We start from the raw sequence: 72,089 nt of genomic DNA on the forward strand, positions 1-72,089 counted from the left end.
TGAAAAATTATATTCAGTACCTCTATGATTTAATCAGATTCTCTCAGTTAAAATACAAGATATAAATCTTGAATTATTAGTATTATACAAGTAAACAAGCAACATCTGATAGATTTCCACTTATATATTATTTATAGACTCAATTTTAAAGAGAGTGGCAATGCTCATAAAATAGAGAAAGCAAATAGCTGTGTGTAAGAAGTGAATCTGCCCTTCTATATTTGATAAGTTAGGGGTGAGGTGTTACTATATATCACTGAGCTATTTGGTTTTAAGAAATAAAGCTGATCATCTCATTATAAATTCTAGGAAATAAACATCTACTTAAAAATAATTTCTTCAATTGGTCCACACAGGCATTTTTTTTGCTGGAAAAAATTAAAGGAAAGGATTAGTAAAACCAGAGAAAGAAAAATAGTGCCATTTAAGTGGTTAGTAACATTATATTAGCAATTCTCCTTAACTCAGATGAGTTAGGTATGAATCTTTGTTTAAAAGATTTAGCGATTTTTGGCAATGTGTTTATTCTGGCTTTTTATTGCATTTTCTGATTATGCATGTGAAATAGTTATTTCAAGCCTCCTGGTGGATGGTTCTGAAGGAATAGTTCAGGAAAGAATTCCAGCTGCACAGGGAGTTACTGATAATTAACATGGAGCACTGGCACTACCCACATTAGGCTGCCAGTCAGCATTATGACAATTTGCCTTTGACACATGTGCAAAATGATTGATGGCTGACTCCTACAGTTCAGGTGATGAATTCAAAAACTAAATACTGTCACCTCAGCTGAAATTTCACTTTGCAGAGAAGGAAAAATTAATGATGAATACATAGGTAGGTAGTAATTAATTAGCTAAATGGATGGATAGGAGGTAGGTGTAGGTAGATAGAAAATTAATTTGTAGGCATGTTTATATTGAATATAGATATATGTAACACCTTACACAGAACAATCAAATCAGTAAAAGTTGGGCATCCTTGAAGAATGCAAAGAAATATAAGACCTTCATCGAGCTTATGTAGATGGGAGGTAACATGCAAACATAGCAAAAATTAAGTGATAAAATACCATTTTTAAGACAAAAATGGGCTGCAGTCATAAAAACATGCATGCAAACCCATGTTCATTGAAACCAGTTCAGAATTCTAATCACTGTTGCATCTGCCTATCTATCTATCTATCTATCTATCTATCTATCTATCTATCTATCATCTATCTATCTATCTATCTATCTATCTATCATCTATCTATCTATCTATCATCTATCTATCTATCTATCTATCTATCTATCTATCTATCATCTATCTATCTAATCTATCATCTATCTATCTATCTATCTATCTATCTATCTATCTATCTATCTATCATCTATCACCTATCTACCTATCTATTATCTATCTATATCTATCTGTCTATCTATCTATCTATCTATCTATCTATCTATCTATCTATCTAATCTAATCTAATCTAACTATCTATTCATTCTATCTTTGTATTTCATTGTGGAAATAGACCATGTGATAATAATAGTTGGGAGGTTTCATTTTCTCTTCTGATAGTTGAATAATTCTCTCTTGAGAAGGAGCCCTGCTTTCAGTAAGATTTATCAGGTTAAAGAAAGGTTTTGCTTTAATATTTGAAGATGGAGTTAATCTCCTGCTGTGCTTTAAGCATTTGTAAACCTGCTGCAAAGTGGCATTTCAAAGACAGCTTAATATTAAATTCAGTTTGCAATATTCACATCTAATTGTTATAGCATGCACTGTTCTGTTAATAAATAGCAGAATAACAATGTTATTATGTTTGGATTTCACAGACATTTTTAGACCTTTATCAAAGGATGCTGTTCTTGTAAATATGTAGAGAAGCATTTATACAAGCATGAACTCCTACAGTTTAAAATATATGGATTGTCACTTTTTATTCAGCTAAGAGATTCCTGAATGCTGCTGTACTTTCTTATTAAAAATGTCTATCTCTAAGTTCAAATCCATTGTATTATAATATAAAAATACCAATAAAGATAATGTAATACATGCAAAAATATGCCATCTCTTCTAGAACATGATAAAGTAATGTACTGAAACCTAGGTATTATAAGTTAACTATTTTGAGTAGAATGGAGATATTGATTGACATTTTTTTCTTTCTATTTCAGCTCTTCTGTATGTTCACAGTATCTTTTTACCCCCTGCACAACTAAAAAAAGTCTTATGTTAGAATTCTACTTTTATCTGAGGAAGAAAAAACGATCGAGCATACAGTCATTATTAATCATTAATAGCATGACAGAAAAGTTGACTGCAGTGGGAAAAATCAAGTCAGTTTTATTATTCATTAAGACATTTTTGAAGAAGCTAACTTTTCATAGAAAGAATAGACAATAGACATAATTTTTCACATTTATGATGTGAAATAAGACCATGGGCTAAACTGCTTTGCCTTTTTATAATCAGGTTTTATGTTTTATAATCAGGTTTATAATCAATGATTTATGCTAATTTAAATATTACTGCCTATTATCATCACTGTTCAGACTTTGTTGTCCATTTTTTTGCATCACATAAATATTAATAATTTTACCGTTTTAAAGGAAATGTTACCCTAAATGCAATATTTAAAAACGCATTAACTACTAGTATAATCATTAAAAATTATTTTAAATGACCTTATGAATGTCCCACATTTGATCTAGGCATAGTTTCAATTTAGACTTGAGTCTTTGATCACAACTTTGGCTTCTGTAATGATTTTTTTTCTATGGTAATGGCATAAGTATGTAATTCATCTCTAATTGTATTCTATTCATAGTTTGTGCTCATTATCACTTAGATTTACTGAACAAGACATCTGAAAAAGTTGTTTGGTATTGGTCTCACAGCAAAATAACAAAACATTTTGTTAGTTTACATAAAGGTAGTGATGTTTTAACAATTACTTAATATTAGGGGGTCATATCGTATTTAATATCAGGGACATTATAATTTTCACATTTTTTTCTGTGGATAATATTGCATCCTAAATGGGAAGATGAGGTCATCCAATACGTTTTTCCTCCTTTGTCCTTTTCCAATTTTCTACTATCACTGCATCATCTCTTACTTCTTTCCTCTATAAGCAAGATATTCACCCTGTTCATTCATTCTCCTCTGAGGCTAACACCTTCACCTATGCCTTTTTTCCCATTCCTTCAAACACACTAAGACCTTCTTCTAATAATTAGCACATTTTTCTCTTGGTTACTTTGTTCTTTCAACTTCTCTTTTTCTTTCTGGTCAACCTACAAAAAATATAATCGCATTGCCTCGATTTCCTTTATATTTACTCCTAACTTACTGTAATCAGACTCCTCTTCCTATGTCTTTACAATACAGATTGAATTGTTCTCAGCTCCATTGAACATTTTTAAAAGAAGAAATAACATTCTCAGGGATGTGTCAAGAAATAATTATTCTAGTTACTGAGGTAACAAAACTACCAGTAAGAACAGGAGTTAGGACACTTTTGTGAAGGTCTAGGAGCTGGAAGAGGAATATCAGTGAGTACCGGGCAGTGTTGAGAATTCAAAGTGATATTTAGAAGCGTTACAATATTGATTTACCTTGGCAACCACGTATAACCAAATCTGAATCTACAAAGCACTCAGCTATAAAACAGAATGCAAACATACTATTCTTCTCCAAGGATAAGCTTAACTGAGGTAATATATGGAGAAGAATTTTGAAATTAATTTTACTGCACAATGTAAAATAAGCAGATCTTAGATTGGGAAAATGATGCACTCTCAAATTCTTTCTTTATTCCTATAACCTTCACAAAATATAAGAACAAACAAACAAAAAAACTCACTGTGCTACTATGGAGTAGAAGTGAATTTTAAAAGAGCACAGAACTATTGTTTTATAGCTTATATAATTAATGTAGGTTATAAATCCCAACTTTATATTAGAAGTACTACATAAGTAAACTCAGCTCGTATTTCTTTTTAACATACATTCATTTCAGATAGCAAGAAAAAATAATTTCTTTTATAAGCCATGAGAATTGAATTTGAATTTGAGAATTAGTTTAGTTCTATATAGTACATGGGTTCCTTGTAAAGTTAAGACTTGTTTTTAAATTATATTTTGCCCCTAACAAAGGAATTAATAGAATCTCATTGGTAACTTCTATTATGTAAATTTTACTGTATATAATCCTTACTATTTTCTCAGTTATTCTAATTGCCTTTTCACTGACTTTAATTTTTCTCATCACTAATTATTGAAGAGATTTGTTTAAGAAAGATTTCTTGAGTGTTTGCTCTTAACTGAGGTAATATATGGAGAAGATGCTTAAAAAATGTTCAAGTGCTGGAAACACAAACAAGAATTAGAGGCATTCCCTATCTTACCTTTAATGAGTTATTGATCCAGAAGTGGCTCCCCTCTGCCACAGGGTCTTTGCACAGACTTCTCTACTCATCCTCTCTAGATGTCTTTAACATATGCTCAGAGCATCCTTTTCCTTTTCTGCATTTATCACAATTGTAATCAAATAATTATTTAAGCAATCATTTTTAACATCTTTATCTTTTACTCTTGTAAATACAATGAGAGCAAATATTGTTTTCCCAGAGCCTGGCACAGTGCCTGGCATATAATAGCAGTTCAAAAGTGTATGCGGAATGAATTAATGAATGGATGAATGAATGAATAATGCAATTTCCCAGGGAGAGAGAGCAGCTGGGTGGAGAAAAGGAAACAAGCCAAGAACAGACCATTAAGGCTCACAAATATTTCAGAGGCAGATAATGCAAAGAAAAAAAAAGAGGTGGAGATACCCGTGGAAAATCCCCATTAAAAAACTTAAAAAAAAGTGTAATGTCATAAACTTCAAATTTAGAGTTAAAATGTCAATGATGTATCAAAATGTGATAAATCATCTCCTCAAAGAGGCCTTGCCTGACCCCCTTGTTACTCCTATCCTCTCATCCTACTTATCTTCCAATACTTAATGATTCTTTTATATACTTGCATCTATCCATCCTTACATGTGTACATTTGGGTGTATTATTTTCAGAAATTTTGTTATTTATATGATACAAATATTAAAAACTATTTATGGTCTCTCCCATAAGGACTTTGGTTCCAGGAGACCAGGGACTTTGGCTCGTTTTCTTTTATTTTTGCCACCTACACTGTTTAAAAGAGTACTTAGCAAATGAGAGGAAGTCAAGGCATTTTTTTTGGAATGATGACATATAGATAGTTTACCGGACTTGGGAACCAGAAGGGTATTGGTGACCTTATAAAGTTTCAGAGGTGGAATAGCCAAGAGCATTTAGGTGACATTGAGCTGATCTATAGCAGTGAAACTCCCATCTAACATTCCATCTCTAAACTCTATACCAGTGATCGCGAACATATGACACACGTGTCAGAGGTGACACGCAAACTCATTTTTTTTGGTTGATTTTTCTTTGTTAAATGGCATTTAAATATATAAAATAAATATCAAAAATATAAATCTTTGTTTTACTATGGTTGAAAATATCAAAAAATTTCTATATGTGACATGGCACCAGAGTTAAGTTAGGGTTTTTCAAAATGCTGACACGCAGAGCTCAAAAGGTTCGCCATCACTGCTCTAATACGGTCACACTGGGGAGACTGAAGTCTGGGATCTCTGGGTGACATAGTTTTGCTAGGTCCTACATGATAAGTTGTGTGCCTTCTTCCAATGCTTACACACTAGATGACGATGAAACAAGGCAGAAGAACAGTGATAAGCACTCTGCTTGTAAAAGAGTAGAATGGGAGAGCAGTCCTTTGTCTACAGCAACTTTGAAGGTCTTCTGCTTAAAGGTCTAAAGGGCAGATCAAGACATAATTCTCCTCTCTTGGGATGACCTGCTTTTTCCTTTTATCTCTCAGGCTCCTGGCTTCACCCTGATGGAGGTTTTTCTTACTTTATTATCCTCTTGGGCCTCAGAAATGGTGCTGATGATGTGCTCTGCCTGATAACTTAGCAGATTTTTCAGGCAACTTCTGGCTCAAGAACTTGAGGGCTCAAGAATCACCTAAACCTCTCAATCACAGGATATTTTAGTTTAGGCTCACAGTTTCTTTGGCAGTATTACTCTTTCAAAAATTGATTCCATTTAGTTCTGCATGCCAGTAACCACAGATATATTCTCTGAGTAGTTCATAGATCTGTTTCATTTCTCTGCTTTCTCACCCCCTTTCTTGCCGGGAGCTGGTCCATGCTTGCTGTTTCAAGGGACCTGGCATATATGGCATACTGTTCTTAATATGTTTGCTCACCTTGTAGGCACTATGTGTTTTAACCAAGGTCTCTGAGAAAGGTTGTTTCCCCAGGTAGGGATTTTCCCCTGAAGTTAGGGAGGGAATAAAACCTCTTAACTAAGTGCCAGGTGGGTAATTAATCACTTTAACTATGAACAATCATGCTTAAGCTACATAATCTTTACTCCCTGGAATGGAGATAAGAAACGCCATAACCTTTGAAATAGAGATTGATAGGATTGGAATCAACTGGTATAAAGACAGAGCTAAGAAGAAAGAACGGGGAGAGACAGAAATTGGCACAGAACCTACACAGAACGTTCTCTAGAGACAGAAGAACTTCACTGGAGAGAACATGGCAAAAGATCCTGGACTGAACCTGACTACAGAAATTGGCAAGAGAACCTGACTAGAACCTGGTGACTGAACCTGGCTGGAGAACCTGGGCAGAACCCGGCTACAGAACCTGGCTGGAGACCCTGACAAGAGAACCCGACTATGATGATCAACTGAACGCTGTATCTGTGTCATTCCTTCTTCGCCGACTCCGTCCACACCTTTGGGGACCCCTGGACCTGCTGGGGCAGGACCCCGGCATCTGGCGCCCGAACAGGGACCCCTAGGTAAGCGCCCCGCACTAGGGACGGATCAGACTCCACCATAGGAAGAGGGTGGATAGTCTTCGCCGACTCCGTCCACACCTTTGGGAACCCCTGGAAAATGATTCCCCTAGGTAAGCCCCCTCCATTGAGAACCCCCACACTCGGGACGGATAGGACTCCACCAGGGTGCTACAGACCCCCCTATAGAAGATAAGTAGGGTAAGAAGGTGGATAGTACAGAACTTAGATTGAGAAGATGTGCCATACTGAGTCCAAAGAAAGAAGACTCTGTATTGATCCTTAGACTGAGAAGATGTGCCATACTGAGTCTAAAGAAAAAAGACTCTGTATTGATCTTTTAACATATATGCTTGCTAGCAGAGGAATTAAGGTTACTCCCAGTCAGACAGAACGTTTTATACAAGAAATATGTCCATGCCTTTCTGAGGAAGGAAAGGTAAATGTAATGGCATAGGAGAAGGTAGGCCCAAGGAGCCTTATCCTTAACCCCACTGCAGCCTTTCCACCCTGGGAAAGTGCAGGATTGGCAAGCTCTCCCTGGGGTGATAGATCAGGACTCAGGTAATAGCGGAAAGCGTCAATCCTACTCTTAAAATGGATACAAGAGAGCATTTGGGGTTTTTCTTTTTAATGCCTGCTTTTAAAAAATAAAAAAGGGGGAATTTGCTGGGAGCCGGTCCATGCTTGCTGTTTCAAGGGACCTGGCATATATGGCATACTGTTCTTAATATGTTTGCTCACCTTCTTGGCACTATGTGTTTTAACCAAGGTCGCCTCTCTGAGAAAGGTTGTTTCCCCAGGTAGGGATTTTCCCCTGAAGTTAGGGAGGGAATAAAACCTCTTAACTAAGTGCCAGGTGGGTAATTAATCACTTTAACTACGAACAATCATGCTTAAGCTACATAATCTTTACTCCCTGGAATGGAGATAAGAAACGCCATAACCTTTGAAATAGAGATTGATAGGATTGAATCAACTGGTATAAATACAGATGTAACAAGACAGCAAGAGACAGAGAGAGAGACAGAACCTAGGCACAGAACCTACACAGAACGTTCTCTAGGGACAGAAGAACTTCGCTGGAGAGAACATGGCAATAGATCCTGGACAGAAACTGGCCTCAGAACCTAGGGACAGAACCTAGCGAGAGAACATAGCAAAAGATCCTGGACTGAACCTGACTACAAAAATTGGCAAGAGAACCTGACTAGAACCTGGTGACTGAACCTGGTTGGAGAACCTGGACAGAACCTGGCTGGAGAACCTAGCAAGGGAACTTGGCTACAGAACCTGGCTGGAGAACCTGGAGTACCTGGCTGGAGAACCTAGCAAGACAACATGGATACAGAACCTGCCTGGAGATCCTAAGCAGAACCTCTCTGGAGATCCAGACCAGAACTTGGCTGGAGATCCTGTCTAGAGATCCTGGCTAGGCTGCTGATCAACTGAATGCTGTCTCCGTGTCCTTCCTTCTTCACTGACTCCGTCTACACCTTTGGGGACCCCTGGACCTGCTGGGGTTGGACCCCGGCACTTTCTTGTCTCTAAATTGGAAAGAGGGTCCTCTGAGGTTAGTGAGGCTGCAGAGTAAAACTTGCACCCTAACCAGATCTTTTCCCTGCGTTGGTTTAAACTGTTTAAGCTTATAGCAGAAAGTATAAGGCCATTTCCTCAGTCTGATCTTTGACATTTGTCACAAAACCTGATTTCTGGTTTTGTTGTGCAAAATCTACAGTTTTTATTCTCAAATAAGTCACCAATTTTAAAATAATAAGTCTTTCACTTTTCAGATTCTCTTGATCACTTTCATCCCTGCTTGATTCTAGAGGAGATCTGTCTGCCACCAGAACAGCACACTCTCTGTTTATTCTCCAACTCTTTCCCTGATGCTGCAAACTCATCCACACACATGCTACTTCATAAATCACAGCAAACAGCAGATTCACCAAATATTTTGTTTATGCAAAATATGGATTGCCATTTTTCCAAATCCCAATATCTGTTCCTTTACTGCGCCAGCCCAATTGCTAAGCCAACACCACATATTTAATTTTTTGTTATTGGAACACTCTGCTTCCCATGCAATTTCTGCATTAGTATGGGTAAGCTAGATCATGCTGCAATAGCAAACAAGTCCTAAAACAATCTCAGCCGTATAACCCCCCAGGTTTGATTTCTGTGTCATAAAAATTCAGCTGAGCACCAGAACAACCGTCTATCACTCCACACAGTAATTCTGACTGTATCAACCTCATGGCTACGCAATCTCAATGCAACACCTCCTGCACAACTTCCAAACCAGGGATGCACACCCCTTGCCTGCTACTCTGGGGCTTCTGTATGAACAAGGGCTGGGAGGATGTTTGTCCTGCTCAGGGATGCAAGCCAAAGTTAGAAGTTCAAGAGAATTCATGCACCTTGGACACGCTTTTGACTCATCTGAGCAAGTGGATTCATTTCTCCTCATTTCATCCTTTAGTTGCAAATAGCCTGAATTGTAGTCTATTTAGTTCTTGGAGAAAGTTCTTGCAGATTGGGAAATTCCTCTTTAAGCTAACCAAAAATGCATTTTCTTTTGGACCTTTCGCCTCTCCTGATTCACTGCCCTTGTCTAGTACTCCTGATAGAGTAACAGATAAAGAAGAAGTGAAGACAGCATCCTAATTAGTACACTCAATTGCCTAAGAAAGTAGTCAAATGTCTTACCTGTGATTCAGGGTCCTTCATGATTCAGTCTTATCAACTGTGATATGCCACTTTGCCTCAGAAATCTCTGATTCTTTCATTTTAAAAAAAACAACATTAACCATAATTTTAATTGTATCTGTCACAGCGCCTATTTTCTTACTTGGATTATAACTTGGGGGTATGATTACACATTAATACATTCAACAAATAGTTACTTGGAGCCAGGCTTTAACCCTTAGTTAAAACAAGAATTAAATCAAGAAGACAGAGATGGTGCCAAACAGCAGTGGTGGGAATGATAAACTTGGACACAGTCTCTCAGCCATTGAGTACTAATGCTAGAATACAACTCAGCTAGACCTCAATTTCAAAGCCGCACTTTCATTTCCAAGCTCTGTGCACTCCCAGTAAATATTTATGATTTGTTGCACTCTGTGTGAAAATAGTGATTTATTTATTTTCTACATGTGTTTATGTGGGAGTGTTAAAGTATTCCAGGCATCACATTTTCAGGGCGTGTGCTGGTGGAGGAGATTGTTAGGAAAGTGCTACTTTTGAGGACATCTCATAGAAACCAAACAGGAGAATAAATTTGAGAAAGGAAAATTAAAACACCACATGTAGTCATGTAAGAATATTACAGATATTTTGGCAAGAAATAAATTATTCTTCCCTCCCTCCCTTTTCCCTTCCTTTATCCTTCTTTTATAACAGTTCTGGTTCTTTGTACCATAACCTTGATCTTTATATCTAAAGTCAGCATTCTAATTCTCAGCACTATGAGGCTCACTAAGACAACAACTATGATGTATATTTACTTCATTAAAGGGCAAAAGAATGACTTTCTGATTCCATTCTTTAGAAAACACACACACACACACACACACACACACACACACACACACACACACACCTTGTAGAAGTATTTCATGGCACTGCCAAATTCTACATTGCCTCAGTTAATGCCTCTAGTACAGTGATGCAAATATTAAAGCAAGATTTAAAAGTAAGCAAAACAATGATGAGTAAAATGTCATCCAGTTTGGATACAAAGCATATTTTCTTATGCTTTTGTTATGGATTTAGCACTAATAGAAACTAAAATATTTCTTAATGTGAAATTTCTGGAAATTGAGCCTTTTAATGTAAAAGCTAATAAAAAAGCACTAATATTATAAACATGATCATGTTTATATGATAACTGCCAAATTATATGATATGATCATGTTAATATTATCAGTGATATTTCATATCTATAGGGAACCATAAAATAGTTCACCATTATTTTATTAATAACTTTTTTGATCTTGCTTTATCATATATGTTAAACATCTTAGATAAGATGCAGAAAATATTTCTAAAAATTGTAGGGAGCCAATTTTATTAGTATACTCAGTCTGGTCATGGGTTTCTTTTTTGGAAAAAGTTTTCAAAGACTCACTAAAATGTAACTTGATTTTTAAAAGTAGAAACATGGCCCAATTAATTTTACAATTAATTCATTTGTTATACACGGCTTTGATTTTTTTTTCTGTCTAAAGATTTTATGTAGGACAGTGAGAAAGACAAGCTCTTTACTTGAGATGGGTAATTATTTTATTCACTAACTCTTCTAAATATAAAGCCACACTAATAATAGGAAAATTAAAAATAATCATCAACATAGTTATCTATGAAACCAAACTACCCATTGGCTGGATGACTATAAAGACATAGACCATTATTTCAGTGTCTCCTAACAATAGATCTTGATTTTGACTAAAAGTCTCTTACCACATTTTAATTGTCACAGAGTATGAAATTACTTGCTCTAAATAAGATAGTTATCATATTAAATAAGTGAATGTCACCTCTATCTTTTTCTAAAGTAGATATGACCAAAATTAATGCAAAGCAAGAGAAAGTGTTAATATTACAAGTACATTTTTGACAACATTGAACCTCATGTGATATAATACGAGAATGACAATCATATTCTATGATCCAGAGAATCTGTGCAGTCATGTAGTATTGGAATTTGGTACATCTTTAGTGACTATTAAGGATTCAAGATTTTTAGGTTTGTGTGTGATTGAATTTGATTTGGTTTTGTGGTTTAAAGTTAATACTTTTCATTCAAGCAGACCACATAGCTTCTCCCTATTCTAAAGTTCTTTATGTGTATTTGTAGAATTAAAGTGGCTTGCAGGCTACAACAATGATCTTGTGTATATGTGAGTTACAGATAGTCCTTGGTTTACAATGCAAATTTTATGTTATGTGTACTGAAAAATAATTTTTAGTGCATACCATTAAATTTCCTTGGTAAATGTGTTAGATTATATAAATCTACTTTACATTTGCATATGACAAAGAATTTACATTAGATTCACTCACTTTCAGAGCACAGATATAAATCTAACAATTAATAAACTTATGGTCTTCTTCATTTTTAATCAGCAAATAATAAATCATCTGGATAAGAATTTTCAAAGAACATAAAAAGGTTTTAGGAAGAAAGTGCTATGTAATGTTCATTTAAGATTGTATTCAGAAAGAATAACATAAAGTAGATTCTATGGACCATTTCACATATAAATATAAGGGTCTGGTGCCTGAAAGAAATCTAATTCATTGTTAATTTTTCAAAGATGAAAACAAAACAGTCAACCAGTCACATTATATAAATGGGCCACTAATGATAAATAATGAAACAGTTAATTTTCTTTAGTGAATAATTACAACAAATTTTGAAAAGTAAGCATCTAATTTCATGTTGATTAAAAAACTAACAAGATTTGATTTCAGTATTTTAATGAGAATGAACTAATATTGTCTTAGCCTATCAAACAGTGATTCTGAAATTCTTCTGAAATGTTGAGACTTCTAAGCTTTGGTTTACTTGGAATAACTTTATTGACTGGATATTTAATTATTGCACTTTAATTTGCTCATTCAGTCAATAGAATATTTGGTTCTTTTAGGGTAAATTAGTCTCCAAACATGTATTGAGTGCCTATCCACTTCAATGTGTTAGGTGATGCAAGGGTTTACTGAGAAAAATCTATTTTTCCTGAATCTTCCAAAGCAATAGACACTCAAAAAACACACCAAAAAAAAAAAAAAAAGAGAGAGCAAAAAACAGAATCTAAGAAATGCATAAATGTTCGCAATCCATCTATCCCCATACATTTCCAAACTGCTTCTCATTCTGTGCTCTGAAGGCCATGAGATTACTTCTGATTTGCTTGTCTACATTTCTCTGCTCCCTCCATGCTGATTCTATGTGTGCTGCTCAGGTTATTTCGTGATTCTGTTATTAGATCTAACATCTGCTCAAGGCCTGAGACAATAGGATGTTTAAAATAATATGCCACTAGTTTCAGAAAAAATTCCCAGCTACTCTGTCCAAAGAAATCTAATTCATTGTTAATTTTAAACATGCAATAGAGACAGAACAAACTAGGGAGAAAAGTGTTTCCCCCGTTTGAGAGAGATGCTGTTGAAGCAGAAATGAAAGATATGGAAGAAGATAGCACACGTCAGAAGGGAGGAGGAGCCGAAACCGGTTTGGCTCAGTGGATAAAGCGTCGGCCTGCGGACTCAAGGGTCCCGGGTTCGATTCCGGTCAAGGGCATGTACCTGGGTTGCGGGCACATCCCCAGTGGGAGATGTGCAGGAGGCAGCTGATTGATGTTTCTCTCTCATCGATGTTTCTAACTCTCTATCTCTCTCCCTTCCTCTCTGTAAAAAATCAATAAAATATATTTAAAAAAAAAAAAAAGAAGGGAGGAGGAGAGGAGTCACTGACCTAAGCTGTGTTATACATTAAAATGCATAAATGGGTGGTGTCACCCAGCAGCAACAGCAAAAGCAGCCAAAGTAGGAGAGGAAACAAGGGCTGCCAGAGCGGAGAGGGCTGTGCTAACCCGGGATGGAGGCAAGAGTGCGCCTCAGGGAGCTCAAGGACTATGGTTTTGATGGCAAATGATACATTTTCAGAGACTCCCTAGAATGTTAAAATGACTTGGAGCATTATCAAAAATAATATTTTATTACCATCACTGTGATCCTCTGTTTACCTCGAGATTATGGGACCTATTTCCATTCATGGCTATCCCTTCCATTCACAGCCAGGAGAGACTGTTCTATAATAGTTTAATCTATTCCCCGCTTTGCTCAGCAATAATTGCTCCTGCTGATCCTCTTGAAAGGGGCTTCTAATGTCACTCACTGCTCTCCTCTGGTGAAGATGACCTGCGTGCCCCATGTTCTTTCACAGCAGGCGCATTTCTGACCTTGAAGGCAGCATGGGCTGAACACTTGCTCCTTTTCAAGTATCTTGTTTTCCCTTTGCTCCAGATGCTTCTTTGCTCCACTCTTTTTCCTCCAAGGCACCTCTTTCTCCAATTTTTTTCCATTTCTCTAGTTACTCCTCTTTAGTTTCTTTAGTGTCTCTGTCATTGATGCTCAAAAATGTCTCTTTCCTGGGAAGTTTCATGGGCCCCTTTGCTTCCCAATTCACACTTCTCAATTTGACCTCAATTCACACTCTGGCTGGGTGATCTCACCTCCTTACATGGATCCGAATACCAGCTAGAAGGAAGCCAGGAATTTCTTTCCTGTCTTTTATTCACAGAACTCCAACAAACTCAGCTTGTTCAGAAAGTCTTCACTGATGATTGACCCTGTTTAAATATGTAGCTTTTCTTTACTTGCAACCCAACTAACCTATAAAGAGTATTTACACTCAATGCTGTTTACGAAGTCACATGATGTTGAAGAGTTTTATTGTGTCTTGCATCCTTTAAAAAAATTACATTGAAAATCAGGTAACATGTTTAACTTAATTTATGTGGTTCTTAGTATGATTTATAGAAAAGCATTCAATTTTCTTGTAGGTGCTAGAAAAACATACCCTACGTTTTTCAAAGATATTTTTTGACAAAAATCGTGTCAACCACTCAGTTTTTCTTTTTAATTTCAAGCATATATACATTGGGAAGCAGAGTATGTCACATTATTGGAAAATGATAATCGTCTATTTTCAAAATTAAGACATTTTCGTTTTATATGGTTTTCCATTATGCACATGTTAGGTAAGATTGCTGAATATTTTTATACAGAATTAAAACTAACTTAACATCTTTTAAAATTCATGTATGTTTCGACCATTAACTATATAATATCATAGAAAAAACAAATAAAACAGTGTTCTAAGAATTAAAATATGCACATGAAGGTAAGATAGATGTAAAAATGAGATAAAGACTAGACAAAAATAACAATTAAAAATGTTAGCACCCCACTTTACTAATTAACAGATAATTCTTTCAAAATAAGATATCAATGAAATACATGCCATCAAATTGTGAGATGTTTTAAAAATAATAAATAAATTCCATTCAAGGGAATCAGGTTTCTCCAGAAGGTGCTTTCTTTAGCTTTTAGAAATGCCTGTTAGGTGCTAAGATGAGAAATCCTTATTTCGTTTATTTCTTAAATCTACATTGAAAAGGTAAAGTTAAAATTAAATATATTAATAAGCTGCCATTGATGGAAAAGAGAAAGCTTTGACCTAAAAATATGATGATTTAGTGCCTTCACTGATTGATTGTGACTTGGCTCTCCTCTTCCTTCATTTTACTGATGGAGGTTCAGGAAAAGAGCTTATTAACATAGAAAAGAAGAGCCTCAAATTGTGCATTTAAACTGATGCTTTGAAGGGATGTAAAAAGATCTGAAACATATACTTTTTCTATAGCCTCTTAAACAGAACATGAAATAAAACCCTTAAATACATTTTACATTGAACAAATTCTAAACAATTATTTGATATTTTAAAATAATTTCCAATGTGCCAGTGCACATACCGATTTCCAATATTTATGTATTTGCCATGCTAGCTTATAATTTATGCAATGATTTATTTGCTCTTTGGTTTGTTTGTTTTTTTACTACTTTTTTCCATAAATTCTGTTGCATCACTTTCAAGCTCTCTCTGTTGTTATGCAATTTTTAAAATGTTTTTACTTGGGGTTTTATTTCAAAGTAGATAAAAACAAGTGCTCATATTTATTTATTTACTTTTTAATATATTTTAAAATTGATTTTAGAGAGAGAGGAAGGGAGAGGGAGAGGGAGAGGAGGAGGGAGAGATGGAAACATTGATGAGAGAGAAACATCAATTGGCTGCCTCCTGCATGACCCCCACTGGGGATTGACCCCATAACCTGGGCATGTGCCCTGACCAGGAATTGAACCAGTGACCTCTTGGTGTATGGGAGGACGGTCAATTGAGTTAGCCACACCAGCTGGACTGTAAGTGCTCCTATTTACATTGTATTTAGTATTTACCAAGCACTGTACCATGCACTTCATTTCTATTAAATCATTTCCTTCTTTTCACGAACTTATGAGGTAGGTAGAATTATTCTCTTCTTCATTTTGCCAAAGAAGTTGGAGCAGAAATTATAAGCAATCTGCCAGATCACCCAACCAATAAACTGCTAACCTAGGATTGAACCTTCACAGTCTGGAAGAAAGTCCATGTGTTAAACCACTACCCTTCATTGCCTATTTAACTGTTGGAATCATGAAGTATTGTTTCAAATATCCATTTGTTCCCGGTTTATTTTATTGGCTGGTATATAATCTTCCTGTGACTTTTATTTGTAATGAAAGTTTCTTGTTTTTATTTTACATACATTATTTTTGCATAATTTTATGCTGATTCTCTTATAGTGGTCATTCACCTTTGAATGAGGGTGACTCTTCTAACGTTGGGCATTTTGCAGAATTATGAATTAAGGAGATCATGAAGAACTAAGTAGGCAGCTTCAGCTGAGGACCAGTGCCTCTGTACTCATTTTCCCCAAATCTGCTTTGCACTTTAACCTGGGTTTGCACATTCCTGCATGGCCTAGGACAGTGGTTGGCAAACCGCGGCTCGCGAGCCACATGCGGCTCTTTGGCCCCTTGAGTGTGGCTCTTCCACAAAATACCATGTGCGGGCACGCATGTACAGTGTGATTGAAACTTCATGGCCCATGTGCAGAAGTCGGTTTTCAGAAAGGAGATAGACGAAACAAGTACACAGGACAAGTGTGGATGGGAGAGTTGGAAGGGGTCGACCTCAGCAAATGTACCTCAATCAGATTGAGGACGTTTTTAGCAAAGGCCACTTTAGGAGTACCCTAATTAAGTTAACAACAGTGTACCTACCTATATAGTTTAAGTTTAAAAAATTTGGCTCTCAAAAGAAATTTCAATCGTTGTACTGTTGATATTTGGCTCTGTTGACTAATGAGTTTGCCGACCACTGGCCTAGGATCTTTGCAGGTTAATTATTTATCTTCAGTTGAATATCATTAGCAACTGCAAAGCTCATTGCCACCTCCGCCTTCACTACCTTGCCTTGACCATACTCTACTTATGTCTTCATAAATTTCCTTTAGCCCAGTTGTTCCCTGTTACTCAGAGGTGTAGAACCAGATCCAGGTATCCCCCCATTCCCACAACTTGCCCAAGATTTTGAAACTGTTTTTACATATAAAGAGCAGGGATGTGTCACTACATGGAGGGACCTGTATGGGACACAAAAGTTTACCAATAACTTTGAAATACCCAAACCTGAAAGACTCTTCTTGGAACCCATCTATGATATTTGATATCTTTCCATTTTAATTCGAAATGTTGTTCTTGCTTAGCATTAATTAGAATAATTTCTTCTGCGTCTCCTTCTGTCTCCACTGTCACTTTTCTGATTTGCTTCCTCTGTCTACCCCTTCAATGCTGATGTTCTCCAGGCTTCTATATTTGATTCTCTTGACTTGCAATGTGATAAACTCTCTTCAAAGACTTCATCCCCTCTCATCAAAAAAAGAGCCTCACTTCTGCCCATAACTCCCTCATCTGCAGCTCCAGGCTAGCTTTCCTGGACATTTCAAACTTCATGTCCCTTAGGTGACCCTTGTCATATTCTAAAGGGACCCTATTATCTTTCCTTAAAAACTTGTTCCTTTTTATTTTAAGTATTGGTTAATGATAGTGCTTTGCTCTCAGTTAACCAAGCCGGAGACTCAGGCTCTCCCTAGATTCCTAATTTTCCACATCTTGTTCTTCCTCCATGACTATATCCTATGGTTCTATTTTTGAGATATCTCCCACATCTGTTTTCTTCTCGGTATTACATAAGCCCCATGGCCTTAGTTTAAGTCCTCATCAAATATGGTCTGCTCTAATGCAATGATCTCTTAATTTGTCTCATAGCATTCAGTCTTACATTCCTCTGATCTATTCCCTTTTTTATGAAAGGAATCTTCCTGACATTCAAAATCAATCATGTATCTTCCAGGAGTCTTACCACAGGTGTGATTCGATCCCTATGTTCTTCAGTTTCCTCCACTGCAAAATGCAAAGAGCAGCTGTACCCGTCATGATATTGTTTCAAAAATTAAGTGGGAAAAAATCAGAAGTGCCCAGAACACATTAATTGCTCAAAAATGTGCTCACTTATTATAGGTCCCTGTTGTTCCTTTAAATTTAACTCCTTTTAGTTTTCTGAGTTTCCCATGATCTCTCTAATCGCTGTACCTTCCCAGATGCTTTCCCTTTGAAATCTTTCCCTCTCTCTTTGAATACGTTCTAGTCATCTCTAGGATTTCAATTTATCATTACTTGCAACAGAAATCTCTGATACCTGCATAGAAAGTCCAGTGTTATTATTATGTGCTTCCAAAGCATCCTTCATATACACAATCTATTGTGTGTGTGTTTTTTTTAAATTTTAAATGTATATTTTTATTGTTGACAGTATTACAGTATTTTATCCCCTTTACCTCCCTCCTCCCAGCCCCTTTCCCTCGCCCCCAGGCCTTCACCAACCTATTGTCTGTGTCCATGGACTATGCATATCCTATCTAATAAAAGAGAAACATGGTAATTGGCTTATGACCGCTACCCTTCCCATTGGCTAATCAGCGAGATATGCAAATTAACTGCAAGCCAAGATGGCGACCAGCAGACAGGCAGCTTGAAACTAACATGAGGCTTGCTTGCTTCAGTGACAGAGGAAACCAACGTTCCCCGCCGGCCTTGCCGGCCTCTGAGCCTGCAGTTTCAAACATTGCAACAAATATAGATGCTAAACAAAACCCCAGAAACCAGCTTTCAGCCGCTGGGATCTCAGAGCTGGAGTTGATACAGAGTTTTGATTATAGAACCTAAACAAACCAAACATCTGCTTTCAGGAGCGGAGGCCTAAGAGCTGGAGCCTCAGAGCTACAGCTGGCCCAGAATTAAAAAAAAAGAAAAAAAGAAGCAGTTGGGAGCTTCAGTCCCAGCCTGAAAACAGCCCTCAGACCCTCATCCAGACTGGCCAGGCAGCCCAGTGGGGACCCCCACCCTGAAGGGTGTGTGACCAGCTGCAAACAGCCATCATCCCCTCATCCAGGCTGGCCAGGCACCCCAGTGGGGACCCCCACCCTGATCCAGGACACCCTTTAGGGCAAACCAGCCAGCCCCCACACGTGCACCAGGTCTCTATCCTATATAGTAAAAGGGTAATATGCCTCCCAGCACCGGGATGAGCGTGACAGGGGGCAGCGCCCAAACTCCCTGATGGCCCTGTGGCTCTGTTTGTGACAGGGGGCGGGGCCACAACCTCCCTATCCACCCTGCTCTGTGTGTGACGGGATAGAGCCATAACCTTTCCATTGGCCCTGTCCTGAGTGTGAGAGTGGCGGCGCCCCAACCACCTGATCGGCCCTGCCCTGAGTGTGACAGGGGGCGGTGCCCCAACTCCCCTATCGGCCCTGCTCTGTGCATGACAGGGGGGAGCTCCCCAACCCCCTGATTGACCCTGCTCTGTGCATGACAGGGTATGGAGCCCCAACCCCCCTGATGGGCCCTGCTCTGTGCATGACAGGGTGCAGTGCCCCAACCCCCTGATTGGCCCTGCTCTGTGCATGAGAGGGTACGGAGCCCAAACTCCCCTGATGGGCCCTGCTCTGTGCGTGACAGGGGGTGGCGCCGCAACCTCCCCATCGACCCTGCCTTGAGTGTGACAGGGGGCGGTACCCAAACCCCCCAATCGGCCCTACCCTGAGCATGACTGTGGGTGGCATCAAAACCTCCCGATCCGCCCTTTTCTGTGCATGACAGGGGAAGGCGCCCCAACTCCCCAATTGGCCCTGCTCTGAGCCCAACCAGGGGTTGCACCTAGGGATTGGGCCTGCCCTCTGCCACCCGGGAGCAGGCCTAGCCAGCAGGTCGTTATCTCCCAAGGGGTCCCAGACTGCGAGAGGGCACAGGCCGGGCTGAGGGACCCCCCCTCCCCCCCGAATGCACAAATTTTTGTGCACCGGGCCTCTACTTTTACCTAATAATAGACAAACATGTAAATTAACCATCCGTCCACTACGCTCACCAGCCAATCAGGAAGTATGCAAATTAACCCAACAAAGATGGCCGTTAATTTGCATACGTAGCGGCAAAGCAGTGGAGTGAAGACTGAAGGCTCCATCGGAAGCCTTGAAGACCGAAGGCCTGGTTCCCGGGTACCGAGAAAAACTGGTGCCGGCAGCCAGGTGAAGGGAAGGCCTATTGCACGAATCTCTTCATGCAATGGACCTCTAGTAAGCATATAAGTTCTTTGGTTTATCTCTTCTCCTCTCTCCCCTCCTCTTGCACCCCCTCTCTACCCCCGAGATATGTCGATCTGTTTCATGCCTCAGGTCTTATTTTGTGAGTCAATTCATTTTGTTCATTAGATTCTATAAATAAGTGAGATCATGTGATTGGATTATCTTTATCTGATTGGATTATTCACTTTCTCCAGGTCCACCAATGCTGTCTCAAAGGATAAGAGACATTCTTTTTTATAGCTGTTTAGTATTCCATTGTGTTAATGTAGCACAGCTTTTTAAAAAATTTTCTTTATTGATTAAGGTATTACATATGTGTTCTTATCCCAACTTGCCCCCCACACCCTGCTCATGCCCTCACACCCCCCCCCCCCCGTGTCTGTGTCTATTGGTTATGCTTGTAGGCCAACATACAAGTCATTTGGTTGATCTATCCCCTTACCCCACCCTCCCCTACCTTCCCTCTGAGGTTTGATGGTCTGATTGATGCTTCTTTGTCTCTGGATCTGTTTTTGTTCATCAGTTTATGTTGTTCATTATATTTCACAAATGAGTGAGATCATGTGATATTTATCTTTCTCTGACTGGCTTATTTCACTTAGCATAATGCTCTCCAGGTCCATCATGCTGTTGCAAATGGTAAGAGTTCCTTCCTTTTTACAGCTGCATAGTATTCCATTGTGTAGATATACCACAGTTTTTTAATCCACTCATCTGCTGATGGGCATTTCCGCTGTTTCCAAATCTTAGCTATGGTGAATTGTGCTTCTATGAACATAGGGGTGCATATATTCTTTCTGATTGGTGTTTCTAGTTTCTTGGGATATATTCCTAGAAGTGGGATTACTGGGTCAACTGGGAGTTCCATTTTTAGTATCTTGAGGAAACTCCATACTGTTTTCCACAGTGGCTGCACCAGTCTGCATTCCTACCAGCAGTGCACGAGGGTTCCTTTTTCTCTGTATCCTCACCAGCACTTGGTATTTGTTGATTTATTGATGATAGCTATTCTGACAGGTGTGAGATGGTACCTCATTGTGGATTTGATTTGCATTTCTCAGATGATTAGTAACTATGGGCATGTTTTCATATGTCTCTTGGCCTTCCTTATGTCCTCTTTTGAAAAGTATCTATTTAGGTCCATTGCCCATTTTTTTGATTGGGTTGTTTATCTTCCTTTTGTTAAGTTGTATGAGTTCCCTATAAATTTTGGAGATTAAACCCTTATCGGAGATAACATTGGCAAATATGTTCTCCCATGCAGTGGTCTTTCTTGTTGTTTTATTGATGGTTTCTTTTGCTGTCATTCATAATCCCCGGCACATAGAAGATGCTTAATAAGAGTTTATTAAGCAAATAAGAAAACAAAGTAAATGAATGGATGCATGCTTTGTTCATTCAGCACATCTTCCTTTTGTGAAAATCTTGTCTTATTTTGGTTAAATAATTTGCCTAAATGGGCAATATTATTAGTCATCAATTATTATTAATTTTTTTGTTTTGCTTTTTTAAATCCTCACCCACAGATTGAGGATACTTTTTCATTGATTTTCCAAGTGAATGGAATGGAGGGGGGTGGGGGAGAGAACGAGAGAGAAATGTCAATATGAGACACATCCATCTGTTGCCTCTGGCTTGCCCCCCAACCAGGGGTGGGAATCAACCCTGCAACCCAGGTGCATGCCCTTGACCAGGAATTGAACCCGTGACCCTCTAGTACATAGGCCAGCACTCTAACCACCGAGTAACACTGGCCAGGGAGAGTCTTTAAGAACTAAATTCTTACTAGCAAAGTACAGCAACCAACAAATATATCTCAATGGAAAAAACAACCAATCACTTTCTAACTCTCCACACTTGATAATACATTTGCCTTGTCTAAAAAACTATATACTTTATGAAGCCTACACAATTATTTGAGGCTGCAAATGGGGGAATATCATGCTATTTGCTATGCACATAAAGACAGATACAAAGTTGGCGGAAGTGAAAATGGTGTTATGGTTGATGTTGGAGTGTTCAGTATTAGACAGCAAGCATTGCTAATATTTAATATAAAATTCATCTGCTGAGGATTATCTTTCAAGCTGCATATCTCTTAAATCTATTACATTAGAGTGTACACATAGATAGATATTTCACAAGACCTGTAAATTACCTTACAGTGGGTTATTGATCAGCTTATAAAGGTAAGTGAATAATTACTTACAGAGAATAACCTGAAGAGGAATGTAAAGAGATCAAGACGATCTCATAGATGAGAAGGAAGAGAAGCAGTTCCTAGACCACCTAAAGCTAAAACAACAAACCAAGGAAACAGTGTTAGTTTACCTGGAAAAATAAAAGGCTTACTTTAAACAAAGTTTAAGAATTTTAGATTTTTAAGGCTTTTGCCTCTGAAATACTATCCCAGTGTTCTGGGTTCTAAATATAGACTGATTTATCCAAAAGTAAGAAATACTATTTCTGACAGTTTGATAACATAGTAATTTAACAAACATTTGATGTGGTGTTCTTATCTATAATCATAAAAGCATAATATGCTAATTAGACTGGACATCCTTCCAGACAACCTTCCGGAAAAAGCCAGGGCTGTGAGGGAAGACTGGTTCCTGGCTGCCAGAGGGAAGCCAGTGCTGGCAACTGGGGGAAGGAAGGCCTATTCCTGCACAAATTTCATGCATTGGGCTTCTAGTTTTTAATAATTGAAGATAGTCAACGAAAGCTACAGGGATTCGCCTGATACAAAAATATGTAAGTAGACCTACTTCTCTGTAGTTTACAAATTGGACTTATATTCCATATTTATATTAGAGATGGAGGAACAATGAATATTTTCCCATAAAATATTTAAAATGTCTGTTAAGGAAAGTGTCATCCCAAAAGACCCCATACAGATCTACCAGCTATTTTATGTCATAGCCACCACTTAGAAAAGAATGTCCCAAGGAGTGAACAGGCAATTGTTGGTTGCTTTTCTTTTATCTCTCTCTTTTTAATTTCTACTCTGCGGTCATCTCCCCTGTGAAAGATTTTAGGTGAAAATTATATTTATTATTATTTTGTGTTGTTCTTGCTACCAATGAGTAGTTATGCTACCTATAATAAATTTAGATGTACACAATTCATTTTAAAAAATTATAAAAACCAATTAAACAAGTCTGCCATTAAATTATATATATATATGCGTGTGTGTGTATATATATATATATATATATATATATATATATATATATTAAAAGATTCTGCAAGTTAGATTTATCTAATCAGAAAATAAATGTACAGATTTAGATATTTCAATTTAAAATTCTAAACATATTTCATGAAAGAATAGAATTTTGCTGAGTTAATATTTGCTAGAGGAAACTAATTAACAGATTTCAGGAATCTTGTCTAGCTCTTCCCAAGATGATGTGAGGTGAATAAACCACCCAGTAATAAAGGTGATCATTTAATAGTTTATAGACTGACATGAAGGTTAAATTTTCTTCCCCTAGTTTTTTTCTCGTTAAATTTCTTTATACCATTTTCTACAACATGTTCTCTGACAAGCATCGAGTCATTGGTGCAGGCGGCAAACAGCCCATAAATTCACCCCATAAATACAAAGATGTGCTCACATTCACATGCTTGCAGAGACACGGAGTTTTCGGCTGTGAGGTGAAGCGATTTCAAGCGCATCTGTTTAGAGGCCGCTTTCATTCTCAGCCGTCAGAATGCAGTGCGGTGAAGATCCTCGGAGTGGAGCTCAGCCACAGCCTACAGCACAGCATCTGAGGGCCCTGCCACCTTGGTACAAGGTCATTCACATCCCACCCCCGCTTCTCCTTTATCCAACTGGGAATTCAACAATACAATCTGGACTGGAGTCTTCAGACTATACCATTAGCTTATTGAGCAACTGCACCTGCTTTTAAATTTTAATGATGCATTTTTAATATGATAAATGTAGCATACTTCAATGGTTTTATATGCAGGTCAGATAAACTAAGATTTTTGTTACTCTTCACATAGTACTTTCTGAAGAACAGACCTATAATCATATGGCCTATATACTTACAGATGTGCCTGTGGCCTCGAAATGACTGCCGCTCTGCCCCAATGAACAGAGGGAAACGCTGGGAGCACATGTTTTAAGGATTTTATAAATGGAGGCATTTTAACGTAAAATTGATAGCAGTAAAAGTACATGTTTTACTAATACTTTTGCTGATAGTGTTTAAGCAAACTTCATTATATTGAAAAAATATAAAGACATGTAGGAGTTACCATGGAAACTATTCAGGACTCCATTTTTTCATAGCTTGGGGAAACAGACAAGAAGGTTTGATATGGTAATTACCTGATTAAAACAGGAAGTCATCTGGAAATCAGATTTATTTAATATTGGGCTCTCCTTGCACATCCTAGACACCTTTAATCTTACGACTCCACGGGGAACTGACAATGACCCAAAAGGAGTGATAGGAGGAAATAGTTCTATTTTTTCTTTAAGGACTATTTAATCTGCAGAGTGAAATAGAAGACTGAGGTGGAAGATTGAGGCAATTTCCCAAGTAATTAAAAAACGTTCCTTTAAATTACCCCAGTTATCTGGATACTTTACAAGAAGATGCTTGATTTGAATTAATGGGATAGTAAACAAGTTCCTGTTGTTTTAGTTTATGCTCTAAAAACATCCTTTGGAACACATAATTCTGGAAGTGCTATTTTTTTTTTTTTTTTGGAAATCTCTACCATCGGTTAAGAAAATATTTAGTAGTTCCTGAATGAGTGATATTTCTCTTTTGCTTTACAATGTTGTTCTGTCCTCTCTGACATGATTGCTACTACACACACACATTTACTTTTTTGTGGCTCTTTTAGAGTGTTGCAAATAAGAGGCTAAGTAGCTATGTCTTATTGAGCTTGTAAAGTTGGTCTTGAAAATACACACAATCTGTATATGCACACATATCAGAGTTATTCACATGCAAGCAACATTTTAGATAATTTAGGTAATTATGAAAGAACAAAACCCCTAAATATTATATATATTTGAATGAGACACTTTATGAGAAGAGTGTGCATTTTTTTTATGACCAAAACCAACTGCTTGTTTTACCCAAGAGTAGTTTTATATACAACCACTCCTGTATCTTTCCCTCTGTCACAGAATTTGTTGATGGTTCAGTGTGAACTAAACTCCGAAGTTAATTTAATAAGTTGTGGAACCCATAACAATGGAAGAAATCAGGAAATTGGGCAGGAATCACAGATAGTGTAATGCATCTCACATATCAAACAACAATATTTGCCATCACACTTTGAAAAATATTAACAAAACATAATTTGTGTCACTATTTTAATACATTTTAAAGCTTGTTTCATACATTTGCATTAATCTGTTGATTGTGCAAACCACCTGACCTGAGGAAACCAATGGGCCATTCAGCAAATAGCTGAATGAGGAGGCAGGAGCAGCGTGGGCTCTTCCTGTTCTCAGGAGAGCCAGGAGCCAACTGTCCTTTAGGAACAGACTGGATATGGAACCTTCTTTCTCTCACTTGGGTTGGAGTCGGTGGTACGGAGGTTTCTTTAGTTCTAAAATTCTTTGAAAATTCTCACCATTTGCAACAGCATGGATGGAACTGGAGAGCATTATGCTAAGTGAAATAAGCCAGTCAATGAAAGAAAAATACCACAGGATCTCACTCATGTATGGGTGATAAAGACCATTATAAATTGATGAACAAAAATAGATACAGAGGCAGAGCAGCATCGAACAGACTGTCAAACTACAGCAGGAAGGCTGGGGAGAGTTGGGGGGGCGGGAGTGGGGATAAGAGATCAACCGAAGGACTTGTATGCATGCATATAAGCATAACCAATGGACACAAGACACTGGGGGGTAGGGGAGGTGGGGGGAATGTCAAGGGGGGCAGGGAGGAGACATATGTAATACTCTTTGTAATACTTTAAGCAATAAAACAACATTTTAAAAAAAGAAAGTGAAACTATTTATATCTCGAAGACTGCACATGTTAGCCAACACCATAGTCAATCATTAGTGGATTTTGTCATCCTCACTAGACTGCAACCTCCTCTGGAGCAGGAATCCTAACATTTAATGTCACCATCCTCAGAGCTGAGCACAATGCCTGGCACATAGTCATGACCTAGTAAGATGTGGTGAAATACAAATACACGCGCACACACATACACTATGACCCTTCTGACCAATGTCAATAGTTCAGTGACTATCACACAGCAGCTCTTTATGGAGACAAATCATGTCCCCCTTTCACCATCTAGAAAGGGGTTATTATATCCCTTAGGAAAAACAATAAAACTGTAAACTCCTAGTTCATGTACACAGGATTATGTGGAAGAATGGGTCAGGAAGCATCATAGAGATCATGATCAGTAGACCTTACATACAGGCCACGGAGGAGATAACGTTCTGCAGGGGAGGGAGAGATGAAGCTTTAGGGTCCATATGCACTCTGGCTTCTTTGCTGAGATTGGAAACGTGAACATTTGCTCCTGTGTACTTTTGGACATTAATTTACTAGAAACTGAATTGGGTCCAAAGTCTATTTCTATTCTGGCAGAGTAGCATGCCAGAGCTTTTTTTTATGTACTTTTGGCATATGTTTAATTATAATTATTTCTTAAAAAATAATATTTTAGTCTCTTTCTGGTTTGAAGACATTACTTCTCACCAAAGTTTATTTGCACAAATAAGAAACAAATCCACGCCTTCAAAATAATGAAAATAGAGGCTGGTTTTGGGGTAGTGGCAAGAGGAGGTAATAATTGTCAAGTATAACATGTAAGTTCAAGAGGCTTCTATTTCACTTGGCAGGCAGTATGATTTAATGTGAATGTACTATTATTAATACTTACCACTTGCTGAAATGTTATCTATTTGTTTTCTTTTGTGTTTTTAATATTCACTATTAGAACATAAATTTCATTTTCTGCTTGGTATATAGTAGTTACTTAATGAATATTTACTGAATTAATAATACAGTTCCAAGAATATTTGGAATACCTCTGTGCAATATTGTGCTGGTGATATCAAGAGAGAGTATATCAAGAAGCCACGCTTAGATCACATGTAGTAATCAGAAAGGCATAAGGACAATCTATGATGGAATGCATAAAAATTGCTGTAGAAAATGAGTCTTTTGAGATAACCAAGAGATTCAAATGATTTAACAAGAGATGTTTTTTATGGGGGCGCTGCACTTGTGCTTAGCCTTGGATAATGTCTCATATGCTATATATATATATATATATATATATATATATATATATATATATATATATATACTAATAAAAGCCTATGTGGTCATCACACTGTGATGCCCTCATGCCGTAACAATCCATCACCAGGATGCAGCATGCGCAGCAGGTGCGAACGGGTGCGAACGATGGGCGGGGACTTGATGCTGTGTGTGTGGCACGAAGGTGGGTCCCGGTGGCTCTACATGGAGTGGAGGTGGGACCCCTGGCTCTGGCCTACCTCTTTGGGTCAATTCATTGAGGAGCCCTGGATGGGTGGGCGGGGCCTACCTCTTTGGGGAGATCAATCGCGGGGCTCCTGCACCATGAGAGGGCACAGGCCAGGCTCGGGAATCCCCCCACCCCCCACCCCCGAGTGCATGAATTTCATGCACCAGGCCTCTAATATATATATATATATATATATATATATATATATATATATATGATCTAATAAAAGAGAAACATGCAAATTGACCACACCTACGCTACGCCCCAATCAGAGTGACTATATGCAAATTAACCCAACCAAGATGGCGGCTGGCAGCCACAGAGCTGGAGCAAGCAGGAGGCTTGGTTGCACAGTCAATGGAGGAAGCCAAGCTTCCTGCCTGCCTTGGCCAGCTGTGGCCTCCGCTCAATGCAACAAAGTTTCAATTATAGAAGATAAATAAATCCCAGATACCTGCTTCCAGCCAACCTCCACTGGGAGCTTGGGTGGCTGGGGGCTGTGGCAAGCCTGCAAACAGCCATCAGCCCCTCACCCAGGCTGGCCACACCTTCATGGGGTGAGGGTCTCTGCTGGGAGGCTTGACCAGTCTGCAAACAGCCATCAGCCCTTCACCCAGGCTGGCCAGGCACTCCAGCAGAGCCCCCACCCTAAAGGGGGTATCGCCAGTCTGAAAATGGCCCTCTGCCCTTCACCCAGGCTGACCAGGCACCCCAGTGGGACCCCCACCCTGATCCGGGACACCCTTCAGGGCAAACCAGCTGGCCCCCACCCATGCACCAGGCCTCTATCCTATATAATAAAAGGGAAATATGCAAATTGACCCTAACAACAGAACGACTGGGAATGACTGTGACTATGACACACATTGAACACCAGGGGGCAGACGCTCAATGCAGGAGCTGCCCCCTGGTGGTCAGTGTGCTCCCACAGGGGGAGCTCTGCTCAGCCACAAGCCAGGCTGATGGCTGCCAGTACAGTGGTGGTGGTGGGAGCCTCTCCCGCCTCCTCAGCAGCGCTAAAGATGTCTGACTGAAGCTTAGGCTTGCTCCCCGCTGACAAGTGGACATCCCCCGAGGGCTCCCGGGCTGCCAGAGGGATGTCTGACTGCCAGCTTAGGCCCAATCCCCCAGGGAGTAGGCCTAAGCCAGCAGGTGGTCATTCCCCGAGAAGTCCCAGACTGCGAAAGGGGACAGGCCAGGCTGAGGGACCCCCCCCCCCAAGTGCAAAAATGTTTGTACACCGGGCCTCTAGTATATACATATTGCAAGATAGAGTAACCATTACACATGTTACAATATAGGGTAAATACGTAGTAGTCATACCATATTACAATGGTAAAAGTGAGACTGGTTGCTCTGTGGGACAGTGAGCAAATTTCTTTTACTAGACTGAGGGTGTAAATGAAAAGTAATTTGGAGGCTTGCATGGGTACAATAATGAAGGTCCTTAAAATGATAGGGGCATTTTCTCCTGATTTAGTAGATAAATGAGTGACATAATGAAAGTGGTATTTTAGGAAAATGAGTGTAGCAGTGATATTTAGAATCATTTGGAATATTGGTGGAGTCTGAAACCTGGGTGACCATTTAAGAGATGATTGCAGTAATTTATATATTAGATCATAAGGGCATAATGGAATAGTCAGAATAGAGTAAGACAGAATCTAAAAGATATTATGAAGGAAGAATCAGAAATTTTCAATTAACTGGAATAAAAGATGAAGGGGAGTCATATGCCAAAGATGATTAGAAGGTTTTGGTTCAGAGAAACAAGGAGAATACTATGTCTTCTTGGTAAGAAAGTGTAGAGGGAGAACTAATTTTGAGGAAGATGAGAGAGTTTAATTTAGTGTTGACACAACTGGGGTCACTTGGGGGAATCTGTTTGCCAGTTTGCAGATTATTAATTCACTCAACATTATTATGTAGCACCTACCATGTGTCAGGTAACATGCAAGGCAATAGAGATCCAAATGCAAAAAGTCATGTTCCCTACCTCCAGGGAAGGAGGTGATGTCCTGCTGAGATCTTTGAGTGAATGGGATTAAACCAGGCCAAAAGAAGAGAGAGGAAGAGTGTCTGAAACAAAATGGTCAGCGTGTATGAAAGCCTGAGAAAATAGAGAGCCTGATCATTCAAGGGGGTAGCTCAGTACGACTGAACTGTGCAGTTGTGCATTCTCCTCAATTAAACATGATTCTAGTTTTGATCCTTCACCATGCCCTAAGTGCATCATTCTAATGCATAAAAAGTGGGTCCATTTGTTAGGAGGGCATTGAAATAAGTACATTAATTAATTAATTGATTGATTGATATTAATTAAATATAATGAATGTATGTAAAGTTGGCGGTGTATAAATGTCAAGAATTAACTCTTGCCATTTTTGGTCAAGAAGGACTTAGCAAATCATCTATCTTTTTCATAGAAGTGATACATGTAGCCTCCTGGTTATGTAAAGGTCCTACTTGACCCATTAGACTTGTAGGAAAGTGTAATCGAATCTTCTGTACCCTGACAAAGGTAAATCCTATACAATGCCACTGGATGCGCTAATACAGGGAAGAAAATCACAGTTTACATGCAGAGCCCAGGAACCTTCTGGAAAATGGGACTGAGACCTCAAACCCCCAATATCTGGGGTCAAAGGTTAGGGAAACCCATTGGAGTGGACTATCATGGCTAAGATCCAAGCTGCAGGGAGGAGAAGCCATTAATAGCTCCAAAAGGGAACTGTAACTCAGTGATCTAAATATAATCCAAGAACATAGTGTTGAACGGGAGGGCAGACCTGACACCATGTGTGACCAAGGCTATGGCCCCTTAGGACTAAGGACTCCTGGCATTGCATTGTCTTTACAGGGAAATTACTGTAAATATGAACATAAACTCAGTACATACAGCTTGAGACCCATAGAAGTAATGGAGAAATCTCTGTTAAACTGTACACAATCAATTCCCAACAACGATGTATGTGAAAAACAGTAGCAGTAATGGACTGAACAGATTCTTTAGTTTTTCTTGTTGAATGGACCTAGCAATCCCGCTTCTTGGTATCTACCCCAAAACACTTTAAAACATTTATTCACAAAAATATATGCATCCCTATGTTCATTGAAGCACTATTCACAGTGGCCAAGACATGGAAACAACCAGTGTCCTTTGTAGAGGATTGGATACAGAGATGTGGTACATATATATTATGGAATACTACTCAGCCAGAAAAGGTGACACACTGCCATTTGTGACAACATAGATGGACCTTGAGAGTATCCTGTTAAGCAAAATAAGTCAGTCAGAAAAGCTAAGAATCATATGATTTCACTCATATGTGGGATATGAAACTGAAACTCACAGACACAGATAACAATATGGTGGTTAACAGAGGGAAGTGGAGTGGGGGTGTAGTAAAGGGTAAAGGGGGCCAAATATGTGGTGACAGGATAATTTGATTTGGGGTAGTGGGCACAATAATGCATTATACAGATCATATATCATAGAAATGTCCATGTGAATCCTATATAACCTTATTAAGCAATGTCACCCAATAAAGTTCATAAAAAGAAAGAAAGTTGGCTTGCATTAGGCCCAGCTATGGATCAGGATGATTGCACAACCAGACCAAGAAAGCCACAAAGGAGAGGCTGAACCTCCTGCTGAAAAGAATGACTGTGTGAGTTTTCAAAAGATTAATAGGAAGAGAGAAAGGATTTTAGCTTTAACTACTTCATAAGATTGCTGCGAAGGTTAAACAAATTAATACTTAACACTTAGAACCATGCATGGTATAAATTGAAAACTTGATTTAGTGAAGTGGCTTATATTGGGATATATATATATATATACTAGGGGCCCAAGGCATGAATTTGTTTGTGCACCTTGAAAGGAACTGTGGGCCGCGAGGCTGCAGTGAGCACAGGGGCAGATCTCGGCCCATTCTCTACACCTGCTCATCCTGGCCCCACTGTGCCTGCCAGGGGCTCGCGCCCAATCAGTCCTGATCGGGAGAGGCTCACGCTGCCATAGCAGTGCTCACCAGCCATGAGCCCTGTTTCTGTCACCCTCCTAAGGGGAGTGGCCTGCAGGATTGGGTTGAAACCAGCTCTCCAGCATCCCCCAAGGGGTCCCAGATTGCCAGAGGGTGCAAGCCAGAGGAACCCCACCAGTGCACAATCAGTCCAGGGAGGGACCATGGGAGGGTTCCAGGATGTGTCTGGCCCACCTTGCTTAGTCCTGATTGGCCAGACCCCAGCAGCAAGCTAAGCTACCAGTCGGAGCATCTGCCCCCTGATAGTCAGTGCATTTCATAGCGACTGGTCGACCAGTTGACTGTCTGCCTCCTGGTGGTCAGTGCATGTCATAGCAAGCAGTTGAGCAGCCTTAGTATATCATTTGCATATTACACTTTGATTGGTTGTTCAGTTGTTCTGCCATTTGGTCTGTTTGCATATTACCCTTTTATTATATAGGATATAATTATTATACTTATAACTATAATTATAATTATAACCAGCTAAAAGATGACACAATTGCTTCTATTTAGGTATCTGGTCTCAACATTGTATTCTACTAATAGACATTTGAAATGAAAAGAAAATGCTGTAGATCCTAACTTACCCTCTTTACCAGGATTTCTGGTTTAGTAAACATCCTTTCAACTGAAAATCCTGAGGCAGGAGCACTTGCTGAACTGTCACTGGGAAAAGGCCCCTAAGTATGCTGAAGGGCTGCATTGAAAGTATGCTATAGTACTAGAGACCCGGTGCACGACATTCGCACACTGGGGAGCAGTCCCTCAGCCTGGCCTGCACCCTCTCGCAGTCCAGGACCCTTAGGGACCGGGCCTAAGCTGGCAGGAGGACATTCCCCAAGGGGTCCTTAGCGCTGCTGTGGAGGCAGGAGAGGCTCCCGCCACCTTCACTGCGCTCGCCAGCCACGAGCTTGGCTTCTGGCTGAGTGGCGCTCCCCCAGTGGAAGCGCACTGACCACCAGGGTGCAGCTCCTGAGTTGAACGTCTGCCCCCAGGTGGTCAGTGCTCATCATAGTGACTGGTCATTCCACAGTTTGGTCAATTTGCATATTAGCCTTTTATTATATAGTATTGGTTTTGTGCTTCCTTCCATGTAGTATAAGCTCAGTGAGGGCAACAATTCCTTTTGTGCTCTCACACACATTCTAGTATGTTATTGATTATGTAATACACTAGAGGCCCAGTGCACAATAATTTGTGCCCTGGGGGGGGGGGTCACTCAGCCTGGCCTGTGCCCTCTCACAGCCTGGGACCCCTTGGGGGATGTCCGCCTGCTGGCTGAGGCCCGCTTCCCAGGGGAACAGGCCTAAGCTGGCAGTCAGACATTCCTCTCGCAGCCTGGGAGCCCTCGGGCAATGTCCACTTGCCAGCAGGGAGCAGGCCTAAGCTTCAGTCGGACATTCTTAGCGCTGCTGAGGAGGCAGGAGAGGCTCCTGCCATCACTGCTGTGCTGGCAGCTGTCAACCTGGCTTGTGGCTGAGCAGAGCTCCCCCTGTGGGAGTGCACTGACCACCAGGAGGCAGCTCCTGCCTTGAGTGTCTTCCCCCTGGTGGTCAGTGTGTGTCATAGTGACCAGTCATTTCCAGTCATTCTGCTGTTAGGGTCAATTTGCATATTACTCTTTTATTATATGCCTGGTGCATGGGTTGGGGCTGGCTGGTTTGCCCTGAAGGGTGTCCCGGATCAGAGTGGGGTCCGACTGGGGTGCCTGGCCAGCCTGGGTGAGGGGCTGAGGGCCGTTTTCAGACTGGCCATGGCCCCTAGCCATCCAAGCTTCCAATGGAGGCTGGCTGGAAGCAGGTATCTGGGATTTATCTATCTTCTATATTTGAAACTTTGTTGCCTTTAGCAGAGGCCACAGTGGGCCAGGGCAGGTGGGAAGCTTGGCTTCCTCCATTGCTGGGGCAACCAAGCCTCCTGCTTGCTCCAGCTCCGTGGCTGCCGGCTGCCATCTTGGTTCGGTTAATTTGCATATAGTCGCTCTGATTGGCTGAAGGGCATGGTTTAGGGTGTAGTGAAGGTATGGTCAATTTGCATGTTTCTCTTTTATTAGATTAGATTTTTTTATTCTCATTGTTTGTTGCCCTATTGGCAATAAAAGTGTACCTTCCCCTACCCCTTTTCCTCTCCATTTAATAAAAGTAGTTTGCTTTTATTTAGAGGAAAGTTACAAATTCTAAGTGTTTCATCCTCCCTGTGAAACCAAACTCTTATCTTCTGGCTAAGTAAGCAGACAATGGATCAATACTGTGTCTTCTGAAATATCCATAGGACATTATCTATCAATATTAACCTCACTGGCTAGAAGTTACGATTTCTCTACAAATACTATTGTTGAGATAGCTCCTCGTTGGCAGCATTTTTTTTAAACACAACATATTAGTAGCTGTACTTTAGAAAACTAGCAGAGATTTAGTTCTTCCCTTTATTTTATGAACAAAAGCATGATTACATTGATCTCTCCCTTAAGGTTTTGCCTAGAATAGTGAGAGCTAAATGCTCATTTTGGTATCATTTACCAGAGTTAATTATAACACATTTACTAATATAAAATACCTTAGTTTCCAACTTCATTAAACTCCATTATAATTATCCTTTATTATCTCAATCTTAAAGGTCCTTTGGTTTTAAGGGTGGGAGTGTGTGGGAGGTTTTGTACAAAATATTTTGGGGATTGAAAAATTAAATGACCCTTATTACTCACTTTTGAAACATATTTCACTCTTTTTGCAGCAAAAAAGTACAAGTTACCATGAAAATGTATGATGGTTATATGTATCAAATGTGGGTGTGCATTCAGTGGTCTTTATCGTTCTATTAAGTAAGGAGCAATACCAAATGCTCTTAAGCACTATTATTTTAAAAATGCACAATTTTGGGTGGTATGATGTATCATTTGATAGTGCATGCAAGACAATAAGATTTTGTGGTACAGGATTAGGGATAATAAAAGATGTTCCACTTACAGACACAGGTGGGAAATGTGTGGAAAATAAGAAAGAGTAAAGCACACATTCACACTTACTTTAGGTAGTTTTATTTTGGACTGTATCCTAAGTGCACTTCTTTTTTTTTGACGTATAATATAAATCTCATTACATGGTACAGATTAAGTACTTAAAAATCTTGAATTTGTGCTTTAACTTGATGGGCAATGAGTCAGAGTTTTCAACCTTTATAAATTGAACATATTAATATTCACATAGAGCTAAATCCCACCTAGATGTCTGGCAAGCAGAGAGTTATTACTAAAATTTAAAGATAGGACTATTAAAGAAATGCAATATCTAGAGCTGAAAACATGGGCATTGGTTTTGTTTGGAGCATTACATCTGACTGGCATTTTGACTCTCAATATCCCTCATTTTTTTTTTCATAAAGAGAGCGCTAATTTTGTGTTCTTGAAAGGAATGGAAATGTGGGAATGAATTAATTATTTCCTAAGTCATTTGAAGATTCAAACACCATCACTGAACAAGTGCTCAGATTCTGTAAAGGCTGCAGCCTTCAATCACTTTCCTCCCTCTTCCAAATCCCAGACCCAAAGGCTATGGAGAGTTTCGTTCCCCAACTGTTCTCATCCTGGACAAAATTTTGAACAACAACAATAAAAATAGTAGCTCAGTTTGTGTTTTTCACACCTAATGAGGTGAGAAATTCTAGGCAGGCCCAAGGAACATTTTCAGTGTCCTGGAATTTGATCTCTGTGAAATTTAGCAGTTTCATTGTGACAGTTTTAGCTTAATTTTGCATAGCTTTCTCTTGCATTGTTTTAAGCCTATGCTAGCTTTTCTTTGCTAATAACACAGATGGCACCAAAAACAAACCAGTGAAATACAGAAGTATTTCTGTATTTTTGAAGTACAGAATACACACACACACACACACACACACAATTACATGAGCATTTACAAAAAGTTCTCAAGTCAGAGAAGAACTCTATTAAAAGATAATGATAGATTAAGAATTTTACAAAATTCGTTAGGACCTCATTTTTAACAAATGAAGAGACATAAAATACCTATTGCCATTAAAATGTAGTACTGGATATCAGTACTAAATTGTCTCTGTAAAGTTTTTAAAATGTGGGCATTTCTCAAGACATTGCAAAACATATTTATCCAGCATGCTTGTGTGTTAATAGTAAGTTTTGATTTTTTTTGCATACACATTATTTAATTCCTCAAAATCATATTAATTCCTTCAGGTCACTACGCAGGCACAGCTATAACATTATCACCTTTGTGCAATTAAGTAATAATCTCCATACGTTTGTGATTTACACTGAGGAAGCAACTCACTAAGAAAGTAAGGCTACACTATGTATGGACTGTCTCGTCATCCTGTCAAGTCTAGACAACCCTGCGATGGAGGCGGGAGGAAGACTGGACTGTATACTAGAAGTTACTCATTTTTTCTTCAGAACGGCCCTTTCTCATTTCTACAGTATCTTCGATTATTGTAATAGTTTCGTACCCAGTCCCTTTTCAGATGTTTTTCTAAAGTACTTTTTAGTCATTTCTCTGCTCAGAATAATTAGCAGGCCCTCGTTGTCAGAGATGGGGCGTAATACACTATGTGCTTAGTTGTATGCCACCATCTCTCAAAATCCAGTTGTTCCATTGAATCTGGCTGAAAACAGCAAGAGTTCAGGCCAGACTGGGTTTGAGTATTAAGCTGAGCACTCACGCACTTAGGCAGGTTCCTTGCACACTCTGTGCCCCAGCTCCTCACCTGGCGAACGGGGATGACAATAAGAGTACCCACCTGTGAGGGCTTCTGTGAGAATGAGTGAGCTAAGACATGCCGTGCTTAGAGTGGTGGCCAGCATACAGTGTGTGCTCATCAAATGCCAGAGATTACTCGCACTGCTGTCCCTGGGACTTTGTTCTTGCTGTTAGTACCCGCTATGTCTCACTGTTCCTGCCCATCAGGTTACCATTCCTCTTCAAGGACAGGGTCCGGTGCTTTTACTTTATGACATTTGTATAACCATTAAAACGAAATGTTGTGCTCTAAGTGCTCGAGCATAGTTCATTTTTTATCCCAGTGCTTCTCTCGGCCTACTTTGTATTCTGATTGTACGCACAGGAGTCTTCATTCTGTCCACAGGAGGCTGAAACCTTAAAAGCAGCGTGAAATCCTCTGTGCTGCTGTGCCACTCAATGTGTCAAAATCGCAATCATACACAGGAAATAGTGAAAAAGATCTATATGTCTAATGACAATATTTTAATACAACATCTTTCAAAATGGGACTCTCGTGTTAGTCTGTGATTAGATTCCATTGTGTACCTTGAAATTTTAACATTTGCTTCAAAGTTCTTTAATGTTGTCTTTGTTAACATCAGATTCCCCCTGGATTTAGTCAAAACAAAACTAAAAGATAATTTCTTGGGAGAAAAATTCTATCTTGGTAAAATTAGATTTTTCTACATGGTACAGTATACATTTTATGTGTTATGTTAATATGTAATGGTGTTGGACATCTACATTTAATATGTAGAGTGTTTAAGAGCAAGGCTTAATATTTTTATACTATTTTTCTCCTGATGAGCATATCTATATATATGGGAAAATTATTCAAAATACACAGTACAATATTTTCCCACTGAGATCTCTATATATTTCTGAAAGCAGCATTCTCTCTCCTCTCCTTTCATTCATTTTTTTCAAACACCATATGATACTTATATTTCAAGAGACTATGTAGAAGTGTGTTTACAAAATCTAGATATTCTTCATCTAAATTTCAGCCAAGAAGCAACTTATCATGCCACTGACACAGGATATGTCACGATGGAATTTGATTTATCACATGCTTCAGTTCCTAATGGAACAGAATAAGGCAATCTACAATGATTGTTGCTTCGAGCATAAGGTTAGAGAAGAAGTAATGCAAACAACCTCCAAATGGGGATGATGGAAACTATCCACTTCTCTCCAGGCTCCTTGCCGACATCCACCTTGGGTCCTCGGGTCACTCTCAGTCAGATCATCTCAATCATCAGCCTCCTTATGTGACATCTGAACAAGCTGAAAAATCATTTTTTTTTAAATTGGGAAAATAAGTGGTTACACTGCATCCTCTGTGGAAAATTTGGAAGTAGGCTTTGTAAAGATGAGAAATTCATGAGGCTCAAGTGATTTATATCCTCCTTCAAGAAAATAGGGATTGGGGTAACAGAGAACCTTCTAATAACTCATGCACCTCATTGCAAGGTCAGTAGCCAATAAAGACATCACCATCCGTGATTAATTGTGGATGGGTTCCACCCCCGACTTTCCTTTCATCCCACAGTCCTGTGAAATGCAATGATGGGGCCTTTAGTGTTCTAGCTTTGTCCTTCTTGGGTACCTAGCAAGAAGTAAAGAAAGGTGATATTGAGCTGATAAAATCTCACCTCAGAAGTAAAATGCCACTGATACTGAAGAGATGCTTTTGCAGGGTAAGAAATGAAGAAGTAGAACTATTGGACCGGCAGAAGCATTATCTCAATATGCTTGTCGTCATAATTTACAGATTTCTGCACTTGGCTTTGTGTTTTGGAAAAGAGCTAGTTCTTGGTGGACTAAAAGAGATCAATAGGGGGTGGGGGAACCATATGTAATACTTTCAACAATATTTTTTTTTAAATATATTTTATTGATTTTTTACAGAGAGGAAGGGAGAGAGATAGAGAGTTAGAAATATCGATGAGAGAGAAACATCGATCAGCTGCCTCCTGCACATCTCCTACTGGGGATATGCCCGCAACCCAGGTATATGCCCTTGACCGGAATCGAACCTGGGACCTTTCAGTCCGCAGGCTGACGCTCTATCCACTGAGCCAAACCGGTTTCGGCAACAATATTTTTTTAAACTAAAAAACAAGTAAACAAAAAGCCCTACCTAGTTTTTTGCTTTTCCAGTAAAGGAGAAATAAATTTGGATTTTGTGCATACAATAGTGACCAGGGCTTGTTTCCTCTGAATATTTACCCGGCTTCACAGAAGCAGTCGCTGGAACAGGTTCTGAGCTCACACTCATAGATGGTCATGTTTATTTCCATTTTATAACTCCACTGGCAAACTCCAGTACTCCAATGGAAACTACGAACCTTTGCTAATGCATGTTATCTCATGTTTATCGAACTCATACTCTATATTTTATACAGAATTCTACTAATTTCTCCCTCTCCCTCTTTCTTTACAAAAACAGGACTTCTATCCTCACAAAATGCCATGTACTCTACATACCAGCCTTACTTGCAGTGTAGAAAATACAGATTAGTAACATTGCCAAATGTTCATAGGAGGCTTCTCAGTTTTTAAAATAACCTCATCTATATTTATTTTTATACATAAGTAACTCTTTAAGATACATATTTCCATTTTGCAGATGAGGTAGATGAGGTATTAAAAAATCGAATAATTAGCCTGTAATAAGTAGCAAACCCAAACTAAAGAAATAAAGATAAGTAGAATTCATGGTTTTTTCCCCTCTCTGAATCTGACCACTAAATTTGTTACATCTTTAGCAAGTGTTTGTTAGCCTTGAAACTCTGTAATGTGTGAAGCTGAAGGAGACATACTAAAAATGCAGGTCTCGCTGTTGCCTTTCAGAAAAAAAAAAAAAAAGAGGAGAGGGAAAATGCTACTCTGCTACTTTAAAATCTAGTTCTGCCCCTAAGTGAGTAGTATAATTTGTTTCCAATGTAGATGGTTTTGATTAGAAAGTAAGGTTTCTAGGGTAAGGTTTAGAGGGAGACCCAAAACAAAAAAGATAGCGAGGTTTCTCCACATAAGAAATAAAGACGAATTAAAAGGTGAAAGAGCAAAGAACAGATGATAAAGAAGAAAGAAGGGTGCTCCGAGCAAGTCAGGATGGCTGCATGGGACATAGGTCGTGGCATTTCTTCTTGACCAAAAATGTTTAAATGTTTAGTATCACAAGGTAAGGCATTTGTTACGTGATTCTAAAATTTAACCCACAAATACACGAAACCTTCAGTAAAACTTCTCTCTCTCTCTCTCTCTCTCTCTCTCTCTCTCTCTCTCTCTCTCTCTGCAATCAGGAAAATGGTATGTGTTTCATAGCTGGGTTTATGACTAGTGCATACAAACTGGACGGGAGGACACGGGGTGAGACTGAGTGTTCAGTAGATAAAAGGAAACCGAATAAGAGTAACCATGACCATGTAAACACTGGGAAATTGTCAGGGAATGCGGGGAGGGTTTGGAACTTCTCAGAAAGTAGATAATCTCTTAGGAGAACAAGCTCAAATTTAGGGTGAAGTTGTTCAACTTGCTCACTCTGTGACCTCTTCACTGCCTTATGTTTGTTTATTTGCTTATTGTTCGTATTTTGATTTTCTTCCCCCAAAGTTTCCTTCACACTCAATAGTTCCTTCTACTGCCTAATTGTATAATTATGGCACCAACTATACAGTGAAAACTCTTAGAATTCATGGAAGGAGAAGTAAGAAACATTATTAATACAAAGATTGTTTACTTAATGATGGAAAGGTGCAAAAAAAAAAAAAGCTATTTACGGAGGATCAGGCACTATATAGGTGATTGGTGCCTCTCTGTTCATTGAAGAGCAGCTTAACTCAGACGTTCAGGTGTAGAATCTCTGAATGTCCAAAGCTATCCATCCCCATGATTCATGAGACGTTTCTGAGGCTCACCCTCATGTAATCCTTTCTGTTATATGCTTCCATATTCTTGAAAATCAAATATTTTAGCAGCAAACACACACACACACACACACACACACACACACACACACTCCCTCACATGTTGTGAGTATGGTTGACCCTTCTAAACTTGGGAGTTTGTGAGGCCTGTCATGGCACACAACCTACTTCCAGCTCCTCGCTTCCAGTCTCTCCTCATAGCACCTTCTTCCCTTCTTTCCTTTCAGCCTCAAAAAAAAATTCTTCTCATATCTCATATGTAGCAACTTACTGATGCATTTTTATAACTTAAACATAAAGTATGACTATTACCTTCCAACTCCTAGTTATCCCAAGTATTTCTTCCACACAGATATGAGCTCTCCCTAAAAGGAAATCAGATGTTAATATTTCCTCCCAATTTTAAAGTGCATAAATATTAGGTATCATATCCGCATTAGAGATACCTGCAGACCACATTTATCCAAAATTATAATGACCAGAACTCTTCTGATGATTTTATAAATATTCAAAACAGGCAGCTTAAAGGTTAGCATTTAGTTGGCTGGCTTTTACAAATACTACTCTTAGTTGTTGGCACCCTGGATAATCTTTAAACATATTCACTGACTCAGGATTTATTTATCTAATTGGTTTATAGAGAAGACAATTTAATTAAATGCTTAATTTATTTTAAAATATGGTAAATTAATACATCTGTGCTTTCAGGGTTATCTGTCTATGAGGAATCGTATTTTAGAAATCTCTAAATCCAAACACAGTCATGGAATGAAAACAGTATTTTCTCTATTTTTTAAAAAAAAATTTTATTGATTTCAGAAAGGAGAGAGAGAGATAGAAACATTAATGATGAGAGGGCATTATTGATGGGCTGCCTCCTGCATGCCCCCTACTGGGGACCAAGCCCACAACCCAGGCATGTGCCCTTGACAGGAATTGAACCCTGACCTCCTGGTTCATAGGTTGATGCTCAACCCACTGAGCCATACTGGCTGGGCTTCTCTTTCTTTCACTTTTCCATTTCTGCTGCTATTTCACTGTGGTACCAAGTTGCTCTTCAAAAAAAAATCTTAAGCCTATTTTGAAATTCTCACTAATTTCAAGTGATAACTAAAATCATTGGTTATAGATCTAGTGTCAAATAAGTCTTTATCTCTTCCTGTGGGCAGCTATCTTCTTGACTGATGTAAGTGAAAAAAGAACTACATTTCTTTTTTCTAGTTGAAAATGGACAATTTAGCCACCACATGTCTGCCAATGTACCTCCGTATGAGATGTAATTATATGTGAAATAATAACCTTGCTGCCAAATAGTTTTCAGTGCTTTGCTTTTTATGGGAAACAATACATTTTTAGTTCCAAAAGGCAATAAGATAATGACATTCAAGTCAATCTCTTGCTGCTTTTACTTTCTACAACATTTTTAGTCTCTTGCTCATCCCTCTCTAGTTTTCAATATGTTAAGATGACATTCTCTTATTATAATTTAGATAACATAGCCTTTGGTTAATTTTCAGCCTATTTTTTCTCCCTGAAAATGTATGTGTTAAAAAGTCTATTCTCAATTTATGATAACAGGTTTTAGAAAACACTTCTCTCATATAAATCATCAGCTATTGTGCAGTGTTAGGAGTTTATAATGCACTATTTTCACTAACCTATTTTAGTAAATTAAAAACCTATTCAAATAAAAGGGGAGTTAGGCAAAAGAAAAGTCAATAATAATAGCCAATATTTATGTAAAACTCATTGTGGATCAGTCATCATGCTAAGAACTTTATAAGCATTCTCTCAATTATTCATTTCAAAATATCTATTAAATAGGTACTATTCTTTTAGTTACCCTTACCATGTGCAAAGTTGAATTTTTAAATCTGTGATTTTTCTTTCTTTCTTAGTTTCCAAGAAGCTAGTCAACTTTGGCATCTGTCATGGAGTGTCTTTGTGTTGCAGGGTTAAAAGTAAATTGTCAGACACTCAGAAGATGCTCCTCTCTTGTCTCTATGTGCACTATTCTAGGCTCGTTGAGATAGATTGCAGGAAAGGATGTGCTAACATTCTAAGAAGTAGCAGTGAGACAACTGGGGGAGAAAGGAGGGCATAGAAGCAGCAAGATTGTTACTGCACATATTATTTCTTAACCTTCAAAGAAATTTAGGGACTCAGGAAATGTGCATCAGCAGAGATCAATTTTATTAGTTAAGTATTATTGTCTGATAACTAATCTCAGATCTTACAGTATCGGTTGATCAGAAATTCAGGTGCATCCTAGATGTGTAGTTCTGACTCAGGGTCTCTCATAAAGTTGCAATCAAAGTGTCCAGAGCTGCAGTCATCTGAAAACTGGACTGGAGCTGGAGCATCTGCTTCTAAGATGGCTCGTTACTTTGGCTAAGAAGTTGTGGCCGGCTGTTGGCCAGAGGCTTCCGTTCCTCAACACTGGGACGCCTCCACAGGGGCTGCTTAAGAATTGTCATGACGTGATAGTTGGCTTTCCACAGAGTGAGTAGATCCAAGGTGAAAGTGATAATATCTTTTGTGACTTGGCTTAGCAGTCACACAATGTCACTCTGTTACCTTCTGTTGGTCACATAGACTATCCCAGATGCAATGTGGGAGGAAACTACACAAAGGTGTGAATTACAGAAGATGAGGATCACTGGAGACCACCTTGGAGATTAGCCACCACACTAGTATACACTGAAGAGCAAAAGATTCTTCCTATTCATATCTTTTAAGCCTCTCAGGACACTTACATGTCTGTTAGGAAGAGAAAAGATACCCCCAAAGTGGATGAGATTAGGTTTTCTACTCACCTAATAACTTTTGGTGATGTTCACAGCCAGTCAACAAATATTTGTGTGATGCATTATTCTAAGCAATGGAGGATGTTTATTGGAAAATGAAACTAACTCTCTGACCTCAAAGAGCTTATATTCTAGTATAAAGAGATAAATAATATGTAAAAAAAGAGTAAGGTAATTTCAGAAGAAAACAAATTCCAAATGGAAAATAAAATATGCTGATATGATGTTAAATGATGGGAGATTGTTTAGTAGGAGCTCAGAAGATTATTCTGAGAGGACATTGAATTTGAAATCTGAATGTGAAAGGAAGATAGGTATATAATGGTCTGAGTGGGGGAATAGAACAGGCATAAGGAAGAGTAAGTTCAAATATATTGAGAAGGGAACAAACTTAGAGGTCCAAAGGGACAGAGAAACACACACACATGGTAATTATAGTGTAGAACTAGAGGCTGTCAGAGGTCAGATCACGTATAGTCTTAGGTCATGGTAAGGGATTCTGATTTCATTCTAAATTTATTAAGCATTTATTGGATGGTGTTAAATAAGAAACATAATCTGATATACACTTTAGAAAGTTAACATTGACTTCTCTGTCCAAATTGAAATATGCATAGTGGAAGACTTTTACAAAGCTGTTTCACTCATTCAGAAAATTAATTTTGATTATTTGAATTAGTTGAGGCAGTGAAAATGGTAAAAAATAGTCAGATCCAAGATAAATTTTGGGAGTAGAACCAAAAGACTTGATGCTGAGTTAGAAGTAGAGTTTTAAAGGAAAGAGAGGGGTCAGTGATGACTATAATAAATGGCTTGGGCTACTGGGCAAATGGCACCATAGATGGAGATGGGAGTGGCATGGGGAAAAGCTGTGTGGACATTGGGAAAGACCATTCATTTTAGCTTAGTAAGCTAAAATATTCAGTTTAAATCACAGCCATTTAAGATGCTTACCAGGTATCAAAGTGGAAATGATGTATCGGCAGTAGGATATATTCATCTTTGAGAAGTCAGGATCAGAGCTGTAGGCTTGAGAATCACCAGCATAGATATATAGAATCACCAGCATAAAGATGGCATATCAAATAAGGTCACCTAGAGAGAGTGTATAAAGAAAGAAATCAGCACACTGTCAGGGATGTTATAAAGAAAAACCAGCATAGAAGCTGAGAAGGAGCAGGCAAGATGGTAGCAGACAAACTGTGAAAGTAAGATATCCTGAAAATCAAATGAAAAAAATATTTCAAGAAGGAATAGTATGGTAAATTATATTTACTTACATATAGAGTGGGGCAAAAGTAGGTTTACAGTTGTGAGTCCTCAAAACACAGTTTATTCTTGCATTATTATTTATTATTACATTATTTTCCACATGCACAACTATAAATCTACTTTACCCCACACTGCATACACACAATTCCTTATAATAGATACACATACATGTGTATAAAAAGATTTATTATAAGGAATTGGCTCATACAATGTTATAAACTGAAAAGTCCCATGTTCTGCTATCTGCAAGCTAGAAACCCAGGAAAGAAGGTGGTGTAGTTCCAGGATGAGTCTGAAGGCCTGAAAATCAGATGCATCAATGGTGCAAGTTCTATTCCAAGGATAAAAGACCAACTTCCCAGCTCAAGCAGTCAGGCAGAGAGAGAAGTCTCTCCTGTCCTCGACCTTTTTGCTCTATTCGGGTCCTAAATGAACTGGATGGTGCCCACCCACATTGAGGTGCAATATGCTTTACTCAGTCTAGATTTAAATGCTAATCTGTTCCGGAAACACCCTCGCAGATGTTTCCAGAAGTAATGTTTAACTAGATATCTGGGTGTTCTATTGCTCAGTTAAGTAGATACATAACATTAACTATCATGGTTTAGAACTGAAAATTAGCAATTAGATTTTGCCAGATAGTGGTCATGTATAAATTTAGGAGTTTAGAATATGAGGAACCAGTAAAGAATGATTGGCCATTGTGGCAAGAGGAAAACTAGATGAATACTGGTTGAATTACAGAAAAAGCAATGTCCAAAATGTTTTAAAGAGGAGAGTATGTCAAATTTTGAGTAAAGTAAATGCAGAGCAATGACCATAAACTTATACAGGATACCGACTGTAGAAGTCCTTGGTTGGGATACTTTTAATATGATAGCAGGGATGAAAGCCCAAGAAGAGAAAAGTAATGAGACATGATAAATAAGGGATTAAGTGAATGTATATGAACAACACATTGTGGAGTTTGGGGACCATTCACAATTTATCCAACTTTTAGAAAGAAGAGCCTATATTATAGAAAAATTAGTAATTCTGACTTACTGTAATGGATATTTGAAATGAGTCCATTGGACAATATTGGTGGGCAGGTAAGATGATAATAATATTGCTTTGATAACTTTGAAAGATAAGGAAGACAGTTGAATTTGTTTCTGCTCAGCTTGGACTTGATATGCTGCCCAACTTAATCTGTTTCCTTAGGTAAGATTTTGAAATGGTTACATATTTGAGAATGCCTAACTGGTGTGTGTGTGTGTGTGTGTGTGTGTGTGTATATATATATATATATATATATATATATAATTTATGTTTATAAATCATTTCATGAAGGAAAAGGAACATAAACATTCTTTCTTTTAAAAATCAAGTTTCTAGATTACTGAAAAACACTTGTTTTTAATTTTATTAAAATTTGGGACATAATGTATCATTTAAGACAAGCTTCAACTAAAGGTGCTTTTTATTTCATTAAATTTTTATATATTTCAGGCGAAATATAAAAAGGTATTGTACTTATTTAAAGACATCTGGTTATCGTCACACAACATAAGAAATAAAATGTCATATATATATACTTCATTTTATTCTCCCCTGATTTCATTTCCTGTCCTTCCATCATCTTGAATATGGTGTTTATCATTTAATATATATTTACATTTTATCACATATATATCTAATATTACATATATATAAAATTATTTTGCATGCTACAAAACTGCATTAAAATATATTGTATATCCATATGCAATATGCTTTTCCAAACATGATATATGTGAGCGTATTTAATGATAAAACATTGAGCTCTAAGCCCCTGCTGTATAGTATTCCATTACATTAAAATTTTGCCATGGATATCTCTATCTTCACAGTGATGAAAATTTGAATTGTTTCCAATTTTTCACTGTTATAAATAATGCTGGACAGAGCTTTCTTATAAAAATTTGCTTGTGCATACATATGAATGTGTCACAGGGTTATGCAAAAGGGAAGGCACACCTTTAATCGTATTAGATATTATCACATTTCTTTCCCAGGTCTTTGCGCTAGTTTACACTCCAACCATCAGTATAGAAAAGTTCCCTTTCTTCCATGAGTTAGCCAAAGGTCTGTGTTGCCAGCACAACTTTAAAATCTCCTATATAAGTACTATTGATACCAATTGTAATGTCTTTCATTCATTTTCCATTATAACCATTAAAAATTCCTTCTACTGTAAGTCGGGTTATTTTTCTTTTTGTTCTGATCTCATGTGAAATAAAGAATAGTATAATTTGCAAACTACTTCACTTTAATATTTGTCTTAAAAATTATTTTTAGTCTAAACAGGAATTCCATAGAAATAAAAATAATAAAACAAAAATTAAGTATTTTGATGCTGTTTATATTGATTCTGCAGTTCTTGGAACATAAGCGTGCCTCATGATAGGTGATCTATGTGTGTGTTTGGGGAGTGGGTGGGTGAGTATTTTTAGGGTAATTAGGGAAAGTAAGTGTGGGACAAGATGTGAAACATCTTTCAATTAATACATTTATTAAAATATACTTAATTCGGAATTGTCTAAGTTATTTGACCAAAAATATTTTTAAAGCTTGATTTACATCTTATAGACACTAGTTTTTCATGGAATAATAGTGTTTTTAGGAAAGCAAGTGGGGAATATTTTCTTAAACATTTAGGAATTTTTACTTTGATAGCAAGGATTGATTTAGAAAAAGATTCAAAAAACCCCTTTTTAAAAAACAACAACAAAGATTTGACTACTGATTTTGAATATCTGAACATAATACTTATTTTAATGGATTTAAAACATAAAAGAAATAAGTGTTTTTAATTTTCTCTTGGGTAGTATAGTCTACTAGTAATTGGTAAAATGTTGGATGGTGTTTCTGTCCTCCTTATTTTCTATTTCTAATATAGAATCAATTAAGAGTGAGCAGTTGGAAATAATTCTTAACATAATTCTGTGATCCCTTTTATAATATAGTTAGTGTAATTCCTCCAAGCAAATGGATATCAATTTCAATAAGTTCCTAAATGGAGAATGCATATGCAGCCTCTCATCCTGCCCTAGTAAAATCGACAATTAAGTCCATAAGAAGTAAATGGTGATTTTATTAGAACCCTACAAACACCTGGCCAACTCAATTGCTTTTATTATAGTCATCACTTCTTTTTGTTTAAAAATATGAGGAATGGGCCCTGGTCAGGTAGCTCAGTTGGTTAGAGTATCATCCTGATATGCTAAGGTTGAGGGTTTGATTTCCAGTCAGGGCACATACTAGAAGCAACCAATGAATGCATAAATTAGTAGAACAACACTTCTTTCTCTCTCTCTCTCTCTCACTCCCTCTAAAATCAATCAATTATAATATAAATAGACAAAAATTAAGATATGAGGAATGAATTATGTTTATTCCACTCTAGGCAATTACTTAAATATAGAGTAACTAGAGGCCTGGTACACAAAAATTTGTGCACTCGGGGGGGTCCATCAGCCCGGCCTGTGCCTTCTTGCAGTCTGGGACCCCTCAGGGGATGACCACCTGCTGGCTTAGGCCTGCTCCCAAGGGGATTGGGCCTACGCTGGCAGTCAGACATCCCTCTAGCAGCCCTCTGCTATTAGGGTCAATTTGCATATTACCCTTTTATTATATAGGAGTGCCTGGCCAGCCTGGGTGAGGAGCTGATGGCTGTTTGTAGGCTGGCCACAACCCCTTCAGGGTGGGGGTCCCCTCTGGGGTTCCTGGCCAGCCTTGGTGAAGGACTGATGGCTGTTTTCAGGCTGGCCACAGCCCCTTCAGGGCAGGAGTTCTCCCTGGGGTGCCTGGCCAGTCTGGATGAGTGGCTGATGGCAGTTTTCAGGCTGGCCACAGCCCCTTCAGGGTAGGGGTCCCCATTAGGGGGCCTGGCCAGCCTGGGTGAGGGGCTGAGGGCCGTTTGCAGGCTGGCCACAGCCTCTTCAGGGTGGGCAGTCCTGCTGGGGTGCCTGGGCAGCCTAGGTGAGGGGTTGAAGGCCGTTTTCAGGCTGGCTAAGCCCCCCAGCGGGGACCCTCACCCCATGAGGGTGTGGCCAGCATGGGTGAGGGGCTGATGGCTGTTTGAAGGCTGGCCACAACCCCAGCCACCCAAGCTCCCAGTGGAGGCTGGCTGGAAACAGGTATCTTTGATTTATTTGTCTTCTATAATTGAAACTTTCTTGCCATGAGCAGAGGCCACAGCTGGCTCAGGGCTGGCGGGAAGCTTGGCTTCTGAAGGGACAGAACGGAACTTGAAAGAACTAAGCAGAAATGCACCCTCCTCCCTCTTCAAGGACAGAGCAGGGACATACTCTTCTCCCTCTCCTCTATCTTGTCTTGCAAGGCTGGGCCCTCAGCCAGCCCAAGCCACCCCCCCGCCCCCGAGAGTGACCACAAGAATGCTGGTATTGTCCTAAACTTTCCCAACCACCCACCTGAGTGGACCAATGAAGCTCCAGAAATGTAGCTAAGGTCCTAATAAGGCTATAGTGGAGGACAGCTCCAACCTTCAGAATGTGATGGTCACTTCCTGACCCTTATGCTGTAAAACCCTGACCAATCTCTGTAACTCACGCCACCCCTAAAGCCCACCCCAAATAGCTAGCTCTATATAACCTTTGTTCTCCTGGGACACGGTCTCTCTCGCCTCACCGCTGTGCCGGATAGAGGCTGGGAGCCAATTCTAGAATTGATCAATAAAGACTCATTGCTTTTGCATCGGAGGAGGCTCCCTGGTGGATTATTATTGGGGACCCCGAGCTCTGGGCATAACAGCTTCCTCCATTGCCTGGGCAACCAAGCCTACTGCTTGCTCCACTCCGTGGCTGCTAGCCTCCATCTTAGTTGGATTAATTTGCATATAGTCTCTCTGATTGGCTGGTGGGCATGGCTTAGGGCATAGCATAGGTACGGTCAATTAGCATCTTTGTCTTTTATTAGTGTAGATATCTAGTATATTCACATAGTCATAAATATTAATTTTATACACAATATAAATAATTGCATGTCTCCATATAATTTTTCTTGCCTTTCCAATTTAATAAGATGGTAAGCAATGCCAGAAATGGGAGTAATGTAGCTACATAGTAAGCCTGGACTAAAGACTGATTGAAAATGACCATATTCATTTATTCAGCAAATTATTATCTACTTTGTAAGATCTTAGAGCTTCAGTTCTAGATGGAGGACAGAGCAATAAAGAAAATACATGAGTAAACTGTGCAGCATGTCGGAAGGCAAAAATGCTTTGAAAAAAAAAGGAATAGGAAGTTTGGAATGAGAGGTAGTCATATCTTACATGTGTCATTAATTAAATGGTTCGTTAATGAAACTTTAGCAGTAGTATATTGTGAAAGAATATGTTTCTTAACATAATGTTGATTAGTATATTAAATATATCTACACAAAGTGTGTATATGCATATATAATAGATGTATTTATAATATATTTTATGTATGAAAAACCGACCTTTATAAGAGACTTAATTGTACCTCCTAAGGTCACATGATGAGCTTATTTTATATTATTTATTTCATATCCACTGATATTTTAATCTCCTGTTTATTTTATAGTAATAGCATATACTATAGTGTGTGAATTTCAGTTCCCTTTATCTTCTTTATTCTTCTGAACATGTGTACTAGTTTTATAACTGCATATGTTTTTATTATTGCTTTAATCTTATTATCCTTATTACAATACTTTGATGTTATTTTAATGCAGAAATTATTTTAAATATTTGCAAGTTGCATTGTGAAATCAAACATATGTTCATGCGTAATAAATGATTTCTTAAAGCAGGAACAAAGCACAAGACAAGCAGAAAAAGAGGACAGTTGAATATATTAAAACTTTAAAAATTCTAACTAAAAGACACCTGAAAGTGAGTAAATAACAAGCCAAATTTTGGAAGAAAATGCTTATGACAAATTTAACTGGCAAAATATTAGTACACTGAATATGAAAACATACTTAGGAATCAGTAAGAAAAAGATAAATAAATAGCATTATTGTGAAAAGGCATAAATAGACATTCCACATGGGAAGAAACATGAATGGACCTCAAATATAAGAAATTCAATCTTATTAGGAAAAAAGAAAAATGCAAATGAAAACTATAATATGATGCCATTTCACACACCACTTATTGGTATAAATTATGACAACATCAACTTCTTCATACAATGCTATGAGGAAAGTAAATTGCTCTAACCAACTTTGAAGGCATATTTTATATTACCTAGTATCTAGGAAAAACTTGTTTCCTCTACTCACACTCATAACATCTATGACATTAGATTTGTGTTTTTGGTTTTCTTTCCCCACACCATGCAATTCTGCAATATCAACTGGTTGTCTTACAATTCTATTTGGTTCTGACACTATCTACTTGGAGATAACATCAGATCTCACAGGTTTAAGGGCTCAGTCCCACAAAACTGTCCCCACCAAACACACACACACGCTATTTTTTACTTTACCTTTTGTTAATCCTCACCCAGGGATATTTTTTCCCATTGAGTTTTAGAGAGAGTGGAAGGGAAGGGGAAAGACAGAGGGAGAGAGAAACATTGATGTGAGAGAGACATATTGATTTGTTGCCTCCCGCATGGACTTTGACCGAGGCTAGGAATGGGGCCTGCAACTGAGGTACCTACCATTGACCAGAATTAAACTCACAACCTTCAGTGTAAGGGCCAATGCTCTAACCACTTAGCAAACCATCTAGGGCACATGCACATACACACACACTTTAGATGCTAATCACAAGTTTATGTTGTTACTTTGCTTCTGACTAACTGCCTATAAATCAGAGGTTCCCACAATCCCCTCGTCAGTTCAGGGGATTTATTTGCTACAGCAGCTCACAGAACTCAGGAAAACAATTTACTTACTAGATTATCAATTTATCACAAAATATATGAAATGAATAAACAGCTAGATGAAGAGATACTCTGGGCAAGGTCCAGAAGAGTCCAGAGCCTCTGTCCCTGTGGAGTTTGGAATGTGCCACCCCCAGCGGTTCCCAACCTGTGGGTCGCGACCATCGGAAAACACATATAGCATATCATATTTACATTATGATTCATAACAGTAGCAAAATTACAGTTATGAAGTAGAAACAAAAATAATTTTATGGTTGGGGGTCACCACAACATGAGGAACTGTATTAAAGGGTCGCAGCATTAGGAAGGTTGAGAACCACTGAACCACATGAGTGTATTGTTTACAGCCCAGAAGCTCTCTGAATCCTGTACCTTTGGGATTTTTATGGAGATTTCATTATTAACTCGATCTTTAGCCAACCCTCCCTTTCTGCAATATGGGAGGTGGAGCTGAATGTTCTAAACTTCTAATTACAGTTTGGTCTTTCTGAAGCTACCCAGGAGCCCACCAAGAGTCCTCTCAGAACAAAAGACACTCATATCATCCAGGAAATCCCAAGGGATTTAGGAGTTCTTTGTCAAAGACCAAATATTAGGACGAAAGATGCTCCTAAGTGCTTTTAATTACTTAGGGTTTTAGGAGCTCTGTGGCTGGAACTGAGGGCAATTTCTATTATTTCACACCAACTAAGGTTGATTATGTGCATACCTTGTGACACAGTAATTTGAGGCTTATCTAAAATACCCTATCAAGTCTCTTGCACTAGGTTACATGTATAAGAATATTCATAGCAATGGTGTTCATAATAGCAAGTAATTGGAAGCAATCAATAATGTTGGCCACCACTTAAATGGATAAATAAATTATGATTCATTTTCATTGTATTGAAGTGAAAGTGAATAAATGACGTTTATAAATAACATTATGCAAGAATCTTTCAAACATAATGATGAGAGAAAAACAAAACAATCATAAAAAAAAGAATCACTCATTTGTGACCACCACCAATCTGTCTTTACACTGTGGATACTCTTCACTTCCTTTTTCTTGACTAATTCACCTGGTAGAACCTCCAGTACAATGTTGAATAGAAGTCATAAGAATGGATATCCTTGTCGTATTCCTGATCTTAGTGGGAAAGTTTTCAGTCTTTGGTAATGTTGTGTTTCATTTTCATTCATTTCAAGGTATTTTCTAATTTCCCTTGTAATTTCTTATTTGATCCATTTATTAATGAGTATGTTGTTTAATTTCCACTAATTGTTATCCTTCTGCTATTGATTTCTAGCTTCACTCCATTGTGGTCCAAAAAGATACTTTGTATGATTTCAATCTTTAAATTTATTGAGACTTGTTTTGTGACCCAGTATATGGTATATTCTGGAGAATAGTCCATGAGCACTTGAGATGAATGTGTACTCTGCTGTTGTTGGCTGGTATATTCCATAGATGTCTGGTAGATCTAGTCTTTTTTTTTTTTTTTAATGAAAAAACAAACACAAGAATCTTATCTAATAATACACAAACATGGTAAATGACCGTACCTTCGCTACGCCTCCCATTGGCTAATCAGAGTGATATGCAAATTAACCCAACCAAGATGGTGGCCAGCAGCCACACAGCTGAAGCGAGCAGGAGGCTTGCTTGCTCCAGTGATGGAGAAAGCCAAAGTTCGCCGCCTGCCACAGCCCGGCTCTGAGCTATGAAAGCAACAAAGTTTCAATTATAGAAGCTAAACAAACCCCAGATACCTGCTTTAAGCAGGCCGTGGCTTCAGAGCTGGAGCGAGTAGGAGCCGGCTCTCAGCTGCAGTGATGGCAACAAAGTTTCAATTACAGAAGGTTAATAAATCCCAGAATTAAAAAAAGAAAAAAGAAAAAAAGGAGAGGCTGTGAACTTCAGTCACCAGCGGGCTTGGCCAGCCTGAAAACCCTCAGCCCCTCATCCAGACTGGCCAGGCACCCCAGTGGGGACCCCCACCCTAAAGAGGGTGTGGCCAGCCTGAAAACAGCCATCAGCCCCTCATCCAGGCTGGCCAGGCACCCAAGTGGGACCCCCAACCCTGATCCGGGACACCCTTCAGGGCAAAGCACCCGTCCCCCACCCGTGCACCAGGCCTCTATCCTATATAGTGAAAGGGTAATATGCAAACTGACCCTAAGAGCAGAAAGACTGGGAATGATTGGTCACTATGACACACACTGACCACCAGGGGGGCAGACGCTCAATGCAGGAGCTGCCCTCTGGTGGTCAGTACACTCCCACATGGGGGAGCTCTGCTCAACCACAAGCCAGGCTGATGACTGCCAGTACAGCGGTGGTGGTGGGAGCCTCTCCTGCCTCCTCAGCAGCGCTAAGGATGTCCGACTGCAGTTTAGGTCTGCTCCTCGTTGGTAAGTGGACATCCCCCAGGGGCTGCCCGGCTGCCAGAGGGATGTCTGATTGCCATCTTAGGCCCAATCCCCCGGGGAGCGGGCCTAAGCCAGCAGGTGGTAATCCCCTGAGGGGTCCCAGACTGCGAGAGGGTACAGGCCGGGCTGAGGGACCTCCCCACCCCCCCAAGTGCACACATTTTTGTGCACGGGGCCTCTAGTGCTTATATAACTGAAAGTTATAATTCAATTTGAATAAATAGTTAAAAATAAAGACAGGGGACATAACTGATGGCACAAAATACTCAAGGAAGTTAGAAAGCATGTGAAATACAGTATAGATGAATGCATCCACCTTGTGGAAGAAGAGATGGACTTTTCCCTTTGATAAACAGGGCAAGTAAATGAGAATAAATTTAAAAAGTATATCTAGGATTGCTTGTTAGTAGGACTAGAAAGTTCAGTGTCTGCATAGCTATTTAATTCTCCTTTCAAAACATTGAAAATAAAATATAATAAAATTGAAAAGTTCTGTGACATCTGTAGTTTTGAAAATATTTACTATGCTATGGATTATAACAAAATACAGATAATACAAAATGTGAAGTAATGAATAGTAACTTGTTTAGATTTTAAAAGTCTAATGTAAATGGTTCAAGTCAGTTTTCTGTTGTCATTGTTCAGGTAATTTTAATTTAGTAACCAAATATCAAGGTCTCAGGAGTATGCTTGTTATTCTTTAAGATACCTTGCCTCAAACAATTTCTGTGAAACCCAAATAATGTTTTCATTTTGTATAAATCCTTCCTGGTCCCCACTGGTTATGGTAGCCAGCAGACTCACAGGTCACCTCTTGTCTTGTAATTGACTTCTCTAAGGTGATGCTATTTGTCCCAATAACCTGAGTATAATATTTAAGAACAACTTGGGAAAAATATGAAAAAAATGTAGTAACTTACATCAGTTATTTAAAATGGCTGTTTTTAGGAACCAACCTAACTTGAAATTTCTGCCTAACTCCTTGAATTTCTTCATGGAATTCAGGGAAAAGCTCAGCCTCCAAAACCTTCAGATATCTTCCTGCCTGCCGGGAGCCGGTCCATGCTTACTGTTTCAAGGGACCTGGCATATATGGCATACTGTTCTTAATATGTTTGCTCACCTTCTTGGCACTATGTGTTTTAACCAAGGTCTCTGAGAAAGGTTGTTTCCCCAGGTAGGGATTTTCCCCTGAAGTTAGGGAGGGAATAAAACCTCTTAACTAAGTGCCAGGCGGGTAATTAATCACTTTAACTATGAACAATCATGCTTAAGCTACATAATCTTTACTCCCTGGAATGGAGATAAGAAACGCCCTAACCTTTGTAATAGAGATTGATAGGATTGAATCAACTGGTATAAATACAGATGTAACAAGACAGCAACAGACAGAGAGAGAGACAGAAATTGGCACAGAACCTACACAGAACGTTCTCTAGAGACAGAAGAACTTCACTGGAGAGAACATGGCAAAAGATCCTGGACAGAAACTGGCCTCAGAACCTAGAGACAGAACCTAACGAGAGAACATAGGAAAAGATCCTGGACTGAACCTGACTACAGAAATTGGCAAGAGAACGTGACTAGAACCTGGTGACTGAACCTGGTTGGAGAACCTGGACAGAACCTGGCTGGAGAACCTAGCGAGGGAACATGGCCACAGAACCTGGCTGGAGAATCTGGAGAACCTAGCAAGAGAACATGGACACTGAACCTGGCTGGAGATCCTAACCAGAACTTCGCTGGAGATCCAGAGCGGAACCTCTCTGGAGATCCAGACCAGAACTTGGCTGGAGATCCTGGATAGAGATCCTGGCTAGGCTGCTGATCAACTGAACGCTGCCTCCTTGTCATTCCTTCTTCGCCGACTCCGTCCACACCTTTGGGGACCCCTGGACCCGCTGGGGTTGGACCCCAGCACCTGCCTCAGAATCAGGCCCCAGAAAAACAAAAAAAATCCTCTCTTTCTCGCCCAGAGCCCACTGCAGATTTTCTACCCCAGGGTGATTTTCAGCAAAACTTCCATATTTATTTATTTCTCTTCTCACCTTTGTGTATATATTATTTGTGATTACCGTGCTATTTCTTTGTCTCTTCTTTCAGACACTTTAAAAAACAAATTATATACTTTTATAGATATATTCTAAACTTGCCCCAATGTAGAAAAAATTCACTACTTTCTGTTAAAATTTTAAAATCACATTGTTTGTGATTTGTAATTTGAACAGTTACATGTACATATATGAGAATAGGAGAAGAAGATATCATTAGAAAGACAGGTTAAGTGTGAGAATGAAGTGGTATGAAGTTCCAAACTTTATTTTGAAGTAAACAAAGAAATATTAGAGTGCTAAGATTTAAGACTACTAACTCAATTTTGATGGCAGTGTTATATAAGAACTAGAGGCCCAATGCACAAAATTTCATGCAAGAGTAGGCCTTCCTTCCCCTGGCTGCTGGCATCGGCTTCCCTCTGGCAACCGAGACCCAGGCTTCCCTCGCAGCCTTGGCTTCAAACAGAAGGTCATCCGGAAGGATGTTCAGTCTAATTAGCATATTATGTTTTTATTATTATAGATGATAGGAATAGATGTGTTATTTTCAAAAGTTTGTATTATTTTCATTCTTGCCTTAAGACTCAGGGACATAACAACAGCATTCACAAAAATTTCCTAACTTAGCCGAGAAAAGTTATCCATATGAGTATTATCTTCTGAGATACATGATATTGAGCTAACTATTGGAGGAATGAGATAGGAACATATAAAATTCCATAACCAATCTGGAAAGACAGCTTAAATGTATTATTGGGTAATTCCTCATGATGTCAAAGATAATGTCTTTCATGAATGTATTATCTATGTGATCATAAATACCTGATGAGACCTTGCTGGGTATGGCTAACTAGGATATATCCTGGGTAACAGATGTGAGAAATTTATTAACTTAATGGACAGAGAGCTATCTTAACTAAATTTTCTTTTTTAGCTATTGTTGACATTGGATTTCAAAGTTCTGAATCCCTTACCCATATTCCTTTTTCAGTAGTAAAGATATTTGGAAAACAAATATGAATCAGTTTGAAATGTAATGTGCTACAATTAATTTCATTTATTTAAATTGGTCTTGAGACCATCCTTGAAGATTGAACATCATGAAACATGCAAAGAATCATGAAAAATGTTGGTGGAACTTCGCAGGTGAAGAGTAGTTTCTATAGTGTTTCTGAGCTGATAGATTAGGAAATGGGATTTAAAATAAGGTGATATAAAGAAGTTTATGGTTTTGACTTTATTTATTTTAATTTTTCAGTTACAGTTGACATACAATATTAAATTAGTTTCAGGTGTACAGCATAGTGATTAGACATTTACGTAACTTATGAAATGATCACCCTGCTGTTGACTTTATTGTTTAACAAAAGCCATCATGGGGGAGTGCTTTCAGTGATCTAAAAAAAATACTTCAATTCCAAAATAATCCATTAACAACAGATGTGAGGACCAATGAAGGGACAAGTAAATAACAATGCCTACTGAAAAAAAAATAGAAGTGGAAAATAGTAGAAAGAGGTACTCTCAAATTTTTTCTAGCTTAAAAATACCTCCTTTGCTTCTGTAGTAGGCATTTACTTAAATACTTCCTTAAAGTAATTTAACATCATAATATCCTAATGTGATCTTTTTAATTATCCTAGATTCTTAAAATTAGCATTTCATAGAAATTTAGTGATGAAATGGACCTTAGAGATAATTTGTCCAAATGCAAAATCATCATTTGCATTCCTTTTTTTCCTGGCAATGATTCAATTAACTTCAGATATTCCATTTTCATCTATTTGATAGCTTCCCTATCATAGTTGGAAAGGAATTCAAGGTGGAATGCCCAGTGATTCAATCCCTTACCAGGTGCTACGTGACTTTTAAAAAGTATAATTCTATTCAATCCTCGCTCATGTGTATGTTGGTAAATTCAAGAGACATAGTCTATTAAACTTTATTTTATAGTAAGCATAATCTTTTGTTGCATAATAACCAGCTTATCATTTCTGCTCCAGAATGGAAACAATAACTTCTTTCACAGGGCTCCCCATTTTCTTTAAACCTAATTAATACCCATCTATCAATTCTCTCAACCTTACACTGGGCTTTCTAGACATCTTGTGGTTTCTTAACCTACGGGGCAACAATTCTGTCCAGCCAGGATACTTTGTTAAATCTTTAAATTCTGTGGAAGATGGTTTGGAACTTCCATTTAAAACCCTATACCAATGACTTAGTAATTATTAAATGACTTTTTTCAATAAAGTTTGAAGCTAATGATTTAAGGGTTTCTACTTTATCTTCTGGCACTATCCAGGTGTTACAGGTTCAGAAACCAACTAGTTCTTCCAGTAGTTGAGTAAAACATGGAAGAAAGAATTTTTTGGAACAGTTTTGACTCTAAGATTATATTTTGGTGGGGAAAAAAATCACAATATTTTCCAGCCTTGCCTTTGACAGCCACCACAGATATGAACTGATCATAATACTTTTGGAGTAATTCTAAAATTAAAGAAATGATTTTATTTTTTAGGAAATACAGTTTTTTAAAATTTATTATTATTTTTATTGTTGACGCTATTACAGATGTCCCCCATTTTCTCCTCATTTGCCCCGCTCCACTCTGCCTTCCCCCAAACCTTCACCGCATTACTGTCTGTGTCCATGGGCTATGCATGTATGCACATATATTATTTTTTAATAACTCAATTTCCCACAGCAAAAATTGGTTAAGTAAAAACGTTCTTACTATCTCAAATATCCTAGGATCTTAAGATATTTTTCATAATTATCTTTGATAATACAGGACATTGTAGCCATCTACCCTTACCACCTTTGTAAACTCTAAGGAGTAGAACAGAACTTAACTGATACCTTAAATTTGAACACAATTCTATGATGTTTCCCAAATGGAGAAACTGGATATCAGAGAGGTTAAATGACTAGCTCCAGCTCACAAAGCAAAATATCTTAATTGGGAACTTCTCTGCTGAGACTTCTCAACAATATTTTTATGATACCTTACTGAATTGTATTCAAATCATATGCCCATGCTTCTCCCAGAGATTATAAACCCCTCAAGGTCAGGACCTCGTTACTTAGCCTAAGTGTGTCATTAGATAAATGGTGTATGAGCTGATCTGATCACGTGCCTCTTTTACTAGAATGTAGGGTTATGCCAGCATGTAAGCAAGAGGTGGGTTTTTGTGTGGAGATTCTTAGTGCATGCTTGTTAGTAAGTCTCATAGTGTTATCTGTAGGCGAAAAAGGGCCACCTGCTAACCTAACTCAGGAAAGGCCTGCATGGTGGCTTGCAAACTCAGAGACCTAAAGCATCCACAAAGGATGGCCTAAAATTAAAACTTTTTAAATTAAAAAACCTGTTTATGGGGGTAGTCATGTCCTTGGTCATTATCTTCCCTGATAAAGATCAATTTTGATCTTACCTGAGCCTTTTTTGCAGCTATGATAACATACCTTTGGAAAGTCAGAGTAACTTGTAACTTGCCCTTTTCCAGACCCCTCAGGGCACAACCAATGTGCCAGGGCGCCAGGGGTGAGACCACAGATTCCATCATTGTTATTTTTATCTTGTTAATTGTTGACTGTCAACTATCCTGTACCCACCTATGTAAAAGAAGCTTGTGTCTATCATGTTACTTTTATCTAATTCCAGAGATTTCCCCGCTTTGCTTTCTCCCACATCTCTAATCTATCATCAATGAATTTCATGTAACCCACTTACATCTCTTGCTTTGATGATAATTTATAAAAAATTGCTGAAAAAACGTCATTCTCCAGAGGATTATTTTAATTTGTTCTGAGTCTGCTTCCTGGCAATTGTCGACAGTTTGGCTCAAATAAACTCACAAAAGTTCTTTACAGGTTTGAATGCTTCTTATGTTAACTTATCAGATGTCAGTGCTGGAGTCTTCGCCCTGCAGATTCCAGGTGCTGCCGGAGCACTCCCATGGCATTACCCAGGCTGAAGGTCTTACCTTTATAGTCGGAACACATTTGACAGGTTCTAAGTTGAGACTGTTTTTAAATTGGGTGTGGGAAGTGTAACTGGAAAATTGCATATGTAAGAGCAAGAGACTGAGGAATTAAATTCAACTTGCCTGAAATATGGCTTTTCTTTTCCTTAGAAAAGGTGCCTTATCTTGTTGTTGTAGAAAGTAACAATTATATCGTCTTGGTTTCATAGTACATGGAAAATATTTTCATGATGTCATTGTTTAGAAGCAACACCTGGTGGTATACAATTGATTTTGATTTTGGTACCTATCAGCCAATTTAATTTGTGCATCTAAGGCACATTATGATAGCAATGTCCAATTGTGCAGAAAAAAATGAACATAGCAGGCCTGCCATCCTAAGGAATGTCTATTCACAAGGTTGGTCCTTGGTGGGCATCTGAGAATTTGAATATTGGGAATGTTTCGAGTACCTTAAATGATTAGAATTGCTCACTGTGCCTAAATGGTTTGTGCAAACAATATGGTTTATGCTGAACACCTGCTTTCCTTTTGGGAGTCTACAATTTTGGTATGTATTTGACAGAAGGTACCTATCTGATCAGCCCCCAACAAAAAGACCCTGGGCCCTGAGTGCCTGATTAGCTTCCCTGATTCCTCATCACTAGCGGACCTAAGTGTGCCATCCTGTCACTCTGCTCCAAGAGAATTCTTGGAAGCTTATGTCTGTTTTCCTCTGGACTTTGCCCAAAGTGCCTTTCCCTTTGATCATGTTTCTTTGTATCCTTTCACTATAGGATCTCACAGCCATGGCTCTGCTATATGCTGCGTCCTAGGAGTGCTCCTCATGAAATCCAGGCTAGGGGTGGTCTTAGAGACCCCCAACACACTAACTTAAACCTGTACATGGCATTTACTCTGTTCTGAGAACATTATATAAATGAACTTATTAAATTCTCACTCCAATAGTCTCACGATGTAGACACTATTACTAACACCTCCGTTTTAATTATGAGGAAACCAAGACACAGAGAAATATCTTGGCACCTATGTTGTTAAGTCACAGAGCTAGGATACATGAGGAAGGCAACTTTGCAAAGAACTGCAGGGGGAGAATCCAAATTGGTGAGCCACAGACTCTAATTTTTGCCCAATTTAGCTCAGTGTTTGGCTAATGGTGATCAACTTGGATATAAATTTTATTTCTTTTTTAATTAAAATTGAACAAATAAGGTGATTAAATTGCTCCTATGCAACAACTACTGTGAGAACTCCAGGTTTTTACTTTCAATGGTGATTTCTTTACATCGTTCAATATTTGGCTGGTAAATGGTTTTTCATCAAACAGCCCATGCACCTGTGTTTTCTTTTATGCCAAAACAGTTACAATTACGATAGTTTCCCTTTTAGATTTCCCTACCTATCAGGGGATAGTAATAACAAGGAATATTTGGGAACGCATCCTAAAACCTTTTTGATTGAGTCATCTGTCTTGTACACCTTTGTCTCCAAAAATATTATTCAAACTTAGAATTTTATTTAATATTTACCCAAGAATAAAAACAATACTCTTGTCCAAACAAAAATATTTATACATGTGAGACCCAATTATCTGGTATCATGAGTAATATTCTTGAAAATCTCCACTCTTGCACAAGTCTCTTTATTTTTAAGAGGTACTCCAGGTTTTTCACCATGATGTGAAGAAAGTACACAACGTGAGGTGAATCTAACTAGATTTAAAGAAATGATGACTCAAGGGACAATTCATTCTTAGATTACTAAGCCCAGATATCCAGAAACCAGCTCTTGATGAAAACTTTCACAGAGGAGGCACATATGGAGAAACTTCCAAAAAATAAGAGTATTGTGATAAACAGAAAATTTAAAGGGTCTCACAGCATCTCCCCTGAAGATACTTACTCATTGCAAAGGGACAAATGGAAACATTTTAGTGGTGAAACATGGTCGATACCACCGTAACCAAATAACCAGTGTCAAGGGGACAAAATGACATCGCGTGCCTTCTGATACTATCCAATGAGCAGGACACAATTTTGCTTTTAAGATATTCTTGCCCAACATGGATAACCGGAATCCAATCAGGGATACACATCAGATAAACCCAAACTGAGGGACGCTAGAAAATAACTGCATGCGCCAGGAGCAATGGAAAACTTTGTATAGACTGTTCCAGATTAAGAGAGTCTGGAGAGTCATGACAATTATATGTAATATATGACCTTCGATTGGGTCCTGGGCCTGAGAAACAAAGTACATGCTGCATATAGTTCATTAGTGGGACGATTGGTAAAGTGTGAATAAGCTTAGTTAATGAAGAATCACATCGTATCAATATGAATTTCATGATTTTGATAATGGTACTGAGGTGTGGACTTGATTTTAGGAAATACGCAGTGAAACATTTAGGAGTAAAGAGGCATAATGTTTGCAACTTACTCTAAAGTGTTGCTAAAACTTATTTTTATATGTGTGTATGAGAGAGAGAGAGAGAGAGAGAGAGAGAGAGAGAGAGAGAGAGAGAGAGAGAGAGAGAGAGAGAGAAGAATAATAAGATCAACATGATAAATGTTAACATTTGGGAATATGAGTAAAGCATATGCAGTAATTCTTTGTACTACTCTTGCTACTAAAATTAATTTAAAAATGAGGTCCAGGTCAGAGGTGCTCTAGAGTTAGAGCAAAACCATGGGCAGGAATTGACACTTCTTGTCAGTTGGCCCGGCCACACGTATTTACTGAGCTTCATTCCATTCCAGGCATTCTCCTATGAGCTAGACATACATGAGTGAACACATGACCAGGATCCCTGCCTTGATGCAAATACTCCAGTGGGAGACAGACAGAAACAGAAAGAAAATTAGGCAGAGCATTAGAACTTGACAATAACTAAGGAAAAGCAAAGAGTGGGCTAGAGTAAGTGAGACAGGTGTGTAGGGAGGAGACTGTGGTTATTGACGCAGTGGCTGCATTCCGGAGAGCCCTTGGACCAATTCTCCAGGTGAACTCTGTACATTTCAGCAGCTGCTTCTATTCAGTTCAGACCCCCGTGGTGACAGAACCTTTGCCACAGGATAACCACAGCTCCCCGGACAGCAGGCGGACTCACCTAGGCCTGACAGGAGGGTGGTTTTCTTTATGCAGGTTCCATACTCCATCAGGAGCAGTGACTCATCTTGGGGAAGTTATTCTCAACACCAGAAGGAAAAGCCCCTTTCCAAGAAGGTTTTTGTGACCAAATATTTCTATTGGGATGGGAAACAATTGGGAACATGGTTCTGAACATTTCTGGTACTCCTCAACCGGGAGAGAGCAGGTATTTCTTCTCTTGAGGGAATTTATCAAAATCTGATAGGAAGGAGTGCAATTTGAAAAGCCCTGCTGATATTCTGGTACCCTCCCTACCCTTCCACACAGAGTCCCTAGGTATGCAGTTCACCCTGGCTAGCTGAAATTAATTCTAAGTAATTTTATGTACTTGGAAACCATAATCCATACCAAGAAACACAGCACTATTTCTCTGCCACTAACAGATACTAAACTTTGTTCACTTAGGTAGGTTTGTAAATTTTTCAGTTAATTTTTTTTCTGAAATCTTTGGAGAGAAGTCTCCCAGAGTTTCATATTTTCCGTGACCAAACTTCCCCTTTCAAGATCCCTGCAGGGCTGCAGCTCTGCCAACATTGGAGACCACTTGACCCTCTAAACGGGTAATGGGACCACTTACCTTCACAGGATGGAAAACCCAATTTAGCTGTTCAGGTGACTCCGCATCAAGTCAAACTCAGAGCACTCTGGTTTTAGTAACTGAGCTTTTGCCTTTTCCTTAGAACCCCTATTTATTTACTTATTTTTTAAATTCTATTTTATTGTTTAAGTATTACAGATAGTAGTACATGTGTCTCCTTTTTTTCCCCTCATTGACCTTTCCCCGGCCTCCCCTACCCCCCTGCACATGCCCCCCCCCCCCCGCCCCCGAAATCCTTCCCACCCTGCATTACTCAAGGGACTGGAGATCGTCTGCTCCCTGTTCCCTGCTGACTTAACAACCACAAGAAGTACTGTTTATTAAGTGTTTCGTAGGTGCCAGACACTGTGTTAAAATGCTTTGTTCTCTGATGTAGATGCCTTATTATCCTTGTCTGCACACACGTAGGAAGTCCTGGAGAGGGTGAGTGACCACAGTTGCCATAGAGGTGGGTTTAAACCTAGCAGTCCACTCCAGAGCTGGAGAACTTCCTCAGTGATAACTTCAGCATTCCTGGAGTTCCATATTGTATTCTTTCTAGATTGTCATTTTTCTTGCTCTGTCTATACCCTGCTTCATTCTCCTCTTGCTAGGTTTACACAGATGTCCATGTAGGGTTGCTCTTTCTCCTGGGAAATCTTGCTCTGTTTGATGGCTGGGCTTTCTTCTAGGGTCTCTTCCCCAGCACTTTATGGGTCCCCAGTTTCTCTCCCAGGCCTTCATTTAGCTTCTAAAAGACAGCATCATGAAGCAAAATCCTAGAACCAGGATCTTCTCTCTGCCACCTTATAGCTGCATAAATAAGGCAAGTCAGTCATTCTTCTTATCCAATAAAAGATAATAATAGCTCACCAAGGTAGAATAAAACTAATGTAAGATAATATGCATGAAAGTGCCCACTGTGGTTCCTTGATGCCATTAAATTTTAATCTCTGTTTATATTCCCTTGTGTGTGTGTGAGAGAGTGTATGTGTGTGTGTAAACTCTACTTGATGCTTAAAAATTTGCATTTATGTATTTGTAATAGATATGTCCATAGTGGAATTGCTATATTACAGACTACTGTATGTATGTTAAAGGGACACACTTTACCTCCCAACTCTTATCATAATTTTGTGGGCAACTTTAAGAATTTAAGAATGCTTGGCTACTAGAGTGATTCCCAGCCAGTTTTCCCTGCTGGCACCCAAGCAAGATGCTGACATACTCCATCAGAAGCAGTGATTCACCTTGGGGAAGTTATTCTCAACACCAGAAGGCGAGTCTCCTTCTCAAGAAGGTATTTGATCATTTCTATTGGGATGGGGAACCATTTGGATCATGGTTCTGAACATTTCTGATACTCCTCAACCAGGAGAAAGCAGGTATTTCTTCTCTTGAGGGAATTTATCAAAATCTGATAGGAAGGAATAAAGTTTGCAACGCCCTGCAGTTATTTTGATACCTTTGATACCCTACACTCCGACACACAGTTCTTAGGTATGCAGTTCACCCTGGCTAGCTGAAAATCATTGTAGTGACCTTTGCACAGTATGAATATGGCACCGCAGTTGAAAAATAATTCATTTCTACCATTCACATGATAAATGAGCATCCAAATTATTTGGTGAACACAAAATACAGCACACAGATGATGTATTATAGAATTGTACACCTGAAACCTATATAATTTTATTAACCAATGTCACCCAAATAAATTCAATTAAAAAAGTACACACAAATTATGCCAGCCTAATGTTGAAACAATTACACAAGTTATATGTGGTTCCATTTTAAATCCATGTCTTCACTATCTTGTCACCTTAGTTATATATTCTATTTCCTAAAACCATTCTGCAATCAACTTATTCTAATTAATTTTCAGAAAGGATTTATATATGTATAAATATATATTTACTTTTCTACCTATAGAATAAGTAAGAAGATTATATAAAAATACCAAGAATGGTATATGGTCTTGTCACAAAATAGTGTAACATATTTATCTAAAATTTAAAATTTCATAGAAATATTCATATTATATATATATAAAGTGGATTACATTTATAATCAGAATGATACTTTAGTATATGTGATAATACATGGCACTCCACCTAAGCATGAAGCAAACATCAAATAAATATGACCTCTTCTTTTTTGTAAGTGGAATATATATATATATATATATATATATATATATATATATATATATAATGTATATATATAATAAAAGCCTAATATGCTTAGTGTCCAACCATTCATTTGACCAGTTACTATGATGTGGACTGACCACCAGGGGGCAGATGCTCCAACCAGTAGATTAGCTTGCTGCTGTGTTCTGGCCAATTGGGATGTGGCGAGATGGGCTGGACACACCCTGGAGCCCTCCCATGGTCCCTCCCCAGCCCCAATCATGCACCAGTGTGAGGGACCCCACTGGTGCATGAATTCATGCATTGGGCCTCTAATATATATAATTTCTGCACTTGTGGGGGATCCCTCAGCCCAACTTGTGCCCTCTCACAGTTTGGGAGCCCTGCGATCAATCACCCCACAGAGGGAGGCCCCACCCACCTACTGCAGCCCGCCTGCCAGTGGCCTGGGCCTCCCTCTGCAGGGCTATCATGGGGTAATGGCTGGGCCCCCAACCAATTGCATCGCACCTGCCTTGGCTGGCCTGGCGCCAGTGGGTGTCATAGCATGGTCATCTGGAAGGCTGTCCAGAAGGTCATCTGGAAGAATGTCCAGAAGGTCATTTGGCTGTCTGGTCTAATTAGCATATTATGCTTTTATTATTTATATATATATATATATATATATATATATATATATATATATATATATATACACACACACACATTAGAGGCCCGGTGCATGAAATTCTTGCATGGAGTAGGGCTAGGAGCCCTCAGCCCAGCCTGCACCCTCTCGCAATCTGGGACCCCTCAAGGGATGTCCAACTGCCGATTTAGGCCCGATCCCTGTGGATCTGGGATGGCTGGCTCCTAACCATTTGCCTGCCTGCCTGCCTGATTGCCCCTAACCACTCTGTCTGCCTGCTTGATCATCCCTAATCACTCTGCCTGTGCAAAGCAACTCTCTCTAGTTCCAGCCTTTTTTAAAAAGCCATGCTTATGCTTCCAGGTGGCCCTGGCTTGAGTCAGCAGCCACCAGGCTGGGTCAATCAAAGCTCCTGGCCCATCGTCCTTTTGATGTGCCTCACAGGCCTCTCTCTGACCCATTCCGACCCTCTACTCTGAGAGTAATGGCTCTGGCCAGCTGCCCATCATGTCATCTTCCCACAGCGCTTTATCCAAGTGAAGACCTTTCCCACCTCTCTGTTCACACCATGCTGACCTGCCCATAGTCACATTTTCTTTTTATGGTTAAATACACAAAGAGTTGCCTGCAGGCTTTCTGATTGATTACCCATTTCTAAAGACTGCAGTTAGTGATTGTTTTTTTGAAACCCACAATATTGCTGAACCTTTATTAAACATAACTATCAGTGCTATACTTACTTAAGCACAAAAGTTAAAAGATGAGAAAACAATAAATGATAAAGAAATTACCTAAATAATTGCTAACTATCCCATAGTGTGTATTACAGTGTCCAGATCGTTGAAGTATGAATGTATGGATGTGTTAGTTTTCTTGTGTTGTTATAACAAACTCACGCAGGCTTAGTGGTTTAAAACAGTGCAGATTTATTATGTTGTAATTCTGGAGGTCAGAGGTCTAAAACGATTCGGGCAGGGCTGTGTTCCTAATGGAAACTGCAGGTGAGAATCCTTTTCCCTCCCAGTGTTTTCCAGCTTCGAGAAGCTGCATGCACCTCTGGCGCCTGCACTGCTCCCCTGGCCTGTGCTTCTGTTGTCACAGCCCAGGCCCTGACTCTGACCTCCTGCCTCTCTGCCACAAGGACCTGTGCGGTTACAGTGGATCCACCCTGATGATCAGGAGAATTTTCTTACCTCAACATCCTAGTCTTCATCATAGCGATAAACTCCTTTAGCCACATAAGCTAAGGTATTCTGGGGATTAGCATGTGGGAAATTAGCATTTGGGGGAGCCATTTTTGCACCCAAAACAATCAGGGTCAATAAAAAATTTGGAGCATGAAATTAGTATAAAAATGGTTAAAGAAAAAAGCCAAAACTACAGGTTCCATGAACTCCCAACCATGCTACCACTATAGGGCAGTAGTGGAAATGCATGATAGTAAAATAGGAGCTGTAAAGGATAAGGAGTTTACTTTGTGCTTGCTCAAGCTGGATTAAATAGACTAAATGACAATATTCCCATCATGAGCTATTTTGATAAGTTTGATGACAGAAACGGGACTTGAAGGGTCGGATTTATTGCTCGTGTCACATTATTATACGATAAAACAGCACATATGTCACACCTACACTCACAAATATGCACACATATCAACAGACACACATATAAAGGTAAAAACATGTAATGAATACATATATGTGAGTATATGACTTAGGGATGTCCAAGACAGAAATGAAACTTCAAAGATTTTCTGAATTGTCTCCACCTAGAAATATAATCACGCGTACGTTCTTGTGATACAAGCACTGTGGGATGTCGCATCTGAACACAAAGGAGGTGAAGTCTCAGAAGCATCTCAGCACATCCCGTCTACCTGCAGGTCTCACGTGTCCACTGAGCATGATTTACCCGCAGGTTGCCCAGGGGATGCACGTGTAACCCAGTGGACAATGCAATGTTGTCAGAAACACTGGGCATTCAAAACGGTTTCGGTGGTCCAGGATTTGTTTTTCACTAACATGACCATGTATGCATGAAAATCTTCCGTCCCTCTTTAGGGGAGAGGGGAAGGGAAAATAAATGTGCCAGGTTTTGAGAATATGGCATACAAATACCAGAAGCAAGGATTTCATAACAAAAGGGCATGTTAACCTTACTAAATGCTGATTACTCAGGGTAAAATAGGAAGGGAAATAAAAGCGTTTTTATAAAATGTATCAAATCCTAGGAGTGCTGTTAAACTCATTAAAGAAAAAATGAAGTTAGAGAAACTGGTCTTATTTTTTTTCACTCCCAGTAGAGTTCATTTCTACTTCAACAACTAAGCCAAGGTCACATTTAACTCACTTCAATCTCACCCAGTGCACAAGCTAATGTCAATAGTACAGCTGCCACGCAGAGCTAAAGACTGATGGTTAGACAAAGCCATTTACACAAGGCTGGGTCTTTCATCTTCTCTCAGCCAGTGACATAAGAAAGCACCGAGGTTATTCTCAACTAGAGACGAAAACTGGCGTATTAGAAAGAATGTTATTCTCCTTAGCTGTCACACAAAGGATCTGAAGAAATGTAGAAATGTGGGTTTTTCTCCCCCCCCCCTCTGGTCATCTGGGGAGATCACAAAGTGACTCTAATAGCCTTCACTCTGAAATTTTCACATGGTTTAAGTGATTGCCAAGTCTGATATTTTCCATTTACACTTCATTGCCATCAGAAAAAGAAAAAAAAATCAATATACCTACCTACTCAAGTGTGTCACAGGATGAGCTTATAAAAGAAGACATCAGTCTTTTTAGGGCATGAAAAATATACTTATTCAAATATATCTTATTTAAAATGACATAAATTACAGTGGTTAGTCAAGATTCGATTTCCTCTAAAATATAAGATTTAAAATATTCCTTGACTTGCCAGGAATCAGAATCCTTCAAATTGTTGATCTATACAGATGTACTTGTTTTCTGATGTAAGTCATTCTGGCTGTATTTTATTGTAGTGCATTAGTGACTACATTTATTAATTTCACAGGAACCAAAGCACTGCATTTTATGAGGCCACACTAGGTAGTACTTTTTTTTTTCTCTTCTCAGAAAATAATTTTATTTTCAACCTTACTTTTCTACTCTATGGCTTCTTGCACTTTTAGCTTTATATCTTTGGGGGCAAAAATGAGGATGTTTCCTTACATTATTCTAATAATATTTTACATTAAGAGTCTATTCTTTCTTAACTTGTTTAACTATTAAAACTTCTTTATGCAGAAAAGGTGTAATGAGTTCGATGTAACATTTCCAACGCGTTAGTTAAAGTCAGAGGTAATTTTAACTGTCAAAGGAACATCCCATGTCAGGTTGGTCTTTCAATGAAAAGAAATCTCATGTCAAGTTTGAGTGCAATGGCTCTGTGTTACATACATGCTCTGTGTTGCAGATATTTAGAATGCCTCCATTTCCACATTTCTTCTGAAACACGGTACGGAAGGATATGGAGTCTACGTGCTGTAATAAAATACTGTACAAAAGGGACAGTATTGGTGGCTGTGCCCTAGATTTCCTGACTTAACTCGCCGCTTGAGTGTCTTCCTTCCAGGTCTCATGCATGTAGATAGCATCGCTGTAGCAGGAACCAATGCCATGCTTCCAGGTTTACACACAGTATTCAAATGTCACCCGCCAAGGAGTTATGAAACAGTGACAATATCTTTACCTTCCTATTATTACAGTGCCAACCCTCAGGTCTGCAGGTTTTGCATTTGTGTATCTCTGTTCTCCAGCCCCACACCTCAAGGCCCAAGATGAGTTGGTCAGCCAACTACCCACAAGAAGAAGAAGAAGAAGAAGAAGAAGAAGAAGAAGAAGAAGAAGAAGAAGAAGAAGAAGAAGAAGAAGAAGGGCAAAATTTTGTGTGTGAGGTCACTCTTGGACTCAGTTCACCATGTGGCAATGCAACACACTAGCAATTGAGTTGCTGGGCCGTCCCCCACAGTTACAAGTATTTCAAGGTCAATTTATCAATTTAACAGCTTCATCTTCTTAATCACTAAACTTCTGTCTCTTTGAGCTTGTGCTGAAAGAGTGCGGCTGCTAATTAAAATGGAGCTTTACTAGCAAGTACACAAATTAGATCCTGTCAGTAAGTTTATTCTAACTATTGGTCATTTCTAAATGCCTTTTTAATCCCCTAATTTTTACATTAAAATTCAAAAGCCTAACAATCTTAATCACCCCTACATCAAATTCATCATTAAGAACAGGAAGCCAGATGGTATAATTTTGATTTACCGGACTTCAGCGTGAATTAATGTACTGAGTGCCGATAATGAATACATCAAACCTGATATTGCAGAAACCTATGAATCTGGCATGTGAAATTAATAACACACTCTGCACAATGAAAGCATGTAAGCTCATATAAAACTGAGGAGTAATGGGCCCTTTTATTTTAAATGGTCTTTATTAGCCTTCTGTTTTGACTCTTAAGAAAAAGATGAGGCTTTTGTTTAGTAGTATACTTGTCCATTGTACAACTATTTTTCCCCCATGTAACACAACATGAACAAAATTAGGATGATTAACAACAAAGCTTGTCTCGAGAAATTTACTCACAGGGTTCTCAGAATAGCTGCTAGCTTTGCATTTATTTTGGGAATTATAACTGTACATATTAGAGAGTACATATTAGAGAGAGTTCGGAAATTTCTGTAAAACATTGTGACCTATAAAATATTATGTTTTCTTACTACTGGATCAATGTTCATAATATATGTTATTCATAAGAACCACTCTGTACATTCAACTTAAAAAGAGATATAGGCTATTTTACCCCTATTGTTTCATTGCCACTAAAGGTGTACTGTTTTATACCCAGGAATTAAATAGCACCCATATCCAGTCATGCAGGTCACATGTACAAAAGGATGCTCATAACGGGCCCATCACAAAGAGTTGCTTGCGACAGAGAAATTATTGACATCTGAAATAAGTTGAAGGTACTGTTTTTTACTGTCTCTGCTAATTTATTAACATGTTTCCATTAAACATATTTTTATTTTTGTTGACTTGCAGACAGTTCCAGTTTTTATTAAGCATTAACAGGATTAAGAATAAAATACATCCATAAATTATGTGAAAAACCTGTGGAGTAAAATTAAGACCTAAAATATAATTTTTTTAGGCAACTTCAAGTTTATATAACATAAGCAGTTTCGTGTAGTGAGCAAGAAATATGTTCTATTATCTGAATTTTTTAAAACACAGACTTTATGAAATCAAATTGTGACTACTGTGTAAGAATACTCAGGTGGTTTTGCTGAGTTTTTTTCCTTTGTGCAGCAGGATCACAAATCAGCTGTCTAATGTGAGCCTGAAAATGACACTGTGTAATACACTTTGTAAATGATCTTCTAACTTTAATAACATTGAGGTTTTGCCTCAAATTCTGAGTACATATCAATAGACAGTGTAGGGACCCAGAAATGTGGAGGGGAACAATCTTTGCTTTTTGCCTCCACACTATGTATGATGGTATTTGAAGAAGGTGAAAATGCCTATTTTACTTTTAAAGTGGTCAGAGGTGACCAGATGTTGCAGGTTAACAACGCGAGCTGCTTTTCTGCTGCACAGACCTTCGTTTTTCACTGCTTTGCAGTTAGAGCAAATATTTCAGCAGCCTGACTCTGAAATGAAGGCAGTGCCACAAATAGGATAAT

This window comes from Myotis nattereri, assembly GCF_964212035.1.
Source record: "Myotis nattereri genome assembly, chromosome: 2".
In the NCBI taxonomy this organism is placed as follows: domain Eukaryota; kingdom Metazoa; phylum Chordata; class Mammalia; order Chiroptera; family Vespertilionidae; genus Myotis; species Myotis nattereri.